We start from the raw sequence: 72,089 nt of genomic DNA on the forward strand, positions 1-72,089 counted from the left end.
GGATCCACTACCTAATCAGAGTTAAGAGCATAATTAAGCATGCATAAAATAAATCGCTGCGGAAGACTTAAATACAAGTAACCCGACGGAATACAACCGGCTAAACAAACTCGATACTTAACCCAATCGAATTAATAAAAACCTACAGCTAAATTCTGCTGTCTTCAAGGTCGCTGGATCTTCCAGGTTCCTGATGCTCAATCCTGCACCTATACCTGACCCGTTGAATAGGGTGACCAGATACACAGAAAATACTAGACGTGAGCTCTAAGCTCAATACGAAAGCACGGGTAAACATACAAATATGATGCATGCAAATAGACCTGGCCACGGGCCGGTTTCGGTCCGGTTCCGGGTCAGAACCGCCGGGTCCGGGTTGGTATTTTAGCAACCCTTAACAGGCCCGCCCTTGGCCGGTTCCGGCCCGGGTTGGTGAACCGGCGGTTCCGGTCCGGGTCAACCCTTGCTTTTTTTAAAAAAAAAAAAATTTTAAAAAAATTTTACAGTTAAACTTTTAAAAACTCTATCAAATATTTCATTATCTCAATAAAAAATATATAAATTATTAAATAAAAATATATACATTTAAACTTTTAACATCTTCTAATATTATATTTATTCAATAAAAAATATATGACATTTCAACTTTCAACATTTTATATTAAAAATTATGTCTATCTCAATAAAAAAAATATATTATATTTATTAAATAAAAAATATATTACATTTCTTATATTAAAAATTATATATATTTCAATAAAAAATTTATTACATTTATTCAATAAAAAATATATTATATTTCAACTTTCAACATCTTATATTAAAAACGAGTAAAATTCATTTTTAGACACGAACTATTGATGAAATGTCAAATTGGTAAATAAACTATTGAAAATGATTTAATTAGTACATAATCAACTTATAAAGTCAATTTTACCCTTCACCAACATTATTTTAAAGTCTAATATTTTTGTTAAAATAAAATAAATACACAAATTATTTTTAAAAATTATTTTATTCATACAATTATAAATATAAATTTATATTTATTTAAATTTTATATATAGAAAAGAGATCGTACTCATTGTACGAAATATTATAAATATTAATTAATACGAACATGTACATACACACATATATATAACAATTGATAAATTATATATTCAAAAATAATATATATTAAAAATATATAATAAAATATATTTTTTTCTGTTTATATATGTTATAATTTTATTATTTATATTAATCAAATTAAAAATTATATATGTATGTGTCTTTCATTTATAATTTATAAATTTACGTTGAATGTTTTTTCGTATAATGATATATAATATTCTTTTTATTGTATAGTAATTAGTAAATATGAATTTATATTTATACTTGTGATTAATATAATAATTTAAAAGACAAAATATGTATATAGTTCAATTAATCAATTTAATAAAAATATTCAATTTTAAAAAAATTTAAGTAAAAGAAAAAATTGACTTTTGAGTTTGATTATATACTAATTAAACCATTTTCAATAGTTCATGTACCAATTTGACATTTTATCAATAGTTCATGTACCAAAATAATTTTTACTCTATTAAAAACTATACCTATCTCAATAAAAAAATCTATTACATTTCAATTTAAACATCTTGTATATAAATTTATTACATTTAATTATTTTCAATCACAATCTAATATCAAATGAACTAATGGCCTAGTGGCAAGAGTGAAACCTCAATACCAATTGGTCTTGGGTTCAAATCCAACATGTGTAGGTTTTAAATATATTATTTAAAATTTTAACAAAATAATAAATATATTATTTAAAAATAGGCCGACTCGCCGGGTTGACCCGGGTCAACCTGCCGGCTCAAACCCGATTCAGAACCTCCAGGTCGGCGGGTTTCAAAAGGAAAAACCGTGACCAGACCGGCCAGGTCACGGTTCCGGGTCAAACCCGTTGACCCGGTTAACCGGCCCGTGGTCTCCGGGTTTGACCCGGCCCTTGGCCAGGTCTACATGCAAATGACAGGATATCCATATCTAGGATAACCATATACAAACTGCTCAAACTAGCGCCTGAGATATAAGCTCATCACATCGGGGTAGCTAACCACTGTGTGCGACCACTCACTCCCGAATCACGGACGCGAACCACAAAGTCCTCGAGATATCAGTACCTAAGGGTACTCGATATCGAACGTCCCAACAGGGCTGAGCAACCCTAACTGGCTCATCTCAAAATATATACAGATGTACAATTGAGAGGTTTTGTCAAAATTTGTACAATCTAAACGCAAATTTTTAACTTTTTTTGTTAATTAATAAATTATTTTTAATCTTGGTTTCGACTTTTGATAACTAGCATCAATTATGATTATCACATGTTTATGCATTTTAATGTCTAATTTGATAGCATATATAATGATTAACAAATACATGTATATGTATCCATTTTATATGTTTGTAACATATATGGTTAAAACAACATTATGTATGCATATAATGTCCTAATTTTGTAACATTAATGGTGATGTTGGTGCGTGGTCAGATGCAGTACCAGTTATATTGACCAGTAGCACAATATATGAAAAATAAAATATAATAGAGACTAATTGCGGTATGGTGTTATGTTAAATTTGGTACAGCTTCCATACATAATATTGACCAGTAGTACAACAATTTTTTTTTCCGATTGAATGATTAGATGCAGGAAACAGACATATAATCTTCGGATAACGTGTTCTTATTTTGAACTTTTTTTTATCTAATTAATGCACAATATTTGGAAAAAAACAACATTTTACCATCATTTGTATTTTTCAAGAGCAAAAAAACACTATCGACTTAATTATTGGCGCAAAATAGTTTATTTGAAATAAAAAATAGTCTGAATTTGTTACAAAATATGTATGGAAGATGTACCAAATTTAACAAATTCGCATACCACAATTAGAGATTAGTATACTTTATTTTCAAGCAAAAGTACTACGTATCGTTACAAATGGTACTGTGTACCAACACCACAATGTAAAACATGTATGAAAGATGTACCAAATTTAACAAATTCTCATACCACAATTAGACGTTATTATACTTCATTTTTAAGCAAAAGTACTACGCACCATTACAAATAGCACTGCATTTCTGATCACGCACCAACACCACAATGTAAAACATGTATGGAAGATGTACCAAATTTAACAAATTCTCATACCACAATTAGAGTTTCTTATATTTTATTTTCAAGCAAAGATACTATGTATCAATACAAATGGTACTGCTTTTCTGACCACACAACAACAACAAATGTAAAACATGTATGGAAGATGTACCAAATATAACAAAATCTCATACCACAATTTGAAGTTATTATAATTTATTTGCTAGCTAAAGTACTATGTATAGATATAAATGGTACTTCATTTATGACCTCGCACCAACATCACAATGTAAAACATGTATCAAAGATGTACCAAATATAACAAATTCTTATACCACAATTAGACGTTATTATACTTCATTTTTAAGAAAAATTACTACGCACTGTTACAAATGGTACTGCGTTTCTGATCACGCACCAACACCACAATGTAAAACATGTATGGAAGATGTACCAAATTTAACAAATTCTCATACCACAATTAGACGTTATTATACTTTATTTGCTAGCTAAAGTACTACGTATTGATATAAATGGTACTGCGTTGCTGACCACTTCATTTTCAAGCTAAAGTATTTTTATTTATACTACAAAATTAGACATTTGATATGTAAACATGTATTAATCACCATTGATGATACAAAATTAGGACATATGATTCATAAACATGTGCCAATCATATACATGTTTATGCATCAAGTGCATGATTCAATGATGATTGGCACATGTTTATGAGTCCTAATGTCTAATTTTGGTAGCACATATGGTGATTAACAAAACACATGTTATGTATCCATTGTTTATGTTTGTAACATATATGGTTAAAACAATTTTATCTATGCATCCAATGTCCTAATTCTGTAACATCAATGGTGATTAAAATATTTTCACTCATAAAATGTCTAAATTTTTAGTATCAATCATGATTATAACATGTTTATGCATTCTAATGTCAAATTTAGTAGAATATATGGTGATTAACAAACACAGTATATGTATCTATTGTATATGTTTGTAACATATATGGTTAAAACAACTCTATCTATGCATCCAATGTCCTAATTTTATATCATCAATTCTGATTAACACGTGTTTACATATCAAATGTCTAATTTTGTAGTATAAATAAAAATACTTTAGCTTGAAATGAAGTAGTCAATAACGCAGTACCATTTATATCAATACATAGTACTTTAGCTAGCAAATAAAGTATAATAACATCTAATTGTGGTATGAGAATGTGTTAAATTTGGTACATCTTCCATACATGTGTTTACATTGTGGTGTTGGTGCGTGGTAAAAAACACAGCACTATTTGTATTGATACATAGTACCTTTGCTTTAAAATAAAGTATAATAACGTCTAATTGTGGTATGAGAATTTGTTATATTTGGTACATCTTCCATACATGTTTTACATTGTGATGTTGGTGCGTGGTCAGAAACGCAGTGCCATTTATATCTATACATAATACTTTAGCTAGCAAATAAAGTATAATAACGTCAAATTGTGGTATGAGATTTTGTTATATTTGGTACATCTTCCATACATGTTTTACATTTGGTGTTGTTTCGTGGTTAGAAAAGCAGTACCATTTGTATTGATACGTAGTATCTTTGCTTGAAAATAAAATATAACAAACTCTAATTGTGGTTTGAGAATTTGTTAAATTTGGTACATCTTCCATACATGTTTTACATTGTGATGTTGGTGTGTGATCAGAAACGCAGTGCCATTTGTAACGGTGCGTAGTACTTTTGCTTAAAAATGAAGTATAATAACGTCTAATTGTGGTATGAGAATTTGTTAAATTTTGGTACATCTTTCATATATGTTTTACATTATGGTGTTGGTAAACAGTACCATTTGTAATGATACGTAGTACTTTTGCTTGAAAATAAAGTATAATAACGTCTAATTGTGGTATGAGAATTTGTTAAATTTGGTACATCTTCCATACATATTTTGTAACGAATTCAGACTATTTTTTTATTTAAATAAGCTATTTTGCGCCAATAATTAAGTCGATAGTGTTTTTTTGCTCTTGAAAAATACAAATGATGGTAAAAAGTTGTTTTTTTCCAAATATTATGCATTAATTAGATAAAAAAAGTTCAAAGTAAGAACACGTTATCCGAAGATTATATGCATGTTTCCTGCATCTAATCATTCAATCGAAAAAAAAATTGATTAAACCTAAAAATGGTTTGCTCTCCAACGACAACATAAAATATAATGAAATCTTCATGACGTTTTTCTGAACATCCAATTATTGTCGCATGAAATGGTTGTGGTGATATATACTTTAAATACTATTCATTGTGCAATATTTTTTCGTACGTCCATGCTTCATCGTCATCACGAGCACCGCCCACAAATGCGTGTAAATACCACAATCAAAATCTGCATCTTATTGTCAACACAAAACCCGGTTCACATTTTTCTATATTTTGTATACAAGTAATAACAAGTGCCATTTTTTGTGAATTAAAAAAAACACAAAAATCTACACTTCTTTATCAAATTTTTTATTTAGTGCTTCTAATTTCTCCCACGAATTATTTGCATCTTTTCTTCTCTGCATATGTGCCTCATTTTCATCAAATATTTTTAACCATTTCTGCATAAAAGAAAAAACATCAATATCATCATTACTAATTCTAATATATCATATGCTTTCTAAATTTCGTCCAAACAACACATACCATCAAACTTAGTAACTTAAAAAAAAACGACAAAGAAACACAATGCAAAACACACCAAAAAATCAAACAAACCAAAAATTATCCATCAAAACAAACTAAACAAGACAGATAAATTAAACAAACTAACACAAATTGAAAGAAACATAATGCAAAATACACCATTGTAATTCATACTCTTCATTTGACATATTAAAGATCTATGATAGCTTGATATAAAAAAATATTAAACTTCAAGGGAGGTTCCATTGTTTGAAATATAATATGTAGCAAACTGAAAAGTGCGGCAACAACACGCCCTTAAAAAATTCACACTTCAAAAATCGAACAAATAATAATCTAATTAGAATTGTTGGTAAAAAAAGTTAATTTAGGAACTTCACATAATCAAAAAGCTAATTTAACAAATTCATTTAAATAAAGGTAAAAAATCACTATACTACTTTCCTATATGCTTTTTAAGAAAATCTCTCTAAATTAAACAAACTAGTACACATCGAATGCATAAGCTACAACAAAAACAAAATAAAAATAAGACTAAAATTACAACAACAATAAGAAATAGTGCAGAAATTGATTGCGGTGATTATATGTAGATGTGAGTAATAAAATTGACGCAATAGTGGTTGATCACTAAATTAGTGATCATTTTTTAAAGGGAAAAATCATTAGTGATCATTTCATATGAAAATAAATTGTTTATTCTACGGTTTAAATTAATATTTCATTCTCAATTCCAAAAAATCGTGCCAATTAATTGCACAAGAATTTAAAAAAAAAGTGTGACAAAGAGATATACAACAAAAAAAACAGCTGTAAATGGACATACAAATCCAAAAAAATCGACAAAAAGACACAAAATAAATTACCATAAAAACAACAACAAAAAGACACAAAATAAAACTATCTAATAAACTACCATAAATCAATAATAAAAAGACACAAAATAAAACAATATATTAAAGTGTGTGAAGAACAGAGAGCAAAGAACAAAGAGAACGAAATAGAAATACTACCAAAATTCAATATACTACCTTGCTATAGACCTTTTAAGAAAATGCCTCTAAATTCAAAAAAACAGCAGAAAGGTGACGAACAGAGACAAAAACTTATGTTTTATTGATTCGAAAAAATGAATCAGAATATAAATGGAGAAGAATTACACGGCCTTATATATTTTGGTATCCTGATCATCTATATGTTTAATCTTAAAAATAACAAAATTATATAATGCAAAATAAATCGACTTTTCGCTTCAAAAAATAAATAAATCGACTTCTATAAAATATATCCCGCACAATCAAGCACAAAATCGCAGAAACAATTGGAAAAATCGACCAAAATATCAAACTTGGAAAAAGAAACTCACTGCCTTCGTCTCCTGTGTTGCTTTGACTTGTCCCTTGTCATCGCCTCTTCGAAACCTTCGCGGGTCGTGTTGTAGGTGAGTGGGTTTCTTAGGCCGTGGTTTTTCTCCCGTGAGTTCTCAAGTTGAGAGAAGAAGGAAGCATGGGTTGGAGAAGAAAGAGGCGAGAGTGGGTTGGAGAACAAAGGGAAGGAAATTAGGGCTAATAATTAGGGAAAATAAGAATTAAGGGTTAAAAAGATTAAATATGTGAAACATGGAGTTGAAAATAAGTTTCTGGTGCATCAGGGAGTGCAGAAAAAGAATGTATAACATGGGGACTGAACTTAAAGTGAAGTTTTTGATTAGGGATTTATGTCCAATTTCCCGATTATATAATCATGGTATATAAATTTTATAGGATCCGTTTAGAAAAATATTTATAAAAAGATTTAATGTTTTTTAAGTAAAAAAAACTTATAATATATGTTTCGATAATATTTTTTTAAAATTTTTTTATAAAAGTTTTATCAAATTATAGTTTTTAAAAAATAATTGAGACGTATTCTTTGATATTTAAGCATAAAAATCGGCTTAAACAAAAATTAAAAATTGTATAGAATATTTGTCTAAACAAAATTTAGTTTTTGGAAAAATAAGTTTTTTGATCCATTAACTTGTTCATGTTTTGGTTTTTGTCCATTAACTTTTCCGATGTGAGTTTTGGTACACTAACTTTGCATTTTCAATGTTTTTTGATCCAACTGCATACGTGTCAATTTTTTATCGGTCCAAAATGATGACGTGAACCAATCAAAAGCTGACACATATGCAGTTGGACCAAAAAACATTGAAATGCAAAGTTTATGTACCAAAACCCACATAAAAAATGTTAATGGACCAAAACTCAAAGGAGGTAAAGTTATTGGACCAAAAAACTTATTTTCTCTTAATTTTTTTTAACTACCATACCATTTTTTAAATAGTTGTCCAAACACCTTTTCAACTTTAAATTTTTTTATACTATTTTTCAAGTACATATATATTCTTTAAAAAACTTTAAAAATTTCGTGGAAAAACTTTTATAAAAATATTTAATAAGTAATTGTCCAAAAAAAACCATATATTTCTCATCAGGTATTCTCATAACATTTTATTTTCGGTTATGAAGATATTGTTATTTATATATATATATATATATATATATATATATTATATACATTATCAAAGCTTTGAAAATTATGCTTAATATATTATATAATACATTATGTCATGTAATTGCGTTTATTTTTTATATAGAAATTAAAGGTCAACCAATTGACTTTAACAATGAACAAACAATGTCGTGCATGCAGCATACACCTGTATACATAAAGATGATGACGAGTGTACGCAGGGGCGGATCCAGGATGCTGTATTAGGAGGGGCCGTGTCAGTATACACAATAATAAAAATAACTATTATATGTTTATAAATAACTTTCAATAATAAATACAATAAATAAAAAAAATAATATCGTGATATCTCGTATATTTGATTGATACATAAGAAAATATGAAATGCGTAATAATTTTTTGATTTTTTAAATGGTGTATTGTGATCGTAGCTATAAAATATCACACATAAAATTAAGCTCAATCGATGAGTCAAAAATCACGTTACTCAAAACTTGTTTAAAATCTCGTTGAACAAAATGATACTAATGTATACAGAAAAGTCTGAACTTTTTCTTACATGCAACTTGAAATTATAAAATATACAATCTCAAAATAATAACGCATTTAAAACACAATTCGATCCTAAAAATAACATGCTAAAACATTAATTCAAATAAGTATGCATAAAGTATTACAATGCATAAATTTTATAATATATATATATATATATATATATATATATATATGATTTTGGAGACATAAGTGGATATGAGTTTTTTTTTTTGTAAGTCAATGATTACATTTTCATTCAGAAAAAATATTGCAACTTGCAAGCAAAATAAGATCATCAATCAAGAAGTCAATAAAAAATAAAAATAATTATAATACAAAACAAAAAAGAACGAAAGATTAATATATAAAAGTCACGTGATTAAATGAAAAATTATCAATCACATACTGAGCCAATTTTGATGTTAAGAAAAGTCGAAAATTTATTATTCTTGATTTTAAAAAATAATAAAATTATTGACTACCAAAAACTCCAAAATCTCAAATTTTAAAATCAATTTAAACGTATTAAAAATAGAGCAAAGTAATTTACATTGAAGATAAGTAAAACAAGAACTATAAAAAAATTTTAAAAAAAAATCACGAGATTTTTACAATAACAATATTTTAATTTTTCAAAAAACCAAAAAAAATTATAATAGGGTTTTAAATAAAATATTAATTTTACAAATAAAAATGATAAAATAATTTTAAATAAAATGAGTAAAAATAGTAATAAAAGAATAATAATAAAAAAAGGTTAAATTCAAGGGGGTCACGAAGAATCAAAATATGCTCTTTTCTATAGACTTGGGAGGCGGAACCAATAGACCAAATGCATTAATGTTGACTTATGGGGGCCAAAAATATTTATATCTAAAACAGAAAAATTATACTATATATATACTACAAAAATTTTCAAAAATTTTCGGGTGGGGCTGTGGCCCTCCTTCGCCCTACAGTAAATCCGCCCCTGAGTGTACGTACATATACAAAGTTTATAAGAATGTGAATGCAAACGAAAATATGCTTGCATGCAATATCAGAAAGAAAATAATATGGTGAACAAGTTTTTTTTTTTTTTTTTTTTGGGAAAAACACCGCCGGAAGCGGGGGGTTAGGCAGACCCCTACATGTATATAAATATAAATAAAAGATACAAATAAAACCTAAAGGGAGGGGAACTAGACCAAAACCTTTCCAAAAGGCTATACAATAAAAAAAAGTCACATCAGATCATCTAGGGTAACGGATAAAATACAACCAAAACAATCCTAGGAAATACATGAAAACAGACAAAAAAATCATAGGCACTGAGACGCGAGAAAAAAGCCAGCAGTCATCCTGAGCAACAAAAAGCCAGAAGAAATCCACCACTCGAGCTCAGCAAAAGCAAAGACAGACACTGAGACGCGAGAAGAGAACTAAAACCATCCTGAGCTGGACTAGAGAGCAGAGCTGAGCTATAAAAAGTCCAGAGAATCACTATCCACTGAAGAGTCACTGTACAACAGAATTCGCCTGGAAAAAGGAGGAGCAAACGCAAGCCAGCATACCCGAAGCAAAAAAATATCTTGAAAATGGTGAAGGGAACTCGAAGCATCTCCAGAAACCAAAATAGACTAGAATAGCCAAAATCAAGGGGAGTGTAAGGCCGCCCACAACAACCACCATCCAAAGACAAGAACCAGGCAAAAGGAAACCACAGTGAGCGTCTGGCAAAACCATCACCCTGAAGTAGTAGAACAAACAAGCAGGGAGACAAACTAACTCCAAAACTCCGAAAAGAGGCCAGAGAGCTGCACCTGCAAAGAAAAATAGAAAGCTACATATATAAATAAGATTTAGGCGAACCTAGAGCAAAAGATGAATAAAAAGAAGCCCAAAAGAAACGACCAAACGCGAGCAGAAGGCTCTAACTGAACCTAGATCTAAGATAGGGGAGGCCGGATAAATCAGAATGAGCCAAAGCAGCAATGAGAGTGGTTAAAGGAACACCAATCTCCAACAAATACTGCCTATGATTATGAGCCTGCCGCGCCAACGCATCCGCCACCAAATTCCCTTCCCGATAGATATGAGAGAAATGAACCGGCCTATTCCGCACCAAAAGACACGTCCTCGAGACAATATGGTCCAAATCCCAATGGCACCACCGAGATCTAAGAATCTGAATGGCTATCTGTGAGTCAGTCTCAATCCAAAGGGGAAAAAGGCTAAGGTCAGAACAGAGAAGAATACCCTTCCAAACCGCCCAAAGTTCTACACGGACATTGGACCCCAAACCAATGAACTCACTAAAAAATGCCAAGACCCTACCAGAACAATCCCGGACAACCCCTCCCATAGAAGAATCACCCGGGTTACCTCTCGAGCTCCAATCGACATTGAGCTTGAAGATCCTAGGCGGAGGCCTCAACCAACGAACAATGGCAGTCTTATGAATCCGTTGGATGCCGATCGAAATGCCCATTTTCCCCGCAACCTGCAAAGCCCCCAGCCAGAGACGGGGCTTGATAATAGCTGCAGAATGAGCAAGTCAATAAGACAAAATCTAAAACTTAACGTTCTCCGCAGAGGAGGGTAAGATATAGTGCTTTGCATCATTTCGTGCAGTTCAAAGGAACCAAAGCACGACAAAAGGAATGAATTCCCTCACATTACCCCAGGCGACCACTCGCGACCCCTTTTCCAAGCACTGAAAAATAAACTGAAATTCTCAGTGATAGGGATGCGAACTCTAAAGATGGCCCCAAAGAAATGCCACACAGAGCGGGCAATGGGACCGTCAATGAAAATATGCGTGAATGTCTCCGACATCTCACAGCACTGACACTTGGACACAAGGGAGAAGCCACGCTGCTGTAGCATCTCATCCACAGGCAACCACCGATGCCAAAACCTCCAAAGGAAGAAGGACATGGTGGGCCTCATCCAGCGACCCCAACAAGGAGTAAAAATATCGAGACCGAACCTCTCGGTCTGACCTGCTCCCACGTAGATCTCACAGAAAAAGCACCATCGGTGCTATGAATCCAGATGGCTTTATCTGGCTCATCCACCAGAACAGGAATTTGAACGATCTCCTTCGCCACAGAGGGAGCAACGACAGCGCAAAGGAGATTAAAATACCAGGCTTCCTCAGACAGAAAGCTAGAAACTCTCGCACACCGGTCCCCTCTGACATCACACCTGCTCGATAGAGGAGCGTCACCCAACCAAGTATCATCCCAAAAAGATACATCCCCAAGACCAATCCTCCACTGGATACCAGGCTCCGCACGAGGTCTAACCTGGAGCAAGCGCCGCCAAGTGGGGGAGATGGCTCCATGAGAAGGAGCACAAATAGGGCTCATATTTCGGCAATTCTTCCTCGAAAGGAATCTCACCCAGAGAGAAGAACCCTGCTTGAATCTGAACCACAACTTCATGAAAAATCTGTCAACAATGTCTTTTAGCCTGCGAAAACGCAGGCCTCCTTCTTTCACAAGGAGACAGGCGCGAGACCAGTGGGCCTAGTGCCACTTCTTCTCTAAGGGTCTGGAGCCCCAAAGAAAAGCTTTAAAAGTAAGCTCCAATTTCTCCAAGACAGCCAAAGGAGGCTGGATCACCTGGCAGAGATAAAGCAGGATCTAAAGGAGCACACTGCTGATCAAAGTCATCCTACTCCCAGGAGCAAGGGAAACTGCCCCTCCGCGAACCCAGTAATGCACAATAAACGGGAGTGGCGACCGGCGGTCCAACTCGGAGAAAAGATCATGGAACTCTTGATATGAGCAGCTACTGAAACAGAAAGTAAAAATAAAAGAGATTAATTCATGTATGGGGAAGTATCATTCCGTTGTTGCTGGTAAGTGTTTGGATTTCAACTTTTCTTGATATTGTTTTGTAAAAATTTTCCAAGATTAACTGTTATTAGTAGATATGAACATCAAAAGTTGATTGGGTAAATTGCATAGAGCCCCCTTTGAAATTTCAAAATAGCAAATAAATCCTTCCGAGATATAAGTAGGATTTTAACCTCCTATCATATATATATATATACATATATATATATATATTTAAAAAAAAAGATGCTCATGGGCCCCTTACAAAAATATTAATGCAATATTCTAACCCCTTTCTTGTAAACAAAATAATTTTTCTATCATATTTCCTGCGTACAAATCATAATATAATAATGATCACTAAAAATGAATATAAATCATATTATTTTTTTTCCTGTTATATTTTTATATATATTCAATTTGTGGACATGTGGTGTGTTAATCTTATTTCTTTGATCATTTTATAACGTCGATATTGCAATATTTTAAGTGTAAAAACTTTTTTTTTGTATGAATCTAATTAATGACAATTTTTATGTATTCATACACATAAAATGTAAATTATACATTGTCGAAAACATTAAAAGTGTGTGCATCGATCTAAAATTTGAGATTTGTACGCAATTTCATCAAGTTGATTACTTTGATATAATCTGTACCTAGCTACTTACCTCAGAGGCTTGGGTAAATAATCAACATCTATATACATTTATATTTGTTTTATATCAACCTTAAAATATGAATAATAAAAGAGGTAAAGATTGCAATTAATAAATTTGCCATTTTATCCAATAAAATTATTTACAAATGTATCTAGAAATATTACAAGAGGCATAAAGGTAAAAACTATTAGTGGAATAAGAGGAAATAAATAATTTATTTTCCAACATCAAATGCAATCCACTCGGAGAAAAGTACGAAATCAAGATAACATCAACATATTTAGATTCCAAAACAAATTAAACCAACAAAAAATATTCAAAAATAGCCACCTCAACATGTTATAATATATACTTTTCAATAATGTATATATACTTGGTTAATCAACTTCATCCAACTTAGTAGCATTGCCATAGCTGCTGGAGTACATCTTTGCAATGACGGTCTCTAGTTCTTCCAGTTTACCTTTTAACTCATCTTCTCCGGCGAGTTCATTGCTTTCCAACCACTCGCTAGTTTGCGCGACGGTGAGTTCAATCTTCCTCAGCTCGGAATGTTCCAATTTCGAAGCTAAGCTCCTGTTCCTTCTAATTTTACTTCTCATACTATACACACGGTTTTCCAGAGCATTCTTGGCCTTAGCTCTCCTTCTATGTTGCTCGTCTTCCGCCTTGAAACGCTCCACTTCTCGCACTGTAAAGAAATAGGGGTTGCACATAAATAGTTTGAGGTGTTGTTACAAGGTGTTGACAACACCTTCAATAGCACCTAGAGTAATTTTACAGCGGAATATAATTAAAACGTGAAATAAAATAAAAAAGCAACCAATAAATAGACTCAGATTAAATAAGCAAGAGTATAAAATACTCTTGCAGCGCCTCAGGGCAAAACTTTCACTAAAAAATAATTCAAAGAGTTTTACAAACCTTAAAACTAGTGATCATTATAAAATTCAATTTCTCAAAACAAGTGAGAAAATAAAGAGTAAAAGTTCTCCTAAAAATTCTATGCAAAATAGAATAAATAAAGCGAGATAAGGAGAAAAATCTTGAAGCCAAAATACGTGAGCAGCACACTTCTCCGATCAATGATCTTCAAATGTTCTTCACGGCTTCAAGCAATCACGACTGATACGAGCTTCAGAAAATCTTCAATTCTATCTCAATGTACGTAAGTGAAGCTATTAAATAAATCTCGATGGTCTTGGTATCAATCTCTTTGTCTCTCTCTTGTAGCACGCCTATATAGACAAGACTCCTTCTTGTCTTAGTTTTCTTGTAGACGTAGGATTCCTCAAGATTTGATCATATCAAATCTACAAATATAAGAAAGACGATACACATTAGATATGATATAATAAGCTTAATAATATCTCAAATCAAGTTACTTACAGAAATAAATAACTTATATAAAAGTTACTTCATGTCCAAGAAAGACAAAAGATATTAAATAAAATCTTTTTTAAAAACTTGAGAATTTTAAGGAATAAAATATTCCTTTCAATCTCCCCCTTTTTGCCTTTCTGGACAAAACACATTTTTAAAAAATAATCAGTTCAACTCAACTCCCCCTTAATCAAAACCTGAATAGATTCTCCCCTAAGTATAAGCAGAGGTGTTGTCAAGAGATGTTGGCAACATCTAGGTACAACATTCCAGACCAATAAACATAAACAGAAAAAGCAGTTTTGATTAGGAGAAGAGCAAAAAAAACTTATCAGTAACAATTAAAACAAAAACAAGAAAACTAAACCAACTAAACCAATCTAGAATTGATTGCTCTCAGATGAGCCATTACTTTCAGCTTCTTTTTCACCACTTTCTTCTCCCCCTTTTTTGTTCAAAAGAGCCAGCTCCACTGAGTAATGACTCGTAATGATCCTTCAACCCTTCATAATAGGCAAGATCAGCCTTAGCCTGTGCAATCTTCTGCTCAGCATGCAAAAATTAAGCTTGAATAAAAGCAGTATCCTCGGTCTAAGCAGCAGAGGTAGGTACAAAAATTGCAGTGGCAGAGGAGGTGTTTGCAACACCTGCCACAATACCTGCAGCAACATCTGATTTAGACCAAGGTAGGTCTTGAAAGAGTGGGTGCCCGGTTAGCCAACTTGTGGCTAAGGGCTTTTATGACTCTATGTAAAACAATCTTTTGTTTAATATAATTTACACTTTTATAATGACATTGACTTTATCTTTATTCATATTGTTATATTATGATATACTATTGTTGTTTTGATAAAGACCTTGAATATACTATAGTGTATGTAAGATGTGGTAGCACATGGGGATGGCTATCATGAAACACATCTTATAGTCACTGTATATTCTAAACAGTTCCTAGTCAATTGAGCCGTCTGCAAATAAGGATAAGGATCGCTCGAGATTGAGACTAGCATTTGCGATGCCGAGTACCATGTTTCATTGGTATGGAACATAGAGATGTTCAAAGCATGCAAATGGATATTCATATGATGAATGATCGAACTACCCTATTCGAACTTTCCAAGTGGTTATCACTTATCGAGTGGATAAAGTTCGCGGTTTTGGTTGTACACTATTAGTCCTTATTACTTGAAACATCATTGAGACTCTATATGCTAGTACTGTACTTTGACTCGTTTACCGACTCTATTGGGGTCATCAGGTGTCGGGATTGGGTACAGTTACGATACATATAGGAGTCGATGCTTTGTTGTCAAGGATTCACCACATACTTGCGAGTGTGGATATCCTATGCGATCTGAGGAGATATTAGTGTGACGAATCTCTGGCCAGAGTACATGATGTGTTTTAGGTTACTTGGTGTTCCTAGTAACACATGCGATGTCACTAATAGATCTCCAAGATGTTATGCATAGTTATCGAATCTCGAACGACTTTCGATGCACCAATGGTTGTTGATTCGATCGGGATATTTGGTTGAAGGGACCGTACTGTACGCTAACCAAAATCTACTGGTTCTTGCAGGAACTATCAGTAATACCTAGGGAATCATGGGGCGATGTTGCTAGGCGCTCTTACCATGATTCGATGGGTAAGTCGGAAATTGTTGTTCCGAGTCACAAGAAGTTGTGAGCCCACGGCTAGCTGTATTCCTGAACCATTGAGGGTAACACAAGTAATGGATTACTAAAACCCCGTAGAGATAGTTAAATTTAAAGAGTTAAATTTAATGAAAGAAAAGTTGGACTTCTTAATTAAAAGGGAGTGGGATTTCCTAAAATGACATAGGGATGGAAATTTTTGGAAATCACTGAATTCGGATTCAGAAAAATTATCTTGACTTTAAAAGATGCAGAAATGGTTTCTGTGCACATTGGTAAAATCAGTTTATCAATCGGAGTCACGATGAATTTTATATTAATTTCTAGAACAACGGGCTTGGCTTGTTGGGCTTAAGTTATGGATTGTGGGCCCTAAGTAGTTAGAGTCCTAATGCAATTATAAACTTAATCTAGTTTAGAAATTATCTATAAATATATGTACTGTGTTCGAAAATTACACAAGCTTTCAGTCTAGCAATTTTTGAAAATCAGTCTATATTATTCAAGAGGTTTTTCGAAAATTCCTCTGTCCCTTTTGGAGAAAATTCGATTTGTGATTTTTGTGAAAAATTACAAATCGAATTAACAGATCATATCTGTTTATTCTCTACGTAAAACTTCTGATTGATTTCTAGTGCAGTCAATCAGAGGGTTTCTCTATTACCTCACTGTCCTCATTAATATTCTCATCAGTAGGCTTTTTGACTTTTGATTCTGGATTTTCTGCAGAAGGTGTTGTCGGAGGTGTTGACAACACTCCTTGGACTACATCTGAATTTCCAGAATTATCTAGCAGATCATCAACTTCATCCCAAGCTGTTTTCTTCTTTAGATCTGCAAAGTCATCAAAAACAACATTAATTGATTCAAGAATAGTCCTAGTTCTCAAGTTAAACATCCTATAGGCTCGGCTATTTGATGAATATCCTAAGAACATGCCCTTGTCAATCTTTGCATCAAACATAGCAAGATGATCTCTATCATTTAAAATGTGACATACACATCCAAAAATATGAAAATATTTAAGGTTTGGCCTCTTTTCCATGAGAATTTCATAGGATGTCATAGTAGTATCATTCCTCAAATAAACTCTATTTGAAATATCACATGCAATATTCAAGGCTTCTGCCCAAAAACGTTTTGAAATATTTTTTGAACTTAACATCACTCTTTCCATCTCTTGCAAAGTTCTATTTTTTCTTTCAGCAATTCCATTCTGTTCTGGGGTTTTAGGAGAAGAAAATTCATGAGAAATACTTTTCTTATCACACAAACTAGCAAAAGAAGAGTTTTCAAACTCTTTACCATGATCAGTGCGAATTCTGATTACCTTCAGATTGTGTAGATTCGAAATCTTAGTGAGCAGTTTCATGAAGGCATCAAAGGTGTCTGATTTTTCTCTCAAAATATTTACCCAAGTATATCGTGAAAAATCATCCACACAAACAAAAGAATATTTCTTACCACCAAAGCTTTCAACATCCATTGGACCCATTAAGTCCATATGTATAAGCTCAAGACAGCGTGTTGTCACAAATGATGGCAACACCTCGTGTGATACATTAGTCTGCTTCCCTTTTTGACATGCTTCACACAAAAATGGAATACCATATTTCAGATTAGGCATACCTCCAACAGCATCTAACTTACTCAAGTTCTTTAGAGTCTTGAAATTTGCATGACCCAATTTTTGATGTCATAGATCAAACTCATTCACTTTTGTGTGTCTACAATCCATCTCTTCTCCAAGTTGATAGCAGTTGTTGGATGACCTTGTACCCGTCATGACACACAAATTTGAATCATCAAAAACTTTGCATAGTTCTCTATCAAATTGCACATGCAAATTATCATCACAAAGTTGGCTTATGCTTATTAGATTGACAGTTAGTCCTTCAACATGAAGCATGTTGCGAAGCTTATGCAAACCAGCAATATTCAGAATTCCCTTTCCAACAATGTTTCCCTTTGAACCTCCTCCATAGGTTACTTTTCCACTTTTATGTTCAACATAATGTGGGGACCCGAGTGCTAATCTCTTATTCAAATAATTAATTCATGAATAATAAATGATAGTCAATTAGCAAAGACTAAATTTTTTTTTTTAAAGTTCACACCTCGCTCGATCGGGTGAATTCACCCGATCGAGCGAGCCCTCAAGCCCTACTTCTCGGGTTGGAAAATATTTTGGCCTCGCTCGATCGGTGAAGTTCACCCGATCGAGCGGGCTCATAATCCAGAAAGCCAGCAGAAGCTTTTGCTGTCAAAGCCTTGCAAATCGTTCTAACATGCTCTAGTAATCTCATGGTATAATGGTGCAACAACACTTCAATCTTGTAACCAAAACTAACATACATATATAGTTGGAGAAGAACAAGATCATACCATATACTTGAATCTAATCTCAAGCTATCTCAATATCATACAAAAAGGATCATTGCACAGAACACCATGTTACATTAAAGGAATGCAGTTATGTTCAACAAGTCTTGGCAAGGATAATTACAACATGATCATTTTATTCTACACATTCAAGTAGTAAGATTCCTAAACATCATATCAAGTTTAGCTAACACAAGATCATGCTATGGAACTAACACAAGACTTTACATCTAACTCGGATCTCCACTCTATCTCTCAATCTCTGTTCTTCACGCTCGCTTCTGCCCTGTTCCAGTCCTGCCTATTCCCATGACACATACAACACAACAATAGCCGGATAACACCGGTGAGAAACATATTTCTTAGTAAAAGCAACATATAAACAAGACAACATCTATATCACATTCATGATATATAAATATTGAAATGCATGCTTAAAAACGGGTTGAGCAAACTATTAATCTATCAATCTCTCGGTTCTTTGGTTTGGGATCCCGAGGATAAGATAACATAGTAATTCTACCGATATTCTCGATCAAGGTAGACTACATACATCTTTCCTCTAGACGTGGAAGTAACTACACGGAGTATTCGGGCACTAAGCTAAATCAACCACTTAGGCCACTCGAGGATAGACTTTTCAACATGCCTATATCAAACGTTTCAGTTTATTTCAAATTCAAGGAATAGGTTCAAGATGAATGTCAAGTTATATCAAATACATTCACCATATTCAAACCAACTAATCACATTGACAAGCAATTCATAAGCCATGTAAACAAATCATAAAACATAGCAAGTATGTGGTTTGGTTTTGGGAACTCATGTTATAACCATGTCTTGAGTATTCATCCCGTCAAAGTAGTGTCGACTTTTACCTTTTGATTGTGAGGTTTCAAGGTGATTCCAAGCTATCCCAAATCTGGACAAGGAACAACCATAAGACTTGAATCAAAGTCTACCTTCAAGTTATATCAAGCTCTATTGGAAAAATGACTCCAAACCTTGCTTCAACTCGTTTCCGATTCGACTTCTGAATTCCCAAGCTCAAAACACTTTCACCACAATCTGAAATGAAGTATATAACATCCAACAAAATTAGTATAAGTCAATCATATCCAAGCTCAATCGAAGAAGATAGCAAAACAGTTCACAATCACAAGTTCGGCGGCGTAACGGCGTCTATTCGGAAACCGTAACTCAAAGCTATCTAAACTCACAATCATATACAATCTAAATCACTTCCTAATATCCATAAATCAGCTAAAACCCAGCCACATCAGCATGTAAGAATTCTAACCAAAGCTGAAAATCATAACAATTCAACACGATAGCCGTTCGTCGGTTCGACGTCGAATATACAATCCATAGTAGTTCAAGAACATATATCTAACATCAAACTCTGATTTCCTCAACTCTCAAATTTCGAAACATGCTGATCATGATAAAACATAATAATTCTTACATCACTTTGAAGCTCTTATTCTGAGGATTCCAAAACTGTGCCCGGAACTGAAATCGGATTAACGGATATTGAGTTATGAAACTTTGAATATAAAATTGTGCTTGAGCCCTTTCTTCCTTCCTTCTCTGCTCTCAGTTTTGCTCTCACTTTTCTGATGAAAAGGCATGTATACACGTGAATATGTTATTGAGAAACAAGTGTCCCACTCAAATTCAAAAATTGCACTTAGACCTTTCTATTTCTTCACCAGTTGCATAATAGCCCTGAAACTTCCTTGTATTTAAATTTCAATCCTCACTAATTTAAGAATATTAGAATTTAAATCAAAACTCTAATTATTCCTAAATTAAATATTCTCGGATCAAAATTAAATAATCTCGGGCCTTAGACATATTCAGTAAGGAACTTTTTGGAACCTGTCATATGACGTGAGCTACTGCTATCAAAGTACCAAGCAACTGAAACATTAGTTCTCAAAGCAGTATAAATCATATAAAATTGAATATCAGCTTTTGGTACCCAAACCTTTCTTACAGTAGATCTGTCTTTGTAGATGTTGTGAGGAGGTGTTGGCAACACCTTCGATGCAGATCTATGTCTGTAGTCTTTCTGCAGCTTAAAACAGTATGGTTTAATATGACCAGGTCTATGACAGTAGTGACAAATATACTTACGCTTTCTTCTAGTCATTGAAGGAGCAGTAGACTATGGCTTTGGTTTTGTAGGATAAATTGGTGAGGCCTTTTTGGTTGAGCTTTCTGTACAGCTGCTTTCCTTGACAAACACAGGGCCTTTTGAACTTTCACCAACCTCGAATTTGTTGTTTTCAAAACCTAAAACAGTCGTACCATCTCTTCCCATCATGAGTAGAGATTCAAGCTTGGAAGTGCTTGAATTAAACTTGGCCAATGTAGCTTTTTCTTTTCCGAGTTCTTTCTTCACCAGACTTAATTCCATGTCTTTCTTACTCAGCATGACTTCGAGTCTTGACACATCAATCTTTAAATCAGAATTTTCTTTTGAAAGAAGTGTATTCATCTTATTTCTTTCAATCCAATCAGCATGTGTAGTTCTTCAAACATTATCCGAGCTTCTTCCATGGATATTGTTTCATCACCTGCATCATTATTACACACATTATCAGTAACGGAAGAATTTAAACAGACCGACCTTTGGGAGATGTTGCGGCCAGGTGTGGCAACACCTGCGGCAACACCTAAAGGATTGACTTGAAACATATTTTTGCTTTTCAGTAGGGCAGATAGGGTAGTGTGGCTTTCTTCATCTTCCTGCTCTTCTTCATCAGACTCTCTATCACTTAAAGACGTATTAATCCCTTTCCTAAGCATGTTAGCACACTCATTTGCAAAATGTCCAAAGCCTTGACAAGCATGACATTGAACCGTGTCTAAATTCTTTGAAACTGGCTTCTTCTTCCCTTCCAACATCAGTCGAGGCTTAGGAGTATCAGTAAGCTTCCTTGGAGACTGTTCTGGTCCAGTAATTCTCAATGGCTTGTTACAGAACATTGGAGCCTTGAGTTTTTTATCTGTCTTCCTTGACTCTTTCATCTTCTTCAGATAATCATTGAATTTCTTATTCATGAGTGAGATCGAATCATCCTCTAGATCAGACTGATGAAATTCTTTGTGGAATTGAACATACTCCTCGTATGAAGGTTTTGAAGCTTGAAGTGCTATAGATTTCCCTTTATCCTTCTCTTGTGCTGAAGAGTTCATCTCGAATACTTGAAGGATACTAATCAATTCTGTCATCTTTATCTTTGAAGTGTCCTTTACCTCTTCAAGCACCCAAATCTTCTCATTAAATCTCTTTGGCAAGGATCGAAGGACTTTGTTCACCATATTCTCACTAGCAATAGGTCCTCCAAGAGCATGCGCCTCTGTAGCTATCTCTCTAAGTTTCTTATCATAATCAGCAATTGTCTCGTTCTCATCCATCCGAATATTCTAGAATTTTGCGTTTAGCAATCTCATTCTTGTTCTTCTCACACTATCAGTTCCTTCATAGTGTTATTGAAGAGCGTCCCACGCATCCTTTGCAACTATGCAGTCATCTATGATTCCAAACATTCTCATATCCACATATGAAAAGATTGCATTGATTGTTGTAGCATTGTAGCTTAAACTTTGTGCTTCCTCAACGGTCCAAGTTTCTTCTGGATTGAGAATGTATTCTCCATCTTGATCTAGCGTCTTTGAAGGATTCCAACCAGTAAAAATACTTTGCCGTGCATGAACATCCATCGCTTTGATAGTGTATCGCATCCTTGTCTTCCACAATGCATAATTCGTGCCATCAAGAACCGGAGGTTTCAAAAATGAGTTCGCAACAGACGATGAGTCCATCTTATTTCTTGTAATAAAATAAACAAACCAGGATCAGTTCTTAGTGTATCAAGAAGATGGCTCTGATGCCACTTGTAAGGAAATAGGGGTTGCACATAAACAGTTTGAGGTGTTGTTACAAGGTGTTGACAACACTTTCAATAACACCAAGAGTAATTTTGTAGTGGAATATAATTAAAACATGAAATAAAATAAACAAGCAACCAATAAATAGGATCAGATTAAATAAGCAAGAGTATAAAATACTCTTGCAGCGCCTCAGGGCAAAACTTTCACTAGAAAATAATTCAAAGAGTTTTACAAACCCTAAAACTAGTGATCATTATAAAATTCAATTTCTCAAAACAAGTGAGAAAATAAAGAGTAAAAGTTCTCCTAAAAATTCTATGCAAGATAGAATAAATAAAGCGAGATAAGAAGAAAAATCTTGAAGCCAAAACACGTGAGCAGCACACTTCTCCGATCAATGATCTTCAAGTGTTCTTCACGGCTTCAAGAAATCACGACTGATACGAGCTTCAGAAAATCTTCAATTCTATCTCAATGTACGTACGTGAAGGTATTAAATAAATCTAGATGGTCTTGGTATCAATCTCTCTGTCTCTCTCTTGTAGCACGCCTATATAGACAAGAATCCTTCTTGTCTTAGTTTTCTTGTAGACGTAGGATTCCTCAAGATTTGATCATATCAAATCTACAAATATAAGAAAGGCGATACACATTAGATATGAAATGATAAGCTTAATAATATCTCAAATCAAGTTATTTAAGGAAATAAATAACTAATATAAAAGTTACTTCATGTCCAAGAAAGGTAAAAGATATTAAATAAAATCTTTTTTAAAAACTTGAGAATTTTAAGGAATAAAATATTCTTTTCACGCACCATTCGCTTGATCTCTTCCGCAGACAACCTTCCTTTGTCATTGATGATTGTCATGTATCCCATCAGAGTCGATATCGAAGCAGATGGTTATTTTAGGTTCCCCCCTCGGAGCAGGTGGGATTTCAGTGAGCTCGATCGAATTTACCCTACAAGTTGTTAGCTATCGTCCTCGCCCTTTCGCCCTCAAAAACTTGGATGAGTGTCATGGTTTGGTTGTCGGAACTTGTCATGAATTGTTCCTTTTTCTTGGTCAGAACAGCGGTGTCTCTTGGTATTATCACTTTCATTTCGCCTCCTTGTTCACATAACAATATATCTTGAACTTGTTCACTAGCATGGCCAGTTAATATAGCTGCTTGGATTGCTGCAGCAGAAGCAACGGCCTCATCGGGATGAATGCTCTTGCACAACTCCTTACCATTGAAGAAATCTTGTAGCATTTGTTGCACCTTGGGAATTCTAGTCGATCTGCCAACAAGCACCACGTCGTGGATACTTTTCTTGTCCATCTTGGCCTCATTCAGACATTCCTCCACTGCTTTAATGCACTTCCTAAACAAATCCATGTTGAGTTCTTCGAATTTCCCACGAGTCATTTTATGGTGAAGATCGATCTCATCGTACAAGCAATCGATTTGAATAGATTTATCTTTTCCCTCTCACAAGACTCCCTCAACCTTGACATTGCTCGAGTGTCCACACTCATATCCCTTTTGTGCTTTCTATTGAACTCTTGAACACAGTGGTTAACCATCATGTTGTCGAAATCGCGTCCTCCGAGGTGCACGTCACCGGCGACGGCCTTAACCTGGAACACACTATTCCGCATAGTGAGAAGAGACACATCAAAGGTTCCACCCCCGAGGTTGAAAATTGTTGGGTACCAGTATATATATTGATATGCAAGGATTTTATGATATGTTGGCGGAATCTTTTTAATGAATAAGAATATATATTAAGCAAGAGAACAACGGAGCATGTAAGAGAAAATAAGAAGAATCAGAGGAACAATAAGAGGAATTGGATTGTTTCTTTCATTCAACCGACTAGCCTATATATAGGAAATAATACAACAATACAAGACAAATAATCATGAATCACACTTTTAATATAATAAACAAAACATGTTTCATGAATTGTACCATGCATCTATATTAAATATTTTGTTCTTTGCTATGCTCCAATTTCTTCCGGCTATTTTGTAGCATTCAATTATTTGTAGGCTTTATTCAATGATCCATAGACCCACATCATAATAATGCACCTACATGAAAATAATGCATCCAAATTATTAATGTATATTATTTTACACTCCTCCTTAATTTGTAATGCATATACGTTTCTTGAAGTGCTCCAATTTTTCTGATGATATTGGCTTTGTGAATGGATATGCAATTTGCTCTCCGGTACTAACAAATGTTAGTTGTATTTCTCCGTCATTGACGAGATTTTTGATAAAATGATGACGAAGTTCTATATGCTTTGACCTGACATGAAAAACTGGATTTTTTGTCATAGCAATAGCAGACATGTTGTCACAGAATATTTTTGTAGGACTTTTTGGATCTTGTTGTAAATTTTTCAAAATTCTTCGTAGCCAATCTTCACAGGCAGAATCAGTAGCAGCAATATATTCAGCTTCAGCTGATGAAAGTGCAACAGTCTTCTATTTTTTAGAAGACCAAGAAATTGGTTTTGTACCAATAGAGAATACATACCCAGATGTGCTTTTTCTGTCATCAATTGATCCAGCTCAGTCGCTATCAGTGTAGCCAATTAGTCTATTGTCATCTTCACTAGTATATTTTATACCATGATTTTTTGTTCCTTGATATATCGCAGTATTCTTTTTCCAGCGAAAAATTGAATTTGACTTGGATCACTCATGAATCTGGATATCATGTTCACAAAATGAACAATATCTGGTCTGGTGTTAGTGAGGTACATTAAATGAACCCACTAAACTTTGATAAATTGTTGCTTTGGCCTTTTTTTCTCCATCATTTTGCTGCAATTTTTCATTCAAGGTCATTGGAGTTTGTGACAGGATTACACATAGACATATTGAATTTTTTCAGCAAATCTTCTGTGTATTTTTCTTGAGAAATAAATATTTCTCCTTTATTTTGTTGCACTTGGATGCCAATAAAATATTTCATAAGGCCCAGATCTGTTATCTCGTATTCTTTCATCATGGCCTTTTTGAATTCCTCTAGCATCACATGGTTAGTTCCAGTATATATCAAATCATCAACATAAAGGCACACGATCAAAAATTCATTTAATTTGTACCTCCTTTTTTGACATAAAGATATGGCTCACTTGGGCTTTGATGGAATCCATTGTTGATGAAATAACTGTCGATTTACTATTCCATGCCCGAGGTGCTTTTTTCAAGCCATAAAGTGCTTTGTGGAGGCGATAAACCGTGTTTTCTTTTTCTTTCACTACGTAGCTATCTGGTTGTTCTACGTAGACTTCTTCTTGCAATTCTCCATTTAGAAAAGCTGATTTTACATCAAGTTGATAGACTGGTAGCTCCTTCTGTGCAGCAATAACAAGTACAATGCGAATTGTTTCCATTCTTGCAACAGGTGCAAATGCTTCATTATAGTCAATCCCAAGTTGTTGTGAGTAGCCTTTTGCAACAAGGCGAGCTTTATGTTTTTAGATTGATCCATCTTCATTGAATTTGTTTTTGTAGATCCACTTTAATCCTACCACATCTTTATTTTTTGGGATATCAACCAAGCTCCAAGTTTTGTTTTTCAAAATAGTGGTCATTTCATCATTCAAGGCTTTTTGCCAAACTTTTTTTTTCACAGCCTCTTCAAAATTCTGTGGTTCACAAGGGAAAAATTCAACATTTGATAAAAACATAAATTTCTCTTAGTGAACGTACCTTTCTCACAGGGAAGTCTGAATCAGAATCTGAGTCAAATATATTTTGGTCGTGTACTGGATCCACTGAAGAACTTGCACCAGAATATTCTGTTTGTTTTGATTCAATGGTATTTTTATTTTTCCAGTCCCATTCTTTCATTTCACCAAAGTGTACATCTTTTGAAATTGTCAACTCGTTTGTTTTTGGATTAAACAAACGATATGCTTTTGATTCATCACTGTAGCCAATAAAAATATATTTTTCACCTTTTTCGTCGAATTTCTCTCGTCGTTGTGAAATAATGAGAGAATAAGCCAGACATCCAAAGACTCGAAGATGTTTGATTTTTGGTTTGAGTTTGTGCCAAGTTTCGTAAGGAGTTTTATTTGGATTGGCCTTGGTAGGTGATTTGTTGAGGATGTACAAAACAGTATTGACAGCTTCAGCCCAAAAAGTGTTGGGAAGATCTTTTGCTTTCAACATAATTCTAGCCATTTTGACAATGATTCGATTTTTTCTTTCAGCTACACCATTTTGTTGAGGTGTGTAGCGAGCTGTCAACTGCCTCCGGATTCCTTCTTGACTGCAATAATTTGAAAACTCTTTAGACAAGAATTCCCCACCACGATCAGTTCTGAGTGTCTTGAGCTGGAGATTGCTCTGTCTTTCCACCATCTTCTTGAACCGGACAAATACTGCAAAGGCTTCTAATTTTTTCTCCAAGAAGTACACCCACATCATCCTGCTAAAATCATCAACAAAAAGAAAAAAATATTTTTTGTTTTGAAATGATGATGTCCTTGTTGGTCCACAAATGTCCGCATGTATCAGTTCAAGAGGTTGTCTTGATCTCCAAGCAGTCTTGGGAAAAGGTAATCGGTGCATTTTACAATATATATATCCTTCACATGTTTGGTCCAAAAGTTCAATATCAGGGAGTCCAATCACCATGTTTTTCTGTTTCAACAATCTCAGTCCATGATAGTTCAAATGTCCATATCTTAAATTCCCCAAAAGAGATTCTTCAGATTTTTCAACATTCAATGAGATATTATTATCCAATGGCATTGTCAACGAAAATACTTTGTTCGGAGACATTTTAATTTTCGCAATCAGTTTCTTATCTATGTCCCTTATTTTGCATTCAATTTTTTTCAAAATTAACTGAGTAACCATTTTGAATTAATTGTCCAACACCCAGTAAATTTGAAGTAAGATCAGGGACATATAGGACATTTTCAATAAATTTGGTGTTACATCCCTTTGTGCGCACAGCTATAGTTCTTTTGCCTTGAACATGTTGTAATTTTCCATCTCCTACCTTGACTCTGATGAGAAATTTTCATCAAATTTGATGAAATAATCCTTGTGTCCTATCATGTGATTACTGCAACCACTATCCAAGTACCACATATTCAAGAAATTATTGGTCATGTTCATACATGAATAAAACATGATTTTTTGATCATTCTCCTCTGTGAAATTGGCTTCGTTTCCTTCATTTTTTTGTCTGTGCCAATAGTCCTTATAAGAGTGGTTTGGAATTTTACAAGTTTTGCATCTATCTCAACAATTTTTTGATTCATGACCCGATTTCTTGCAAACAAAACAAGAAGAGTTAGAATTGATATTACCTCTGCCTATTTGATTGTTGTTGAAGCGTGGTTTTCCTCTTCCTCATCCATGGTATCGATAATTTTTGAATCTTCCACTTTGTTGAAATTGTTGGGATGTGCTTGATTCTCCACCTTCAAATTTTTTCTTCTCCGCAATTTTGAGTTTGGACTCAAAGGCTTGCTCAATGGAAGGTCCAACAAATTTACTCATCCTTTTTTCATGGGCTTCTAAATAACCCATCAACTCCACCATCGTGAATTTTGATAAATCTTTTGATTCTTCAATTGCAGCCACAACATGTTCAAATTTTTGTGGCAAGCTCCGTAGGACTTTTTCAACAATTTTCTTGTCTTCGATGGTATCTCTGTAACTTTTTATTTGATTGATTATTTCAACCACACGTGAAATAAATGTGCGGATATCTTCATTATCTTTCATGGCTAAATTATCAAAATCTCGCCATAAAGATTGAAGCTTGATGGAGATAACTTTCTTGGACCCTTGAAACTCCATTTTTAGAATATGCCAGGCTTTTTTGCCATTTTCGGCACCCATGATTCTGGGAAAAATGGATCGATTTACACCTTGTTGGATGAACAATAAGGCTTTGGCATCTTTCCTGATATTTTCCCGACACTCCTTTTGCTTTGCTTGAGTCCACGTGGCCAAGTTTTCGGCATCTGCTGGTTCTGGTATACCATTCTCTACTATATCCAATAGATCTGGAGAGATAAATAGAATCTTCATCTGGACTCTCCAAAATTCATAACTTTCTCCATCAAATACTGGAATGGGAGTAGTTAATGAATCTTTAGACATTTTTTGTAATAGAATATTTTTGCAAAGGAGAAAATGAACGTGGCTCTGATACCACAATTTTGTTGGATACCAGTATATATATTGATATGCAAGGATTTTATGATATGTTGGCGGAAGCTTTTAAATGAATAAGAATATATATTAAGCAAGAGAACAACAGAGCATGTAAGAGAAAATAGAAAGAATCGGAGGAACAATAAGAGGAATTGGATTGTTTCTTTCATTCAACCGACTAGCCTATATATAGGCAATAATATAACAATACAAGACAAATAATCATGAATCACACTTTTAATATAACTAGTAAAAATGCACGTGCTCCGCACGTAAAATAACTTATTTTATAATCCAGTAATTATATAATTGGATTAATAAGATAATACTAATAATAAAATATATTGTATATATGTTATATATATATAAACCAATATCTATCTACTCACTATCTAATTCAATTAAAAAAATATTGATTCAGAAGTCTATGTATATAACTTAGAAACTTGAATATATCACAAGTGAAAAATAAGACAATATACAAAAATATTTAGCACATTAGATACAAATGATATATAGATGAAAGTATAAAGTGGTGAAAAAATATACTCTAAAACATTAACTCAAAATATTAAATGACCAAAAAAAAGAGAAACTAAAACATATTACATAATTGTAATATCTAGTATTTACATAAAATAATATACGAAATTAGTGTTTATAATTAACAAATAACATAATAACTAAAATTATTACTTGGTAAGTTATATGTCATGATAATTTATTACTTTATCTTTTATTTAATTTTTTCAAACTGTTATTTAATATACGTAATATTTTTGTAATTATTTATTAAATTATAATAGTATTTATTTAACAAAAAATTATAATAATTAAAATAAAATTTAATTAAAAAAATTTAAACTAATATGATTTTTTTTAACTTAAAGTACCGTGATTATCACTTCATCGTTTTCTATAAGAATTAGTTTACGTTTTAAGCACTTAAATAACATTTAGTATGTTGATTATTAATTTTTCACTCCATTTATGTGCACTAAAAACCTTCAAAACTATATCAAATTAAAATTTCATAAATGTTACATTTTTCAAATAATAAAGGTTATTTTTGTTATATTTAAATTTTTTTAAAAAATGAATATCAAATAATCCACTATATTAAGAATATGATACCTTTAATAATAAAAAAATCTTCTTTTTCATAAAATTTTCATGACAAAATAATTAAATATTAACAAATATAATTAACTCACTATTATTATTATTATTATATTTTTAAAACAAATAAATAATTTTCATGATAAAATAATGCATTAATTACAAAATTACTAAATCCACTAACTTGTATTTTGATTATTATTATTTATGATTGTGATTAATTTAAATTAATCTTTATTATTTAATTTAATTAATATGTATATTAATTAATAGTTTATATCATCAGCTAATCATTTAAACAAAATTTTTGTCATCATTATTATATATAAATAGATACTTTTACTAATTATTATTTTATATCAATTAACAATTTTAATTATCATCTTAAATTAATTATATTTAATTAAATTTTTGTTTCTATTTCCCACCAACTGAAGTATAGTAAGATAATTTATAACACTTTTTAATTATAAAATTTTCATTAATTATTAACAAAAATTAATTTAAATATTTTTTGAGAAGTTTTCAAAATGAATATAAATTTAGTGTTTGCATTTTTTTGCAAGGTAACAATATTCTATTATATATTTACCCCTACATTCATAATTTTATAGTAGAAATAGAAACAAAATAACATATAAGATTAATGTATAAAAATTTAACACAATTAATAGTAGAAATGAAGTAAAGTGGACAAAATATATATAAATTTAGTGTATGCATTTGTTTTCAAGGTAATAATACACTATTATTTGATTTAATAATATTAATATATTATTAAAAAATTTATATTGCAATATTACAAATAATGAACGAAATGAAAAAAAAATATAATAATAACATATAAAATGTATGTATGAAAATTTGTTCCAATTAATAATTGGAAGAAATTTTAAATGAAAGACATAGAATTAAATAGATTTCATTAAAATGGAAGTTATATGTGAAATTATTACAATAATTGTCTTGTGCATTCTCCAACTTTGTTCCTTTATTTTTTGTAATTTTACTTATATAACCCTCATTATTATCTTATGTACATAGAATGAAAGGATAAAGATGTATATACATAATGAAAAACTTTAATCCTACATTCATACTTTTATAATAGTAATAGATTTTTCATTAATTATTAACCAAAATTACTTTAAATATTTTTTGAGAATTTGTCAAAATGTATATAAATTTAGTGTATGCATTTGTTTGCAAGGTCACAATATTCTATTATTTACCCCTACATTCATAATTTTATAGTATAAATAGAAATAAAATAACATATAAGATTAATGTATGAAAATTCAACACAATTAATAGTAGAAAGGAAGTAAAGTGGACAAAATATATATAAATTTAGTGTATGCATTTGTTTGCAAGGTGATAATACTCTATTATTTGATTGAATAATATTAATATATTATTAAAAAATTTATATTGCAATATTACAAATAATGAACGAAATGAAAAAATATAATAATAACATATAAAATGTATGTATGAAAATTTGTTCCAATTAATAATAGGAAGAAATTTGAAATGAAAGACATAGAATTAAATAAATTTCATTAAAATGGATGTTATATGTGAAATTATTACAATAATTGTCTTATGCATTTTTCAAATTTGTCCCTTTATTTTTTATAATTTTACTTATATAGCCCTCATTATTATCTTATGTATATAGAATGAAAGGGTAAAGATGTATGTATATACATAATGAAAAAAACTTTACTCCTACATTCATACTTTTATAGTAGTAGTAATAGATAATAGATAATAGATAATATGTAATAGATAATAGATAATAAATAATAGATAGATTTAAAACAAATAAATTATTTTCATGATAAAATAATGAATTAATAACAAAAATACTAAATCCACTAACTTGTACTTTGATTATTATTATTTATGATTATGATTAATTTAAATTAGTCTTTATTATGTAATTTAATTAATATTTATATTACTTAATAGTTTATATCATCAGCTAATCATTTAAACAAAATTTTTTGTCATCATTATTATATATAAAAGGATACTTTCAATAATAATTATTTTATATTAATTAACAATTTTAATTATCATCTTAAATTTATTATATTTAATTAAATTTTTGTTTTTATTTCCCACCAGCTGATGTATAGTGAAAGATAGTTTATAACACTTTTTAATTATATTTTTTTCAGTGATTATTAACAAAAATTACATATTTTTTGAGAATTTTTCAAAATGTATATAAATTTAGTGTATGCATTTGTTTGCAAGGTCAAAATATTCTATTATTTACCCCTACATTCATAATTTAATACTAGAAATAGAAATAAAATAACATATAAGATTAATATTGTATGAAAATTCAACACAATTAATAGTAGAAAGGAAGTAAAGTGGACAAAATATATATAAATTTAGTGTACGTATGCATTTGTTTGCAAGGTGATAATACTCTATTATTTGATTGAATAATATTAATATATTATTAAAAAATTTATATTGAAATATTACAAATAATGAACGAAATGAAAACATATAATAATAACATATAAAATGTATGTATTAAAATTTTTTTCAATTAATAATAGGAAGAAATTTGAAATGAAAGACATAGAATTAAATAGATTACATTAAAATGGAAGTTATATGTGAAATTATTACATTAATTGTCTTATACATTTTTCAAATTTGTCCCTTTATTTTTTGTAATTTTACTTATATAGCCCTCATTATTATGTTATGTATATAGAAAAAGGATACTTTCACCAATTATTATTTTATATTAATTAACAATTTTAATTATCATTTTAAATTTATTATATTTAATTAAAATTTTGTTTTTATTTTCCACCACTTGAAGTATAGTGAAAGATAATTTATAACACTTTTTAATTATAAATTTTTCATTAATTGTTAACAAAAATTACTTTAAATATTTTTTTGAGAATTTGTCAAAATATATATAAATTTAGTGTATGCATTTGTTTGCAATATTCTACTATTTACCCCTACATTCATAATTTTATAGTAGAAATAGAAATAAAATAACATATAAGATTAATGTATGAAAATTCAACACAATTAATAGTAGAAAGAAAGTAAAGTAAACAATATATATATATAAATTTAGTGTATGCATTTGTTTGTAAGGTGATAATATTCTATTTATTTGATTGAATAATATTAATATATTATTAAAAAAATTTATATTGCAATATTATAAATAATGAACGAAATGAAAAAATATAATAATAACAAATAAAATGTATGTATGAAAATTTGTTCCAATTAATAATAGGAAGAAATTTTAAATGAAAGACATATAATTAAATAGATTTCATTAAAATGGAAGTTATATGTGAAATTATTACATTAATTGTCTGGTGCATTTTCCAACTTTGCCCTTTATTCAATGATCCGTAGACCCACATGATAATAATGCACCTACATGACAATAATGCATACAAATTATTAATGTATATTATTTTACAAAAATAAGCACGTTAATCTTTTCGCCATAGCTGGTGAACTTTCTGTCAAGACCATATGCAATGGCTGCAGCAGTCGGCTCGACGATGATACGCAAGACGTTGAGGCCGGCAATGGTTCCAGCATCCTTGGTGGGAATCATTGAAGTAGGCAGGCACCGTAATAATGGCGTTTGTTATCGTCATCCCGATATAAGCTTCCGCAATATATCGATCTTTCATCTTGGTGAGGATCATCCCAGAAATTTCTTCAGCTACATATTTTTTCTCCTCACCTTTATCATCGAGGCCAGAACTGATTTTGATGGGTCACTGAACCTCCGCCCAATCAACCTTTAGCGTCTACAAATTAAATTTTTTATGGAATAAAAAAGAAAATTGTTCAACCCAAACCTAAAAATAATGCATTAAAACATTTAATCTTGATGAACAAAAGGGGAATATGGTGTGCAATATTATGAATTTTACGCATTATTAGTTACGAGTACATTCAACTTTGTAATATTATGTTAATTGAACTGACAAGTTAACCATGCATTTGTTTATATATTATCATGAAATCAAAAAGGAAAAATAACATATATAACTTATTTGAAATCTCAAGTCTATTGAAAACACCTTACGAAAGTTTGTTGAGCTAGTAGTACTCTTTTATTATTCTAGACTAGATATGTAGCTAGCATACACCCCTTTTCGACCAAAAAATTACTAAACTGTTCTTAAATAACTTTTATGAACTCTTTTATCAGTATCTTTTATCGAAAATTTAAATTAAAACAACAATACATTTAATTATGTTATTTCAGTTAAAATTATTTATAAAATCAAATTAATTAATTTAAATATTAAATTATATTTTAAAAATAATTAAACTTAATATGTAATTTAATGTAATAATATAATTTACCATTAAAAAATATTTCGCGTATAACAAATATTAAAATAAAATAATTATATATAATTTTCACAGTTATTTAACTAAAATTTGATTATTTTATTCAATTAAATATATAATTTAATTAATTAATTATTTAAGTAGGGGTATTTTTGTCATTTTTTAGCTGAAAGAGGTGTGTATGTTACCGAACTACAATCACAGGGGGTTATTAGCTCAAAAAACTTTCATAGAGAGTTCTCAGCAAACCCGAGAATTTTTCCAATAAAAAATTATAGGGTCTACTCCAACTCTTCTAAATTTTTTGTTTCAAAGTGAGTTGGCTAATCATTTCGTACAAATACACCGAGAGTGTTTTAACATAGAATCTTCAATTTATGTAGTTAGGACGCAGGACAACTTCAAGGCTACATATCAACGGCCAAGGAAGACATGATTATTAAGCATCGCCTCCACAAATTAAGTGTATATGTACTCTGTGGCTTGGCAAGCACTTCGTGTGTGGAATTGTAAAATTGGCAATTAATTAACCAACTTCCATGGAACAGAATCTGAAAATAACTTTACCATAACCATATATAATATTCAATGGAAACGTGCAGGGACGGATCTAGGATATATGTCGGTTTTGGAGGGACCGCTCACAGAGTATAGATAAAAGATAAAAATTATATTGCTTTTAACAAATATATTTTTAAGAAAAAAAAAGGGTTGATCTCGAAAGGCACTCCATTCACATGAGTCAGAGGCCCATTGGCTCATATGGAGATTAATTCGAGGGATGGGGACGAGCTGCAGGGACCTGAAGGAGGGAGCACATGTCTCTTTTAATAAATATTATCAATGCATTCGAAAAAAAAATCATCATTCATTTTGCTCCAAAGCCTAATTTTGACGATATTCACAGCTGAGAATTACAGTTTTATAATAGTTGTAAAAACTGAAAGAATAAGTATATGCATTATCACCCTAAAAACAAGGTTGATTAATTAAAATTTTGAAGATTGGTTAATATTTAATATATATATATAATATAAAAAAATAATTCAATTGAGATGATAAAAAAAATTGAATTCAATCCAAAATATTAACTGAACAAAATCTAAACAAATTTGATCAAACAAAATCAACAGAAAACAGATATATATTGGCATATCGCAAAATTGAAAATACCCACAATTAGCAAAAAAAAAAAAGAAATATTGTGGAGAGTGAGAAATTTGGTGTAGCTGATGGTGCAGGGTGAAACTTTTCTAAATATCTTGTTTTAGAAGAATATGAGTTTTTATTTTTAATGATGAATAGTCATTTTCTTTTTATTAGTTTGAATTTTTTATGTTGTATAATTTTAGAGGAAAGTATGAGGGTTTTTACTTTTCATGATGAATATTTGTTTTATTATTAGTTTGAAATATCTAATTTTACATAATTTTAGAGAAAATTTAGAAAAAAAATAGAAGAATAGGGGTTTCATTTTTCACGATGATTAGCCCCTTTCTTTTTATTTTTATCAGCTTCTAATTTTTTATTTTATATAATTTTAGAGGAAAAATTTTAATGATTTAAATAAATAAATTATTAAAAGAATATATATTTTCACTTTTCATGATGAATAAATTTTTTTATATTAGTTTTGCAATTTTTTATTATATATATATATATATATATATATATATATATATATTAAAACAATAATTTACATATTTTAATAAAATAGATAAACTTAAAAGAGAAATAAAGGTTGGCATTGAGAATAATTTTTTTTATTAGTTTTGAAATTTTTTATTATATACTAGCAACAGAAGCACACACAATTACGTGAGTGATATAATATATGATATTTTATGATTATTTTATGTATGAAATAATATATTATTTAGTAGTTAAAAATTATTTATTGGAAAGATAATATAAATTTAATATCCTATTATATTCAAAAAGGTAGATGAGAAAAATTGGAGAAAATTGTGGATAAAAGAATAAAATTAAAATATGTTTTTGGTGATAGGAGTAAAATGGAGAAAAAAATTGGTTTAATTTGAACACACTAAAAGTAGTTATTAAAGGGTGCTCAATATATATTAAAACAATAATTTACATATTTTAATAAAATAGATAAACTTAAAAGAGAATTTAAGGTTGGCAACTTGGCATTGAATATACATTTACAGATAAACTCAAAACAAGATCTGCCCAATAAGCCACACGGAAATTTAGTTTCTTATACAGGACATATTTTTATATAATATATTTTCACAAATGAATATACATTTACAGATATGCTGAAAAAAATTTCAACAGTTTTGGGGAGCCGTGGCTCACTTTTGCCCTATGGTGGGTCCGCTCCTGCTTAAGTGAGCCATTACTACAAATGCATATGTAATTGTTTATCTTTACATAGATGACATGTTAATCATGGGAAGCAACCATGAATTGATTGTGAAAACAAAGAAAATGTTGAGACAACATTTTGACATGAAGGATTTGGGATTGTGTGATATTATTCTAGGGATTAAAGTTTTTAGAACTCCTGCTGGATTTATTTTATCCCAAACTCATTATGTAGAAAAGGTTCTTGAACGATTTAATGCCACAAATCGTTCTCCGGCTAGAAGACCTATGGATTTGGGTACACATTTAGCCAAACATAGAGGAAAAGCTGTTTCACAATTGGAATATGCAAGGGTGATAGGAAGTTTGATGTACTTAACTAACTGTACACGTCCTAATCTTGCATATACAGTAAACAAACTTAGTCGGTTCACAAGTAATCCAAGTGAGGATCATTGGAAAACATTAATGAGAGTGCTTGGATATTTGAAATACACTTCAAGTTATGGAATAGTGTATAAAAAATATCCTGCGGTCCTAGAAGGATTTTATGATGCAAATTGGATTTCTGACACGAAAGACTCCAAGTCTACTAGTGGATATGTGTTTACAATTGGTGGAGGAGCGGTGTCATGGAGATCCTCTAAACAAACTTGTATAGCTCGGTCAACTGTGGAGTCCGAGTTCATTGCTTTAGATAAAGCTGGTGAAGAAGCCGAGTGGCTTCGAAACTTTTTAGAAGATATTCCATATTGGAATAAACCGGTGTCTTCCATTACTATTTATTGTGACAATCAGTCAGCAATAGGAAGAGCACAAAGTAGTATGTTGTGAGAGCTCGTGCTCCTGATTAATGTTTAATGACCAAACAATCAGGATTAATTAGTGTAAACAGCAAAAACGAGTAAAAATTTTCTTTTTTGGGCCTGCAAAAATTTTGGCATGACCTCCCCGTTAATAGGACATCCCGAAAAATCCAAACAACACAACACAACATTATATACTCGAAAATAGAGTCATATTCCACAAACACAATTCCTACAGCCGCACTGGCCAGGACTAAACACAAGCATAGCCGACAAGACTCGATCACTCCACAATCAAATCAAACCAACAATAGAGTATATAATACAACTACTCGGGGCATCTCCCCGGCAGAATACCAAACCACACACAATACATATAAGTATATCTGGGAAAACAATAACTACTAGCCGTCACTGAGCATCGATACCTGACGCTCCAACAGACGCGTCAGAAGTCCCTGGAAATCCTGTCATGGCATCAAAAACAACCACGACATAAAAGAAAAATAGGGGTCGGACCCCAGTATGACAAACCAGTAAATTGCGATGTAAATAAATGACATGTAATAATACCAAGTAAATTCAATGCAATGCTATGCAATGCGTGAACGGTAACAATGGAATAACGGATACCAAGTGGAGTACCAATAACAACGTCAACAACAGTGGCCACCCGTGCCAGGAATGCAGCATCAAATCGCAGCTCGTCCATGCACGTAGCTCTAGGAATGCGGTTTGCAAGGCCGCTCGTCCTGAGCTGTCATCTGGGAATGTGGCTAATCCTATCCCACTCTCCCCTCTCATGACTCAACATACATCTCAAGAGTCCAACAAAATAGCTGTCAAAGGAGTCAAGGCTCAACATGCTATGCCATTGGATTAATGTGACTAGTTGACAAATATCCCTTTTTAATATATTTAAAAAGAAAATATATTATTTATTTAAAAATAACAACTAGGGATAATTACTCAACTCAGCACAAAAATATCAAATTATGCATGAATGCACATACAAGTCATCCAAGGCATATAATAGCAATTAACAAGCCACTTAATAAAATTAAATGACTTCATAAACATCGTAAGATACCGTTTTGAGCGTAGCTCACTGAACACTTAAATTTACCACAATTCTTAAGGACTTTCTGATGACTCTGAACTTGTGGAAAATATTTATTTCCAAAATCAACTCATATAAAATTTCAACAATTCGACGGTTTAGCCTAAAATTACAAAATAATTTCCGAGGCTAACATACAACAATCCTAAGGCATAATACTATCGAATATACGATATTCTATAGCCTTAGAAGTTCAAAAACTCAATTAACGCTATTTTTAATTTTTCAGAAATTCCACAAAATTCCTAAAATTAAAATTTACACTTTCTAACACATCTAAACATCCAAACATAATTTATCAAGAACTAAAACTCGAAAATTCCCAATTAATAAATCTGAAATTTTGAAATAATGCTTAAATAAATTCCAAAAAATAACCAATACCTCAATTCGGCTCAAATATAACACCTACAACCAACAATTAAATATATATCAATTATAGGAACTCAATTGAACCAAAATACCCAAATTTTCGAAACCCTAGCCATGAAATTACCTCAAAGTTTTGAAATTGAACTCCATCAAACCTAAATAATCTTCCTCCTAGCCTAAGCAACGATAGGCAGCGGCAACATGGCGGAAAAACGGTGTCTGGGAAAAAGGGGTTCAAAGAAACGAGCTCAAAGCTTAGGAAAATCGGTACCAAAAGAAAGATCTCGCCGCGAGGATTCCGGAACTACTTCCGGATTTGAAATCGGGCAAACAACGGAGAAATTACGGCCAAAAGAGGAAACGAAAATTGAAAAGGAATAATTTATTATCTTGTATGCATATGTGTGTGTCTATTTATTTAATTGAGTTCAAACTTGACCCGGTCAATTTTATTCCAACTCCTGTGTGCTATAAAAATTAAATATGTACTTTTATGTCGTTTATATTCCGATATTTACTAATACATATTTTTAACACACAATTATTTTATCTGGCTTAATTATTATAATTTATCACTTTTAAATAATCAACAATAAATTTTACCAAATAACTGGTTAATTAACATCGGGTCCTTACAATTCTCCCCCGCTAAAAAGAAGATTTCGTCCTCAAAATCAAACACACACAAGGCAACATACAAAATAGTTTAATCATCTACCACTGATAATACACAGGAAATTCTGAGTACAAGGAGTAATTCATCACACTTTCAAATAAATGAGGTCATTCCTGACGCATTCTTGCCTCTTAACTTCCCAGTAGCCTCTTCTTTCTCATGTCTACTCCACTGAACCAAAACTAAAGGAATCGTCTTGTTCCTCAGTTGTTTATCCTTGCGATCTAAAATCTGCATTGGCTGCTCAACATAGCTAAGAGAACTGTCCAACTCCATATCTTCGGTCCTCAAAACATGAGATGGATCTGTCTCATACTTCCGCAACATAGACATGTGAAATACATCATGTATCAAGGACAAACTATGCGGCAAGTCCAAACGATAAGCCAAAATACCAATCTTCTCAACAATCGCATAAGGGCCGATATAACGAGGAGCGAACTTACCTTTACGCCCAAGTCTCATAGTACCACGAAACGTTGATACTTTCAAGAAAACAAAATCTCCAACTTGGAATTCTAAAGGTCTACGCTTTTTATTAGCATAGCTGGCTTAACGATCTTGAGCTGCTTTCATCCTTTTTCTGATTAATTCAACTTTGTCTTTCATCTCTTGAATAAACTCTGGTCCCGACATCTGTCGTTCTCCTATCTCTTCCCAACATATCGGAGACCTACACTTTCTGCCATACAAAGCTTCAAATGGTGTCATTCCAATTGACACTTGGTAGCTATTATTATAAGAGAATTCTACCTGAGATAAAGATTCTTGCCAATCACCACTTAAATCCATTACAACAGCTCGCAACAAATATTCGAGTGTCTGAATGGTTCTCTCAGACTGACCATCTGTCTGTGATAAGCAGTACTCATTGCCAACCTTGAACCCAAAGCTGATTGCAAACTACCCCAAAACTTTGAAGTAAACCGAGGATCACGATCTGATACTATAGTCACTGGCACACCATACAATCTAACTATATGATCAATGTAAAACCTTGCCATTTTATTATAGGTACTAGTACGATCATAAGGAATGAAATGGGCTAATTTCGACAATCTATCAACAATCACCCAAATTGCATCACAACCACGAGTAGAACTGGGCAGGTGTGTCACAAAATCTATAGCAATGTGTTCCCAATTTCATTGTGGAAGTGGAACTTCCAAACTATGTAACATACCACCAGGTCTCATTCATTCAGCCTTAACTTGTTGGCACGTCAAACACTTAGCCACAAAATCGGATATCTCTTTCTTCATACCTTCCCACCAATAGTGAGATCTCAAGATATGATACATTTTTCTGATTCCTGGGTGAATGCTATGACGACTACAATGTGCTTCACGCAGCAAAGCTTCTTTCAAACCTATCAAATTTGGAACCACAAGTCTTCCATTATAACGCAAACATCCATCTGAAGAAACATTGAAATTGTCTGACTGTCCTGTTTGAGCTAATTCTTTCAATCTGTGGATGTGAGGATATGTCCTCTGAGCTTCCTTGATGTTAGAAATTAACGGTGGTTCGATTTGGATAGATGAAACTATAAAGTAGTCACCACTTGGTTGATACGTCCATCCCGAAGTACCCAAATGTTCGTGAACCTTGTAGATGGTAAGAGATGTCAGCATAGCATTCTAAACTTTTCTGCTGAGGGCATCTGCAACTTGATTCATTCGCCCTGGCCGATATTGGATTTCACAATCAAAATCCTTAAGTAATTCCATCCATCTATGCTGTCTCATATTCAAATCGGACTGTGTGAAAAGATATTTCAGACTTTTGTGATCAGAATAAATCACAAACTGTTCACCGTACAGATAATGACGCCATATTTTCAGTTCAAACACAATAGCTGCCAAATCTAAATCATGAATTGGATATCTGGTCTCATGTGGATTTAACTGACGGGATGCATATGCAATCACTCATCCGTTTTGCATCAATACACAACCCAGTCCATTAAGAGAAGCATCTGTACACACAAAAAATCCACCTGAGTCTGAAGGTAAAGCTAACACTGGAGTTGTGGTCAATTTTTCTTTCAAAGTGTGGAAACAAGAATCACACTCCTTAGTCCACACAAAACGACGATCTTTTTGTGTCAGTTGGGTCATAGGCTTGGCTATACTAGATAATCCTTCAATAAAACGTTTATAATAACCAGCCAAACCCAAGAAACTGCGAATTTCAGAAACATTTCTTGGTCTTGGCCAACTGATAACAGCCTCAACTTTACTAGGATCAACGAAGACTCCCGGAGCTGATATAACACAACCTAAGAACACCACTCTTTCCAACCATAATTCACACTTCGAAAACTTTGCATACAACTGAGCTGCTTTAAGCGTCTGTAGGACAAGTTTCAAGTGTTCTTTGTGTTCCTTTTTTGACTTTGAATAAATCAGAATGTCATCAATAAAAACGATAACAAATTTGTCGATGAATTCTCAGAACACACGGTTCATTAAGTCCATAAAAACAGCGGGCGCATTAGTCAATCCAAAAGGCATGACTAAAAACTCAAAATGTTCATAACGGGTCCTAAAAGATGTCTTAAGAACATCTTCTTCTCTAACTCTGAGCTGATGATAACCGAAACGAAGATCAATTTTGGAATACACAGATGTACCCTGCAACTGATCGAACAAATCATCGATACGTGGCAGAGGATATTTAGTTTTCACCGTAGCACGGTTGAACTGCATGTAATCGATACACATTCGCATTGTTCCATATTTCTTCTTTACAAATAGGATTGGAGCTCCCCACGGCGAAATACTTGGTCTGATATAGCCATTTTCCGTAAGATCCTTCAATTTTTCCTTAAGTTCTTTCAACTCAGCAGGGGCCAAACGGTACGGTGCTATAGAGATTGGATTCGTTCCTGGCATTAAATCAATGCTGAAATCTATTTCTCTTTGAGGCGGAAAGCCTGGAATATCATCTAGAAACACATCGGGAAAATCTCTAACAACAGGAATGTCTGACACTGACAATCCAATTTCCTAGGTTGCGTCAGGAGCATAAATCATGAACCCTTCATTCTCATCTGATAACAATCGGAACATTTCCATCGCTGACACCAATGGTATACGAGACTGCGAATCACTACCATAAAAATTCTATTTACTACCATATAAAGGTCTGAATCTCACAACTCCGTGAAAACAATCAATGGTAGCTCGATAATTAGTCAATGTATCCATACCCAGAATACAATCAAAATCGGATACAGATAATTTGATTAGATTAGTTATCATAATATTTTCATCGAATCTAATCACACAATTCAAGACTATCTCATGAGACCTCGGATAGACGCCAGCAGAAGTAGAAACAGACAATGTATCCATCAAAGAAGTGGTAGCAATCTCAAAATCATCAATGAACTTATCAGATAAAAATGAATGAGATGCCCCAGTGTCTACTAAAATACGTGCAGGGTGATCAAAGATGTAACAAATATCTGCAATAACACCTCCTGCTGCATCTCTAGCTTGGTCTTGAGTCAATGCATGCATCTGAGCCTGCTGTGGCCCTGGGAATTGCTGCTGATAGGGACCCCTAGGTGGTGGATGGCTGGACTGATGTGATGACTGGGCAGGAGCATATGGTCTGATTGCTGGTACTCTAGGACCCTGACTATACTGTGGAGGCCGGAATTTTTGTTTTCCACCATTAGGGCAACCTCTAGCATAGTGTCCTGTTTGACCACAAACATGACAAGTCCCCTGGACTCCAACACGCTGAGCAGTGAAGTGCTTACCACCAAAACGATCACAAAACACATCATTAGTCCAACCAGCTAATCCTCCAAATGAACCTCCTCCATGACCACTAGAGCTTGAGGAACTGCTTTGAGATTTCTTCTTAAACTCTTCCCCCTTGGCTTTGAATTTCTGCTGCCTTGGCTACTGAGATGGTTGTGAAGGTGAATATGTCAATAAAGGTCGGTATTGAGATGCACTTGACGACATTGGAGCATTACTCCCAAAGTTCTGAGGATACATAGGATTATGCTGGGGTTCTTCCAATAGTAAACCTTCCCCTATTTCCTTTGCAATCTCAACAGCAGCAGCATAATTAGTAGGCTTACTAGTCTTCACCAAGGTGTAAATGGTTCGGTTCAGCCCTTGCAGAAATCGTGATAACTTGTTCTTGTCATTTGATGCAACATGTGGTACATAAGCAAAAAGAGATGAGAACTTCGAGTGATACTCTACCACTGTGGAGTTCCCCTGAACTAGCCGGTTGAACACAGCTTCTTTGGAAGAGAAGTAAGACGGTGGTGCAAATTCTTGAAAGAACTGAGCACAAAATGATTCCCAATTTATTTCTTGACCTGCACCAATCAAGGAAGCTTCTGTAGCTTCCCACCATAGCTGGGCTCTGTCCTTGAGCTGACAAATAGCCAAATTCAGCTTCTCCTCAGAGGTATATCCCATCACTTTGAACAGATTTTTCATGCCTTTTAGACAACCAGTAGCTCTCTCACCATCTTCAGTACCTAAGAATCGGGCAGGACGCATACTCTGAAATCTTGCCATCATAAATTCCATTCCCACAATTTTTCTAGTCAAAAGCTCCACATTCTGAACAAGTTCAGCATTTCTGTCTTCTGGTCTTTCTCTAGGGATCTATGGCACTTGCTCAACTTCAGCCTCTTCAATCACAATATGAGCTGCCCTACCAGCTGGGCGACCACGCTTTCCCTTGACGATATCATCAAGTGCCCTGAAGTTATGAGCTTCAGATTATTGCATCACTTTCTTGCCTTTACCACCTTTCATTCTAATAACTATCTAAAAATATACAATGGTTAATCCTAAAACAGAAATGACTAAAAGCAGATCTTAGTCTAATAAGGCAAAATGCTAAACTAAGAATTTAAAACTTAAGTCAAATACTAGCTCTGACTATGCTAAGTCAAATAATACATAGCAAACAAACGGTCAAGAGCAAGTAATCAATCACATGCGCAATCATTTATACGTGTCTAGACTCGAGTGTCTTAGACTCCAATTCGAGCATATCCCAGTTACGCTTTAATACCAAATGTGAGGGCCCGTGCTCCTGATTAATGTTTAATGACCAAACAACCAGGATTAATTAGTGTAAACAGCGAAAACGAGTAAAAATTTTCCTTTTTGGGGCATGACCTCCCCGTAAATAGGAATCCCGAAAAATCCAAACAACACAACACAACAGTATATACTCGAAAATAGAGTCATATTCCACAAACACAATTCCTACAGCCGCACTATCTAGGACTAAACACAAGCAGAGCCGACAAGGCTCGATCACTCCACAATCAAATCAAACTAACAATAGAGTATATAATACAACTACTCGGGGCATCTCCTCGGTAGAATACCAAACCACACACAATACATATAAGTATATTTGGGAACACAGTAACTACTAGCCGTCACTGGGCACCGCTACCTGATGCTTCAACACACGCATCAGAAGTCCCTGGAAATCCTGTCATGGCATAAAAAACAATCACGACATAAAAGAAAAACAGGGGTCGGACCCCAGTACGACAAACCAATAAATTGCGATGTAAATAAATGACATGTAATAATACCAAGTAAATGCAATTCTATGCAATGCATGAACGGTAACAATGGAATAATGGATACCAAGTGGAGTACCAATAACAACGTCAACAACAGTGGCCACCCGTGCCAGGAATGAAAATATGCCACTGATATTGAGGAGACCTTTCTTGGCCACTGCCGATTCCAAGATAGAGGTGAAGAAGGGTGCGTTGTCGATGGGTGTGGAAGGTGAAAGAGTAATTTTTAATATATTCATGAAGGCATCTAACACCCTTATTGAAGAATTGTGCTTGATTGAGCCCGTTGAGAGGTTGGAAGCGCTGAATTTAGCAACGAAGAAGGCCACGAAAAAGAGAGCAAAATTTAAAATGTGGTTCGTGGAATTTATTTGGCGAGTGAAAGAGAAAGGGAAGACTTAATACCGGTGAAAGTCGGGCTGACGACTCTAAACCAAGCGCTTTTTGGGAGGCAACCCAAAATTTTTGTTTTGTTTTATTTTATTTTTATTTTTGAATTTTTGCTTTAATTTTTATTTTTGTTCATTAGTTAATTTATGATTTTTGAATTATTATTGGTAATTTTGGAGGCTTGATATTATAAAATTTTAATTTTTTCAGGATTTTTGATCTTCTGGCAACAGTTTATACGCGCTCGCTCAATATTGGTTCCGCGCCCGCGTAGCCTCTTCGGGTCCTTCAAACACGAACTGCACCTCATCTCGCGCAAACGCGCATCTCGTTAGTGCAAGAACTAAGCGCAATTGCGCTGCTCACCTGCGCAACAACAAGCGCCAACCATTCCCCATCTGCGCTTAACCTTGCGCAATCGCACTCAATTCAGCCCTTCACTTCTAGCGCTAAAGAAATCTCATCTGCGCACAACTTAGAGCAAATGCGCATCCCACCCTCTTCATCTTGCGCCAACAGCTCATCAACCGTGAGCTATCGTGTTCTTGAAGTGAACACCGAACCGAGCACCATACAACACACATTTAATGATAGCACCCCTAGCTTCAAATAGCCATGCGAGATCGAATATCAACTATGCGCATTTAAGCGATATCTATTGTCTTGTTTGCTTTGAGCTTCGCCTTTGTGCTATTATCTAACTGGGTATTGTTTTCTTATAGGATTAAAATGGTTGTCGTTGTGCTTTCTCACCTCCTCCCATGGTAGGTTTCTGATGGAGCTATAGATGTTGAAAATGTTGTCTTACCATCGTGATGAAGATTATAACATCAAGTACTGATGCTCGGTGTCGGAAGGTATGAGTTCCTTGTTCTTTTTCTTATTTTTTAATCATTAGAGACAATGATTACATTAAGTTTGGGGGGTGAATCAGTGTTTGATTTAGTTGGTTGGTTGATAGTTGTTTCGTTGAGTTCTATTGTGCTTCATAGATAAAATTTTTGTTTAAGTTTAGTAGTGTTAGTTGAGTTGAGTTGAATTGAATTGAGTCGAGAAAGAATTGGATGCATGGCTGATGAAAAAAAAAATTTGTGCTATAACTGAAATTTATGATTGTCTACCTATCTAACGAATATTTTTGAAAAATAATGGAACCAATTGGATGAACAATTTCTTATATACTCTTTGATTAATACTTGATTCTGATTTTTGAGACATACAGACATAAATATGATTGAGGAATTGTTTGGATTTTTTGGGCCTAATTTTCATTAAAAAAATTTATCCTTAGTTGCCTATTTGAGCCTACACTTATATTAGTACTTTGAGGTATAGAAAAATCTGAATTTGTTGTGAAAATCATCGTTTACTGATGATGATTAAGTTTTTTTGCACTGATTGAAATTTTTATGATTTAATTGTGGATTCAGACTTGTCTAGAACTAATTCGGACACTCTTCAAGGCGCAATACGGGCAAAACTGTGATTAGGAATGATTTAGGTAATTTTTCTGAAATCGTTTGAGCCTTTCAAGCTACCCATTAAATTATGTTATCTCTAGTACCTATTTGAGCTTTATTGAAAATAGAATGGCATGCGTGTAAACGTGTGATAAAACCCCCATTTGTCATTGTTCAAGGTCCTACACTGACTACCTGAAAGCCTAAACACTATTTCCTACCTTTAAGGGAGTAATTTGAATGCTAAAATGTTATATGCTCCTAGTTTTATTTGTAAAAATGTAATGGTGTGGTGGATGAATTGAAATGAAGAAGATAGTTGTGAAAAGAAAGAGGTAGTTGAAAAAAAAAAAAGAGTTGAAAAGAGGTTTGAAAAGTTATGAAAAAAAATTGTGGTTGAAAAAGTTGTGAAAGATAAGAAGTGAAAAGTTGAAAAATTAATGAAGTAAAAAAAATAAGTGTGAAATTTTGAATGAAAAAGAGTTGAAGTTAGATTGAGCATAAATATAAATTACTCCTTATTTTGAATTCTTAATCCTTCATTTGTAGCCATGAGCCAGGCCTTACATTATAAGCCGATTAAGTCCTATTGAACGAGTCACAGTTGCCCAATATACTAGTGGAGAAGAGTTGCGAGAATTTAGCCTATGGACTGTTTATTGATGCTTTTAATGATTATGAATTTTGATCAAAACACGCACATACTATTATTCTTTGCATTTAACTGATTGTGAATGTTTTTGATTTCATATCCTTTATTTGATCCTATTCTACCTTGAAAAGTTCTCATGATCTATGAATGTGTGAATTGAACTTGGATAAGGGTGTTTTGAACGTGAGTTGCGGAGATTGTGAGTTTATGCAGTTATTTTGTTATGTCTAAAACTTTCGAGTGTTAGTAAGTTGGATGTGATTGGATTTGAATTTTTAAAAATTATTTTTGAGGTCATTGCTCCATAATATTTCTTGGCTATTCTTGTTGGTTTTTGATGATTTGAGTTTTTAAAATTTATTTGTTTTGATAGTTTTGCTCTGGACTAGCAAAAGTTTAAGTTTGGGGGTATTTGATAAGTGTATTTTATACACTTAATTTATGTATGATTTTAATTGTTAATTGTTTGTTTCGAGTAGATTTATGTCTGAGTTTTGTTGTTTTTGTGGTTGTAGGAAATTAGTGAAGTATTTGGAAATGAGAAGAAAAAATGAGATTTAAGAGAAAATGGAGAAAGGAATTAAAAGAAAAAAAAATAAAATTGAAAGAAGGAAAAGAAAGAAGAGAAGTCGGGAGAAATAATCGAGAGAAGATAGTGGGCTTTTCTTATTGGGCCTCTTTAATTGTTAGCGCTAGTTTTTAACGCTAAGTGAAGTGCAATCGCGCTTCTGCTGTGGAGATTGGAGATTGAAACTAGAGGCTCATGCGCGCCCGCGCGTGATGGATGAGCGCCCGCCCGTCGCTGTTTAGTGTTTTAATCGGAAGGAAAGTTTTAATTTTAGTGGGCTTTTGAGTGGGCTTTTGTGGGATGCTATAAAAAGGAATTTTCTTTTCAGACAATAGAGAGGGGCTGCCACAATAATCACACGCACATATCAGAGAACAGAGTTTGATCGTGGGATTTCTTGAAGGATTTCTGAGCTTTTAATTGAAGAACGAAGAAGGAGATCAATCGACCGGACACGACATCGACGACGGATTTGTTTTCTACTTTTTATTTAATTCTGAATTTATGTCTGGATTTTTGAATATGAATTGTTTTATTCAGAATTTTATTATGAACTAATTTTTATAGTCTAGAGGTCGGATGGAACCTGGTGTAGACTCTTTCATGAATTTTTGATTTTATTGAATTAAGTTTCTTCTAGATTAATTGTTTTTTTCTAGAATTGATTGTCTTTTCAATTACTTGATCAATAATTGATTTGTAATATTTATTTGAAATCTGGCACTCAGGAGAGGAGATTTTGAATAGGACCAATAGAAAATACACTGTTAGTTATTTATATTGCTCGGGAGAGTGTATAATTTTAACAGAACTTTTAAAAAGAACATGGCTTTGTGATAGGTCACTGCAAGTAGATTCTTAATAGGGATATTGGAATTGAATTGTAGTTGATAAAAATTATTTGTTGCTCGGGAGAGGGAAATAATAAACTTAAGTGTTCTTGGCTATTAATTGACTGGAATTCATGAAAATTAATTAATTAGGATTGATTGTTTAAACCAGGTGAAATCTAAACCTCTAGACCATTTTTTTCTGATTGATATTTATCTGAAATTTGTGTGTGCGCTATTAAAACTCATTGATTATTTTTATTTTTATGCAAAACTCTCAAATATTAATTTTCTAGATAAAGTTTGGAATATTTTAATTACAAGTACTGAATATTTTCAGTTTACTCTCTGTGGGAACGCTACTTGATTTTATCACTATATTAAAACTTGACACTCGTACGCTTGCGAGTATTTTTCACAACAAGTTTTTGGCGCCGTTGACGGGAGTAAATTTTGATTATTTTTTAGTTTTGTTACCAATTTAGAGTTTTATTTATTTTATTTTATATTCCTAATTAATTTCTTCATATTTTTAATTGTAGTTTATGCGATGATCTCAAAGTGCGAATTCTCTACTTTTTGATCCGGAGATTGAGCGAACTGCACGTGCTTTGAGAAGAGCGAGAAGAGAAGAATTAAGGAACATGGCTGAAGAAGAAGCACAACAAGCTCCTCTGGTGCCAATTAGAGACCACTTCAGACCGACGATCCAGGCTCACTATTCTGGAATCGCTCGAGGGACCATTAACGCCAACAATTTTGAACTGAAGCTGGCGTTAATCAACATGGTGCAATCAAACCAATTTAATGGGAGCGCCACTACTGATCCCCACCTACACCTATGCACTTTCTTGGAGATAACCGATACGGTAAAAATTAATGGTGTATCTGAGGATATTATACGCTTACGCTTGTTTCCGTTTTCTCTCAGGGATCAAGCAAGGAGTTGGTTGCAATCACTGCCGCTAGGAAGAAATCAGTACTTGGGAGGGGATGATAGAAAAATTTCTTGCAAAATATTTTCACTACAAAAAAAAAGAATTTTTTGGAGCAGTTGTTTAAGAGCGTTTTAAAAATCTCTCTTAAACATCAATAAATAGCATCGGTTTGGACTAAATCGTTTCTATTGTCTTACCTTATAAGAGCAATTTTTTAATCGCTCCTACTATAAGATTTTAGAAACGGTTTGTAAAAATCGGTGCTATCAACCGCTCCAACTAATATATTTTTAAGAGCCATCTTGCTAATGCTTTTATTGAATAATATTAGCAGCGTTTTTCTATTGTACAACCGCTTATATTTCTTTAACTTCTCGGAACAAATTTAGACCGCTCTTATTGATTATATTTAGCAGCAGTTTGTGTGAAGTGCTGCTGTAAACCGCTTCTATTGCTCAATCATTTTAGGATTGTTTTTAAACTGCTCTTATTGAATATTTTTATCAACGATTTACGTAAAAAACTGCTATAAAACATTTTTTCTCCTTTATTTTCTAGGTTCGATTTTAAAAATGCTTTGATAAAAAATTTACCAGTGAATTATGTAAATTACTGATATAAACCAATCTTAAAAGTTAAACAAATAGAGTCGATTACTACTAAAAGAAGGTGCATCTTCTTTTCGAGAGCTCATCGCATAATAACTCCAAAGTTGAGCATGCTTGACTTGAGACACTTATAAGATGGGTGACCCCTAAAAATTTTTCTCAGTGTACTTGTGAATGATGAATTAAGCACGTTGAAAAATACTCGCCTTGATACAGTGAGGATAGTCGTCAAATGACATAAGCACACTGAAAAGATCCGTCTTGATACAGCAAGAAGGACAGTTGTCAAATTTGAGGCGTTACATATTTTGTCTCTCTCTTTCTAACTAATTGATAAGATAATTAGTCTAAAATTGCTTGATCATGTCACTTGGTCATATGATTATGACCTTACATATTATATATGATTTTCTATTTAATCTTATCAATCAAATAAAAAAACTAATCAATTTCTACATTTTAAAGTTCACACTCCGCTAAATACATGAATCCAAAATAACCTATAATTTTATTAGATCACTTTCAATGAATTTTATCTTATTTGACAATATGTAATACATAATTATATATATATAAGCTTAACCTTACTTCTGACAATATGAGTTTATACACAAATACTACATAAATGACTTTTCATAATAGTAGAAACAATGATAATATGTAAATTAAACTTTTATAATAAAAATCATGATAGGAGCAAAAATTTTTTAAAAAATTTAAAATAAGTTACGTACAAATTTTAAATGGCAAATCTATTATAATTATTAATATAAATTAATTTAAACTACTATAGTGGTGTAATTTATATAATTTATATTTTATAATGAAAATTAATGTTGAATAAATAATAAATAATTTAATAAATACCACCAGTAATTCTTTTATATGATTTTTTAAATTTTATTTAAACTTATTGTATTAAAAATGAGAAAAAGCAAAAGCCGATGCTTCACTAAAATTGAACACCTAGGAAAAAAAAACAAAAATAAATCATATATTAATCCAATTAATAAACTGGAAAAATTTCAAATACTTACGTTATAATTTAATTAAAACTTTTTCCTAATTAATTTATATTATATAAATTAAATCCTTTAACATACAGATTTTTACTATAATTGATTGATAGGATCATAAATAATAAGTTCATAGTAAATTACTTAAATATATTTCTCTAACTTTGGTAAATCTATGCATGTCGACAAAATTACAAGATCTTTCCATTTAAATTTTTTGGCCAATTTTAAATTTCATAAATTTAGCGGTGAATGGATTGATATGAACCGCCAAAAAATTATTTAATTTTTCCAAATCATTTCAAATGCAATCCTGCAATCGCCGAATTTGCGAAAATCAAGAAAAATTTAAGAGATAACCCTCTTTTTTAAGTTCAATTTTGTAGATCATATCATTTAATTGAAAATTTCTACATTCCTTACTCGTCTTCTAATTCCTCTACCCGTCGCCCCTAACTCTGTCATTTCTTATTTTCGTGTTTATATTTCCCGATCTTTCTCTCTTTCGTGTTGTGAAGCCCCTTATCTATGCCGTATTTGCTTTTGTTTCCCAGAGGTATTTTGTTCAATTTAATTTTTATTTCGAGTTAATCTAATTTTTACATATGAATCTTGCATAAAATGATTACACAACTATTATGGTTTAATCATTTCTACTATTTGAATATATCAGCAATTACAAAACTTGTGTTATAAGACTGCTCAAAGCAAGACGTCTATAATCACGAGTCAGGTAAAAATATTTTTGATATCAATATTTGGTTAGTTTTATTATTCCACATAAAAAAAATTATTTGTTTTTTTTCTCAGGTAAAAGGTCATCAATTCATCTCAAATATAGCAAAAAAAACAGGAAATGATGTTAAATTATATCTCGTGGATGATGGCTATCAAGATAGACATCATACAATGTACATATATGCTCCACTAAGTGTACATGTAAGTCATCGTTGTTTTCTTCAAATATGAGAATGAGATGAAACAAGAAAGATTTTGATGGAAGACAAATTGATTTATTTTATATAAGCACTTCGAGTGTTAATTTGTTTTTGTGAAGAAGGTTGTTTGTCAATTCAATGTATATATATTTTGAACAGTTTCATTTAGTTTATGTTGGTTCTTCTAGTATTGCTTTTGTGCAGAATAATTTGTTCATATTATATATTAATTTTGAGTATCGAGATGTTAAACTGAAGGTTTTTCTAATTAATTTATGAGTTTATATATATATGTGTGTGCGTGTGTGTGTTTTTTGGTTATTAATTGATGAATTTTATTTGAAAAAACATATATCAAAGTTGCAAAAATAATAAAAGAAAAACAAAAAGAATTTCTAGATAACCTTTATGAACAATGAAAAAAATGTGATTTTACAATTGGCTCCGTAACAATGGATTTACGAGTGTATTTAAATTGCACTATTTTCAACGCTAAAAAAATGTTTCAATATTTATTGCTCTAGGAGTAATTTAAAACCATTCTTATATTTAACGGCTTTATGAGCGGTTTGGAAGTGTTGAAAAATTCTTAGTTGTAGAAGTTGTATGAAATTGCTCTTATATCCATGACACTTAGGAATGGTCACAAATCCCTGCAATTTCTTGATATATAAGTGCAGTTTGTAGACGTTCTTACAACCGTGGGTTTTATGAGTGTTTTAAAACCATTCTTGTACTCCCAAGAACTTCAAGAGCGGTTTAAACCATACCTGTATTCCTAAAATTAGAAATGGTTAGTAGCCGGTCTTATATCAATGACATGTAAGAGCGAGTTTAAACCGCTCTTATTGAGAACAATAAGAGCGGTTTTTCAAGTTTTACCATCGGGAAATAAAACCGTTCCTATAAGATATAGTGACGCCAATAAGAGGAACGATTTTGAAATCGTTGGTAAAAGTTTAAGAGCGGCTAAAAACCGCTCCTAAAAGTCATAAAAACCGTTTCTATAGGTCATTTTTTTTGTAGTGTTTCCACCTGCCAAATTCACCCAACTAAAGATAGAAATCAGCACATTCAGGCAGATGGACACTGGACAGCTATACGAGGCGTGGGAAAGGTACAAAGAATTACTTAGACGTTGTCCTAACCATAATTTTGCAGATTGAGAACAGATCGAGTGGTTTTACAACGGACAGAATGCGCCTACGAGGATGAATGTGGATTCTGCGGCTGGAGGTACTATTTTTGCAAAGGACCATGTACAGGCCTATGATATGTTGGAGCAAATGACGATCAACAGTTTTCATGGCCATCTGAGCATACGGGAGTCAAGAAGCCAGCTGGAGTGTATGTAGTGGATCCTCTCACATCCATCACTGCTCAATTATCTGCACTGACTACACAGGTAGCTTCTTTGAATAAGATTAATGTTACAGATTCAATTGGAGTTGAAGGATCACATACCCTAGAAGAAGTGAATTATATAAATCCTACGGGCTACCGAGGGTATGAAGGCTGCAAAGGTAACCCTGTCCCTAATACTTATCACCCTAGTATGCGTAATCATGAAAATTTTTCTTATGCTAACAATAATAATGTGTTGAATCCTCCTCCGGGATACAACACAATTAAGGGTGAGGGTAAGCCATCTTTGGAGGATGTTGTTAGTACCTTTGTGCAGGAATCAGGTAAGAGGATGGCGAGAACTGAGTCTCGCCTTGACAGCTTGGAGACACATGTGGTAAATATGGGTGCCATGATGAAGTCTATGGAGACTAGCATAGGGCAGTTGGCGAACGCACTGAAAGTCAACAACCGCGGCCAGTTCCCTAGCAATACTGAGGTGAATCCCAAGGAACAGTGCAATGCTATCATGTTGACGAGTGGGAAGCAAGTAGATAGAGAAGAGTGCCAACCTGATAGCAAGACGCCTGAAAAAGCTGTTGTTGAAGAGAAGAAAGTTGAGGAGAAGGAGATTGAAGTTGACCCTACAAGCCTCCTCTTCCATATCCGCAGAGGTTCAAGAAGAAAGATTTAGATGAGCAGTTCTCCAAATTTTTGGAGATTTTCAAGAAAATTCAAATTAACATCCCCTTTGCTGATGCTTTGGAGCAAATGCCGAACTACGCTAAATTCATCAAAGAGGTAATGTCCAAGAAGAGGAGGCTGCTAGATAATGAAGTGGTAAATCTAACTAAAGAATGCAGTGCGGTGCTTCAAAAGAAAATTCCACAAAAGCTTAAGGATCGAGGGAGTTTTACTATTTCTTGCACGATTGGATCTTCGTATTTTAATAATGCACTGTGCGATCTAGGAGCTAGCATTAATTTGATGTCTTTATCTATTTTCAGGAGCTTAGGACTTGGCGAGGTGAAGCCCACAATGATCGTATTATAGCTAACTGATAGATCTATCACATATCCGCTTGGAATCATTGAAGATGTTCTGGTAAAAGTAGATAAATTTATTTTTCCTGCGGATTTTGTTGTGCTAGATATGGAGGAGGATGCAAATATGCCACTGATATTGGGGAGACCTTTCTTGGCCACTGCCGATGCTAAGATAGAGGTGAAGAAGGGTGCGTTGTCGATGGGTGTGGAAGGTGAAAGAGTAATTTTTAATATATTCATGAAGATATCTAACACCCCTATTGAAGAATTGTGCTTGATTGAGCCGGTTGAGAAGCTGGAAGCGCCGAATATACCAACGAAGAAGGCCTTGAAAAAGAGAGCAAAATTTAAAAGGCGGTTCGTGGAATTTATTTGGCGAGTGAAAGAGAAAGGGAAGACTTAATACCGATGAAAGTCGGGTTGATGACTCTAAAACAAGCACTTTTTGGGAGGCAACCCAAAATTTTTGTTTTATTTTATTTTTATTATTGAATTTTTGCTTTAATTTTTATTTTTTTTCATTAGTTAATTTATGAGTTTTGAATTATTATTAGTAATTTTGGAGGCTTGATATTATAAAATTTTAATTTTTTCAGGATTTTTGATCTTCTGGCAGCAGCTTATATGCGCTCGCTCAAGATTGGTTCCGCTCCCGCGTAGCCTCTTCGGGTCCTTCAAACACGAACTGCGCCTCATCTCGCGCAAACGCGCATCTCGTTAGCGCAAGAACTAAGTGCAATCGCGCTGCTCACCTGCGCAACAACAAGCGCCAACCATTCCCCATTTGCGCTTAACCTTGCGCAATCGCGCTCAATTCAGCCCTTCACTTCTAGCGCTAAAGAAATCTCATCTACGCACAACTTAGAGCAAACGCGCATCCCACCCTCTTCATCTTGCGCCAACAGCTCATCAATCGTGAGCTATCGTGTTCTTTAAGTGAACACCGAACCGAGCACCATACAACACACATTTAATGACAGCACCCCCTAGCTGAAAATCGCCATGCAAGATCGAATATCAACTATGCGCATTCTTTCTTCTGATCCCATACTTTAAGCGATATCTATTGTCTTGTTTGCTTTAAGCTTCGCCTTTGTGCTATTATCTGACTGGGTGATTGTTTTCTTATAGGATTAAAATGGTTGTCGTTGTGCTTTCTCACCTCCTCCCATGGTAGGTTTCTGATGGAGCTATTGATGTTGAAAATGTTGTCTTACCATCGTGATGAAGATTATAAGATTTAGTACTGATGCTCGGTGTCGGAAGGTATGAGTTCCTTGTTCTTTTTCTTATTTTTTAATCATTAGGGGCAATGATTACATTAAGTTTAGGGGGAAATCAGTGTTTGATTTAGTTGGTTGGTTGATAGTTGTTTCGTTGAGTTTTATTGTGCTTCATAGATAAAATTTTTGTTTAAGTTTAGTAGTGTTAGTTGAGTTGAATTGAATTGAATTGAGTAAAGAATTGAATTGAGTCGAGAAAGAATTGGATGCATGGCTGATGAATTTTTTTTTTTTTGTGCTATAACTAAAATCCATGTTTGTCTACCTATCTGACGAATATTTTTGAGAAAAAATGGAACCAATTGGATGAACAATTTCTTATATACTCTTTGATTAATACTTGATTCTGATTTTTGAAACATACAAACATAGATATGATTGAGGCATTGTTTGGATTTTTGGGCCTAATTTTCATTGAAAAAATTTATACTTAGTTGCCCATTTGAGCCTACACTTATATTAGTACTTTAAGGTATAGAAAAATATGAATTTGTTGTGAAAATCATTGTTTACTGCTGATGATTAAGTTTTTTTTGCACTGATTAAAATTTGTATGATTTAATTGTGGATTCAAACTTGTCTAGAACTAATTCGGACACTCTTCAAGGCGCAATACGGGCAAAACTGTGATTAGGAATGATTTAGAAAATTTGTTTGAAATCATTTGAGCCTTTCAAGCTACCCATTATATTATGTTATTTCTAGTACCTTGTTTGAGCTTTATTAAAAATCTAATGGCATGCGTGTAAACGTGTGATAAAACCCCCATTCGTCATTATTCAAGGTCCTACATTGACTACCTGAATAGCCTAAACACTATTTTCTACCTTTAAGGGAGTAATTTGAATGCTAAAATGTTATATTCTCCTAATTTTATTTGTGAAAATGAAATGGTGTGGTTGATGAATTGAAATGAAGAAGATAGTTGTGAAAAGAAAGAGGTAGTAGAAAAAAAAAGAGTTGAAAAGAGGTTTGAAAAGTTATGAAAAAAATTTGTGGTTGAAAAAATTATGAAAAAGAAGAAGTGAAAAGTTGAAAAATTAATGAAGTAAAAAAAAAAATTAGTGTGAAATTATGAATGAAAAGGAGTTGAAGTTAGATTGAGTATAAATATAAATTACTCTTTATTTTGAATTCTTAATCCTTCATTTGTAATCATGAGCCAGACCTTATATTATAAGCCGATTAAGTCCTATTGACCAAGACACAGTTGCCCAATATACTAGTGGAGAAGAGTTGCGAGAATTTAGCCTATGGACTGTGGATTGATGCTTTTAATGATTATGAATTTTGATCGAAACAGGCACACACTATTATTCTTTGCATTTAACTGATTGTGAGTGTTTTTGATTTCATATCCTTTATTTGATCTTATTCTACCTTGAAAAGTCCTCATGATCTTTGAATGTGTGAATTGAACTTGGATAAGAGTGTTTTGAACGTGAGTTGCGGAGATTGTGAGTTTATGCGGTTATTTTGTTTTGGCTGAAACTTTCGAGTGTTAGTAAGTTGGATGTGATTGGATTTGAATTTTTAAAAATTATTTTTCAGGTCATTGCTCCATAATATTTCTTGGCTATTCTTGTTGGTTTTTGATGATTTGAGTTTTTAAAATTTATTTGTTTTGATAGTTTTGCTCGGGACTAACAAAAGTCTAAGTTTGAGGGTATTTTATAAGTGTATTTTATACACTTAATTTATGTATAATTTTAATTGTTAATTGTTTGTTTCGAGCAGATTTATGCCTGAGTTTTGTTGTTTTTGTGGTTGTAGGAAATTAGTGAAGTATTTGGAAAAGAGAAGAAAAATTGAGATTTAATAGAAAATGGAGAAAGGAATTAAAAGAATAAAAAAAATAAAAATGAAAGAAGGAAAAGAAAGAAGAGAAGTCTGGAGAAAGAATAGAGAGAAGATAGTGGGCTTTTCTTATTGGGCCTCTTTAATTGTTAGCGCTAGTTTTTAGCGCTAAGTGAAGTGCAATCGCGCTTCTGCTGTGGAGATTGGAGATTGAAACCAGAGCCTCATGCGCGCCCGCGCGTGATGGATGAGCGTCCGCCCGTCGCTGTTTAGTGTTTTAATCGGAAGGAAAGTTTTAATTTTAGTGGGCTTTTGTGGGATGCTATAAAAAGGAATTTTCTTATCAGACAATGGAGAGGGGCCGCCACAATAATCACACGCACATATAAGAGAACAGAGTTTGATCGTGGGATTTTTTGAAGGATTTCTGAGCTTTTAATTGAAGAACGAAGACGGAGATCGATCGACCGGGCACGGCATCGACGACGGATTTGTTTTCTAATTTTTATTTAATTCTGAATTTATTTCTGGATTTTTGAATATGAATTGTTTTATTCAAAATTTTATTATGAACTAATTTTTATAGTCTAGAGGTCGGATGGAACCTGGTGTAGACGCTTTCATCAATTTTTTATTTTATTGAATTGAGTTTCTTCTAGATTAATTGTTTTTTCTAGAATTGATTGTTTTTTCAATTACTTGATCAATAATTGATTTGTAATATTTATTTGAAATCTGGCACTCGGGAGAGGAAATTTTGAATAGGACCAATAGAAAATACACTGTTAGTTATTTATATTGCTCGGGAGAGTGTATAATTTTTAACAGAGCTTTTAAAAAGAACATGGCTTTGTGATAGATCACTGCAAGTAGATTCTTAATAGGGATATTTGAATTCAATTGTTGTTGATAAAAATTATTTGTTGCTCGGGAGAGGGAAATAATAAATTTAAGTGTTCTTGGCTATTAATTGACTGGAATTAATGAAGATTAATTAATTAGGATTGATTGTTGTTGAAACCAGGTGAAATCTAAACCTCTAGACCATTTTTCTTTGATTGATATTTATCTGAAATTTGTGTGCGTGCTATTAAAACTCATTGATTATTTTTATTTTTATGCAAATCTCTCAAATATTGATTTTTTAGATAAAGTTTGGACTATTTTAATTACAAGTACTGAATATTTTCAGTTTACTCTCCGTGGAACGATACTTGATTTTATCACTATATTAAAACTTGACACTCGTACGCTTGCGAGTATTTTTCACAAAAAATTCTATTAGATTCCAATCGATTGTATTGAGTACTTATTGATTTATCCGATATTGTCCATTGTGAATGATGATTTGACTTGGGGCTTAAGAAAACATGTATGAATTATATACATTGAATTGATTCGATGAGTTATTGTGATTGAAATGATGAAAAAGTTGTGATTTGAGAATTATTGGGGAAAAACTCTTTTCCTTTAGAATAAGAGGTTGAATTAGTGCTTTTGGGATAATACCGAATTCAGTTAAAGTTGAGCCTTCTCTTCGATTAATCTGAAAATACTTGAATCCTATTATAGTTATGCATCCTTGATTCGTATAACATTGAATTCGATGAACATTACCTTTTGGTATCGATTGATATTCGAGTATGAACTTGGAAATTGAAAATTCTTGATATTTCAAATTTAATTCTGGACATTGATATTGATTCGGGTGAATTTCGATTATCTGATTTTTGGTGATCTAGAGTTATTTGTTGCGACATTCGAATATGCCTTAGGACTGAGTCCTAATCGATGGGTGTGTGCGGATTCCTCGTGAGTGAGGCCACGTTGACAACCATGATTTTGGTTTGTATCGATGATGGGCATTATGTCGTACCTGCTGATGAGTGATCACTTGATTAGATATTGATTGATTGGCTCGCTTTCCTTATCCTTCGAGCCTGATTTGAAGTATTCTCCCTCGATTTCGAAATGCAAGTGAGTTTTTTTCATTTAGCAGAGTTTGTTGTCCAGAATTCCTTCTATTTGATAATCATGACTTGAGCGATTTTCTTGGATATTAATTTGATTTTGACTCTGAGAGTCATCGATTATTCGATGTATACTTCAGTATATACGATTTGGTTGGCTCGTAACTGATAGAGATTGAAAACACTATTAGAATTTATTGTTTGAATGAAACAAATAAAGTTTTGGTTTGATGATAGTACAGATTTTGGTATTTTGGGTGAAATTTTGAATCAGAATTGTCGTGGATTCGAATAGATGATTTGGGATGGTATTGAATTGGTTTAGCGAACCCTTCGGATTCGAATTTGGGTTTTTAAGAACATTTCAAATGTTTTAGAATCAATTGATATGATTAACTCGATGAATCAGTGATAACAGATTTATCTTTTGATCTTTGGATTTTGTGATGATTGTTTCGAGAATTTATGGAATTTGTGGTAGAATTCCAACGATGGACTAAGAGCAGAATTTTGAATTCAGAAATAAGATTGAATTTCAGTGTTAGTAGATATTTTTGAATCTCGTTAGTAGCATGCGAATTTGTTTTCGTGAATTGCTAAGACGTGAGATCAAAAAGAGTGAATAAGAAGAAGATGAGTGAATTAGTGGAACTGGTATCAGATAAGTTCCAATGCAGACAGACGAGTACATTGAGTATTGTTTACACTTGATGAGATTAATTAGATTTTGATTTCGATTTTTATCGGACGAGAGATCTTGGAATTTGGATTTTGCCTGTATGATTGATTATATCTGAATTGATATTGGAAGAATTGATAAGAATTTCTGAATTATAATGGATTGTGACTTTTCCGTGATTGCGAGAACAGATTGTGACTCGCAGATGATTGTATGTTTATAGGAATTGACAGCGAAGGCAGAACATAATGATATTGAATTTTGATATGTTTCAAAAAATTGATTGCTCGAATTAGACAAAGAGGATAGTAGATGAATGTCGATCTGTTTGAGATTGACTCAGGACATGAGTTTGCATCTCTTTGGCAGACATATTTGGCAAATTTAAAAAGCAAAATTGAGGTTGAGATGTTAGGAACTGTCTGATTGACGTAAGTTTTCTCTGAATTCTAAACTGTGTATTGGGTTTAGATTAAGATTGATCGATTGAAGATTGAATTTCTGACTTGTTAGAGGATTTCGAAGAATTTTTGGTTGATTCTTTATCAGCTGACACACAGATATGATCCGATGATTGAAATTGGGTCAGAATTGAATGTTATAGAGCTCTTGTTACTCGCCTCATCAGAGTACAATATACTAATTTCAGATTGACCGATAGTCAGAACAGACTGTTCATACATTTTGAGATGATATTCTACGATCCGTAGTGCTATATTTTGGCACTAGTTGGCCAGATTCATGACTTTGATTGAATTTTTCGATTTGAACTATTATCAAAAGAGTTTAGAGATGACTCTTTTCGAAGCGATATACGATGAGTACTACGAATTTTCCTCAATTTGAGAATGATGTTTCTGAAATACATCAATTGTACAGTCAAATTTGACCTGATATTGTCATAGATGTCAGAGAAAGTGATTATGTTTCCGAATAGAATCAGAGCAGTGCAAGACCGATGTATCAGATTTGTAAGTCTTGATTCAGACTTTAATAATGGAACAAGATTCGTCCCTTTTTACTTTGGCGAGATGAGACCGAATTGAATGAGACTTTGAACTACTTTGATTGATCGATAATCAATAACAGATACAGATTACGAACCGAAAAGAGAAGTAGTTCTAGAAAAAGTCATTTATAGTTGTTTCAGTATGGTGACTTAAATAAGAATCGAAGAAGTCAATTGGAAGCTAGAACAAAAATTGGGATAGATAATCCGAATCTCTTTATTGCAATGAGATTGAGTACAGATTTTTTCAGATCTTTATCTGATGTACTCATATTGCATGCGATTTCGAGGACAAAATCAATTCTTAGATGGGGAGAATTTTAAGGCCCCGACGAAATTTACGAAATTTAGAATCCGATTTTAAAATACATATGTGATTTTAAAGCACACAGGAGTTGAAATAATTTAAATCGAGTCAAGTTTGAAGATCGAATTATTAAAAGAGGACACAAGATTAAACAGGTGTATACATATTATATTATGATATGATATATACAAATATATATATATATATAGGCGTGTCTCTCTTCTCTCTCCAAGTCTCTCACGCACCATCATCATTTTCTCCTTCCTCTCCCCGTAACTTTTCTCTCTCCTCCACCGACAACTTCAAATCGTCGTAACTCCGCCACCGATTGTCAAAACGTGAAAGTAAATATACCGTTGGACTCTTCGCGACAAGGGCTATCCACGGACACCCAATTTTCCCATTTTCAATCACGATTTCGATGAACACGACGCCGGCAGCCTCCACGTTTTTGCCGTCGTTTGGTGGCCTCCGGTCACCGAAACTCAAAACCAAATATACGGGTGGAAAGCTCTTGACGAGAGCTAGCTATTGGTACCAATTTTGTATGCTTTGAGCGCTGCCAAAGAAACCCAATTTTCGCCACCGTCATCTGAAATTCGTCGATTGCTGCCGCACCGGATCTCCGTTCCGACTGATTTTGGTACGGTTGTGTTCGTCTTGAAGAGAGCTACAATCCTGCCAAATTTCATAATTTTTGGACGAAGTTTGGATCGCCGTCGCCGCCTTTCCCGTTTTCCGGCGACCTCCAACGTGTTACCCATTTTTTATCGTTTCGACGTGATAGATCCAAATATCCAAGTTTCGAGTCGAGATTCAAAACAGTGAAGCGTTGAGAATGCGATAAAGTTTGCAAATTGATTGATCAAAGTTTGACCAGAGTTAACCGATGTTTACTTTTGTATATTATGTGATTTTTCACAGATTGAAAGCCAGTTGAGGATATTTAATGGCAGAGATCAGCAGTCTGGGGTTTTGAACTTTTCCAGACTTGGAAAACTGAGGTATGAGCTGATGTTGATTTTTAAGGGAATGAATACTCGAGAGAGTTTGAGATTCTTGAGTTCCCAATTAAAATCACATACTTGCATGTTTATTTTATTATTTTACATTGAATGAAAATTTGAATGATTTAATTGATTTTCGATATTACTTGAAAGACATGAGTTTGTCTATATGAAATTGTTTGAAATAAGTGATGTATATATTCGATTTGAAAAGCATGAGATTGCTTATTTGAATTACTCCAATGATTTTTGATATTATATTCATGAGTTTGAATATACGAGTTGAATGTGTTGACATCTTCGATACATTGATGTCTGAATACACATATTTATTATTTTTATTTGATTAAATTGCATTTGATTCATATGCATTCATCTTGAGCCAAATTCTTTGATTTTTAGAGGGCTGAGTTGCCCAGATTCGAATTAGACGTTTGGGATCTATATCGAGTGGCCTGGGATATTGAGTTCTCCCAGTGTCAGCATACTCCTATAGTTGCGCCAAAGTCTAGAGGTTTGAGACGCGTAGCACCACCCCGAGCGGGAGCGTAGGTGGGTTAGTTGTGTGATCTTGACCTCGAGATCCCAACCTATTGTCCGATATTCCTTTGATTATCTGATTTGATAATCCCGATTTTAAACATATGCATTTCATTTTCATTTGCATTTTCATTGAAGAATATGAATGTATATTATGATTTTAATATACTTACTTGATATTACATGTTTTTACTGGGATTTTATTCTCACCGGAGTTATCCGGCTGTTGTCTTGTTTTGTATGTGTACTTTACAACAAGTGGGGCAGGAGCTAGTCAGAGTCAGCGTGATTAGCTCCGGATCGAATGATAAATGTGAGGCGTCGATTTAGAATTAGAATGACTTTTAGAACTTGGTTAATTTTTGAAGCATGCTTTTATTATCGAATTTATTGTATTGCATGTATTTTTGAACCTCGATTATTTTTAGAATTGATATATGTCTAAGACCGAGTTTTAAATGATATTTTCTTGTTCGAGCGAGACACTGTTTTTGTTTTTTTTATAAAAAATTATTTGTTGATCGTCTTGGCTCATTTATTTATGGATGATTGATTTTTTTTTAAAAAAAAAAATTTTGATCGTCTTGGCTCATTTATTTATGGATGATTGTATTAGACTATTAGAATCGAGGTCCTCACAGAGACACAATACCATAAGACAATTGATCTCAAATGGGGTTATTTCAGTTGACTATGTGATGTCAAAAGAAAACCTTGCGGATCCGCTTACAAAAAGTATAAATAGAGATCAAATGTACAAACTACTAAGAGGAATGGGTTTAAAATCCAGAGAATAAAATATTTATAGCGGTAACCCAACCTTGAGAATTGGAGATCCCAAAACCTTGGTTCAATGGGACAACTAAGTTATAAATATTAGTTTGAGTACTTGGAATCTTTACTCACTCATTCCTAGAACATCCAAGTAGAACGTACCTGCAACATGTGGTGAGGTTAAGTTTTCTTTTAATGATTCCTATACCTATGAGGTAGAGTAACGCAGGATACTCTTGATAGGAGATCACCTATATAAATGCAAAGTATTGGTCACTTTGATTGAAACACTTATGAATCTAAGATATGGTCCAAGGCCAAAATGGACACAACATGAGAACAAAATATGTTAGAGTATTGTTATGTAAATACTATTGACTTGTTTTACATAAACTGTTGACTAGTTCAAGACATCACGTCACTATGCAACTAGTAAATCCGATAGTATTTTACTAAGGTAGGTTCAAAGCCACAAGCTACCTATCCTGATGTAACAATAACTCACAAAGACTTTTTAGAGAAAATACAAACGTACGTGAAATTCATTCATGTGGGGGAATGTTGGAAAAATATTGAATGAATTATAGAAGGAAGAAATGGCTTGAAAGGCTTGTCCAAAGGCTTGAATGTCTTGTCCAAGTGTGTTGGAAAAATTTGAATTTGGTGAAATAAATTGGAGGGAAAGTTGTCCCACATTGGAACAAATCCAATGTATTGTTCACCTGAAGTTTGGATTATGGGATTGGGCCTTTAGGGCACCAGATGTTTTGTTAAGGGGCAAGACGCTAATCGATGCAACAAACGCGCGCGCGCGGCCGGCCGGCGTGGTGAGGCGAGGTTTTAAGATCCGATTATTTTTTTTGGATACAATTTGCATCTCGTCTGCAAAACAGAAGGTTGGCCAAAAGTTGGCCGCCCGAGCTCATTTGATGATGAGCCCGAGCAGGACAGAAAGTTGGGCGCCCGAGCGGTTAAATTTTCTGTCATGGGTTGCATCCTTAGGCCATAAGACGTGCTATTTGGAGTCTTAGGTTATATATATCATTGATATAACACAGAGAAATGGATCGAAAACATCTGATATCATATATACAGCAGATTTAAGTTTTCTTCTATTAATTCTCCCTCACTCTCTCAAAAGAAAGTTCTGCGTATTTTAGTTCGCTGAAGTTCGAGATATTTTCTGTGCTGATATATCTCGTTCGCAAAGTCGTTGTATCTTGGAGACGATTGCCGCTAACGTTAAGCACTATTAAACGAGCAATTTTGTCTTACAGAAATAGAGATTCTCTCGCCTCTTCTTGTTCGTTATTGTTGTTGTTATTGTTGCTGGTTTTATTCAAAATTCGGAATACACCCTAATAACAGAAATAAAACTCAACGTCTAATTGATCTAGGTAAATTAATTAAGAAGAATATCATGGAATAAATGATACAAATGGTTTATAAAATAACAAATTAAGGTTTGATGTAATTTTTAAAGGGTATTGTCTTTTGACTTTGACAATATATTTTATTGGAAGTGTGGTTATGATCGTTCTCTATATGATATTTATTGTCAAAATGCTTCATCAAATCGATTGGGGTTAAGATATACGAAGTTTAAGTCTTGTTTTGATTTTATGCTCTCGTATGTAGAAATTAATGGCTTTCCATGTTGACTTTAAGGGGTGTGTATTCCATCTAGACTTCTAATGATTTTGTAGAGTTTAAAAGTCTAGAGGTGATCAATTTAAACTTTTATAAACTTTACAAAAGTCTAATTGTATTCAACATGGAGTTTCATAGAGTTTTAAAAAGTCATTTGGTATTCAAACTTGACTTTTTAAACCTCTATCAAAGTTTATAGATATCTAAAATGTCAATAAATCTCCATTGACTTCTATTAAATCTTTAAGTACAAAATTTGAAACATTAGGTACAACAATGAAAAGTTAAAAATTCTTCACCACTCATACCAAAGATTTGTAGAGATTTCTAATTATAAAAAACCTATAATATTTCGCCAAACATCACAAGCCTCATCTATATATCATAACTTACGTTTATTTGCTATTATTTTATCTAAACTTACGTTTATATCAAAATTTAAAAATAAAATCATGAAAAAAATAAAATAAACATACGTTTCTAATTTTAAAAAAATTCTCTGTATTATGATTTTTTTATTCTTTTTCTTAATATGTATATTTTTTACACACCATTAAATTATTTTTATTACAATATAGTATTATAACGAGTAAATTAATATTTAATTATTTTATTTTTTAAAAGTTGATTTATGTTAATTACATGGAAAACGGAAAATTTCAGTACTGCATTTATTTTTTATTTTTGATAATTTATTTTAAAATCTATTTTAGTTGGTGAAATGCTAATAATTTGTAATAAACAAAATTTATTACTTCATCAGCGTTTAATTGTGTTGTTACGTTTTAACAATATTAATATATTTGATTTGTTTTTTAAATATTTTTTTTTTGTTTTTAACTAACGAGTCAAGGATTTTCTCGAAGTTTATGATATGTTTGCTTGATGGATTCATACCAAATAATTTTCGTAAACATATCTCAATTATTTTAATTTAAAATAAACATGTTATGATAAGTAGATATATTATTTTCGTTAATACACTATAATTTTAAAATTTTTGTATTTGTTTGCAGATATTTGATTATCGACATTTTCAACATCGTTCAAGTTATAAAATCTATAGAATTCCATTAAAAATGTCTGTAGAAGTCTGCCAAAAAGTCTGCAGAAATCCATAGAATTATTTTTACAATTATGTGACATTCTATAAAAGTCAATAAAAATCTATCAACTCCACAAAAGTCTGTCATTTTAAAAAGTCTCTAAAAGTCATTAAAAGCCTGAATTTAATACACCCCTCTAAATTGAATGATGTACGCACTTATGATTATAAGTAGGTGATACCCTATGAATTTACCCATCACATATTTAGGCCCAATTGGAGTCCATTGCCAAGAAATATGGTTTGGGTACAGGCCTAAGTACGTAAGATTGACCCATGCCGGTAGGTGGTAGAGGCAAGACTTGTTTGAGTTGGAGTGAGAGTTGGAGTTGGGGATGAGCCTAAGAGTTGAGGAGCAGAGGAGATGGGAATGTGATGAGATGCTAAAAGGTGTGGATGAGCTTAAGAGTTGAGGATGACGATGACGATGACGGATGAAAGTAGTTAGAGTATAGCATAACTGAGGTGGGTGAGCCCTTAGCCTAAGATTCGTCTCAAGGGCGAGGTCCCTTAGCTTCGGTCTCACCTCATAAAGGTCAAGGTAACACTTAGAACCGCCCCAGACTAAGGGCGAGTAACGAATAAACAAGCGCGTGACTCTCACTCACGTGGTCCCGACGAAATATTCGTGATCCCTTACCTTCTCCTCTATAAATACTGAGTTTGCTCACTTCTTTTCCAACTTATTCCTTTCATTTTGAGGGGGGCACCCAAGCTTTTCTCTTCACTTATTTATTTTCCGACTTTAACTTGAGCGTCGAAGGAGATACGCCGGGACACCTTCTCTACCTCCTCTAACACTCTTTGTTTGGTTTCACGTTCATTTCGAACTTGATGCTTTGGGCTTAGGTTGGACTCGGACATCGGATTGGACCCTCTAATTTTAGTGAGTACCAGTAGGGAAAATAGTTTTTTGGTTCAATAACATAACTTGTCCAATTTTGAGTTTGATCAATTAAGTTTTCAAAGATTAATTTTAATACATTGAATTTTAATTTTTAACTATTTTGATTTAATTGCTGACTTGACATCAGATAAGTCAACAATATCTTATATCATGTTAGCTTTATTAATTGTCGATTGTCATATCATCACTATGTAGAAATATTACTAAAAGCCAACAAAAATCAAAGCTAGTTAGCCAAAACTAAAATTTGAATACTTGTGTATAAAAACCTAACATTAGAACATTAGTGGACCAAAAAGGTATAATGCTATTGATAAATTAAATAACTTATATTTTGGAGTAACTATCTTGGTCATTTTAATAGATGAACAAAAATATCATTTCTTTCCTTCAATAAAAGTTGTTATAACTTATAAGAATCTATTTTAGTAAATTTTAAAATAACTAAATAATATGTATGTATTTTATGAGATAGTTTGACGGATATTTATATATGACGAACTACTCATATTTACAACAAAATTAGCATAAAAAATAATTATTATTCTTGGTGACTCAAATAGGAGACATAGTTCACAAAATTGATTCGTAGTTCACAAAATTGATTCGTGAGACCGTCTCACATAACTTTTTGTGCTAAATAATTTGTTAATAAAAAAATTATGTTATATCATGATCAAATAATGATATTAGTAGTGCTTCAGCCGGTGGCCATTCACCTTGAATGTTTTGGATGTGTCCAAACTTTGAATTTCGACTGCACCATGAGGAAAGACATTAGTAATAACAAATAGTCCATTCCAACGTGAACGTAACTTACCTGGAAACAACCAAAGCCGTGAATGATAGAGCAGCACTTTCTGACCGACTTCGAAGTTCCTTCTAGAGATCATCTTGTCGTGGAAGACCTTTGTCTTGTCCTTGTAGATCTTAGAGCTGGCATAAGCATCATTGCGGATTTCTTCTAATTCTTGCAACTGTAGCTTCCGGTGCTCGCCGCTCTCATCCATTTGCATGTTGAAGTGTTTGATTGCCCAATAGGCTCTATGCTCCAATTCCACCGGCAAATGACATGGTTTCCCAAAAATCAGTCGATATGGAGACATTCCAATCGGTGTCAAAATTTGGTTGCGCTTAATCGTGTCACTCCCATAAGACATCATCCAAATGCAAGCTCCAATCCTTTCTAGTAGGATTCATGGTCTTTTCCAGGATAGATTTGATCTCTCTGTTCAATACCTCAGCTTGCCCGTTGGATTGTGGATGATATTCAATGGAGATCCTGTGCGTCACATGGTACTTTTTAAGCAAACTCACCAAAGTTCGATTGCAGAAATGTGTACCTCTATCATTGATGAGGGCTCTCGGAATGCCAAACCTAGAGAAAAGGTTATGCTTGATAAACTCTGCAACAACTTTCGAATTGTCAGTCCGGGTGGCCTTTGCTTTCACCCACTTCGAGACATAATCCACAACAAGCAATATATAAATGTATCCATAAAAACTAGGAAAAGGTCCCATGAAGTCGATGCCCCAAACATCAAAGATTTCACAAACTAGAATAGGTTGCTGGGGCATCTCCTTTCGTTGGGAGATATTACCTGTTTTTTGGCATTGAGTACACGACTTACAGAACACGTAAGCGTCTCGAAATAGGGAGGGCCAAAAAATTCGCTTTCCAACACCTTCCTTGCTGTCCTTTTCGCTCCAAAATGGCCACCACATGCATAAGAATGACAAAACGTGAGGATAGGGATTACCTCGCTCGTGGGTACACATCGACGTATCACTTGATCAGCGCAGTGTTTCCAAAAGTATGGATCATCCCACACATAATACTTCGCATCGCTCCTCACCTTGTCCTTTTGCGCCCTTGAAAATTCAGAGGGAAACCCATTAGTAACTAAATAATTCACAATGTTTGCGTACCAGGGTAATTCGGCGCTTGCTGAAAATAATTGCTCATCGGGAAATTCTTCTTGCAAATTCAGCTCCTCATCAACATGAACTAGGCGACTCAAGTGGTCAACGACTTGATTCTCGGTTCCTCTTTTGTCTTTGATTTCTACATCAAATTCGCTCATAAGTAGTATCCATCAGGTCAGCCTTGGCTTTTCCTCCTTCTTCGCCATCAGAAAACGAAGAGCTGCATGATCAGAGTAAACAATAACTTTAGTACCAAGTAAATAAGGGCGAAATTTTTCTAATGCAAATACCACAGCTAAAGCTCCTTTTCAGTGGTGGAGTAGTTTCGTTAGGCATCGTTCAGGATACGCGAAGCGTAGTAGATATCATGCGATGCTTTCCCAACTTTTTGTCCTAAAATAGCGCCAACTGCATAGTCACTGGCATCACACATGATCTCAAATGGCTTGCTCCAATCCGGTGGCTGGATTATTGGTGCAGATGTCAAGGAATCTTTGAGTTGATCAAAAGATGTTTTGCATGGTGCATCAAACTCAAACGGAACGTCTTTTTGCAATAGCTTGCACATGGGGGATGCTATCTTGGCGAAGTCCTGAATGTATCTCCTGTAGAAACCTCCATGGCCAATAAAAGAACGCACTTCCCGCACACATGTGGGATAAGGGAGAGACTGAATGATATCGATTTTAGCCTTATCTACCTCTATTCCTTTAGATGAAATGACATGACCCAATACAACACCTTGCCTAACCATAAAATGACATTTTTCAAAATTTAAAACCAAGTTGGTTTCGACACACCTTTTAAGGACAAGTGCAAGGTTAGACAGATAAGTTTCGAATGAATCACCATAGACAGTAAAATCATCCATGAAAACTTCTAAGATATGCTCGATGAAGTCCGAAAAAATACTAACCATACACCGTTGGAAAGTGGCCGGTGCATTGCAAAGTCCAAAGGGCATCCGTCGATACGCAAGGGTGCCAAACGGGCATGTGAATGTCGTCTTTTCTTGATCCTATAGCGCAAAAACAATCTGAAAATAACCATAATACCCATCAAGAAAACAATAATAAGGATGGCATGCTTATTGTTCAATCATTTGATCAATAAATGGCAAAGGAAAGTGATCCTTTCGGGTTCCCAGTTATCCCGGTTTTCTTGGGAACCAATTCATCATCCTTGTTTTTCACCACAGTTATCCCGATTTTCTTGGGTACCACATCTACTGGGCTGACCCACTGACTGTCAAAAATTGGGTAGATGACTCCAACTTCAAGTAGTTTCAAAATTTCAGCCTTGACCACCTCCATCATCGGTGGATTCAACTTCCTCTGCGGTTGACGTGAGGGGTTTGCTCCATCCTCCATCAAAATTCGATGCATACATGTGGACGGGCTAATTCCCTTGATGTCTGTTATAGTCCACCCAATAGCAATCTTGTGCTCCTGTAGTACCTTGACTAGTTGTTCCTCTTGGTCGGCTTCCAAACTATTGGAGATTATGACTGGTAATGTTTCTCCTTTACCAAGGAAAACATACTTCAGATGGGTTGGAAGTGTCTTTAGTTAGACCACTGGTGCCTGCAAAACAGATGGAAGACGCCTAGTGTTAGAGATTGGTAAAGATATGTAAGAGACATTACCTGACAGAGGTAGCTCAGGCAAACTATTCAGAATTTCCTCAATCTCCTTCACTTCCTCGCTGAATCCAATTCCATCATTCTGCTGAATGGGTGCAATAATAGCTACCTCTAGATCATCTTTTCCTGCATGCTCACAATAATCTTGTGCCAAGTAATCCACAATATCAACAGAAAATACAAAATCATCACTATCAAAAAATTTCATGGCATCATAAATATTAAATTTCACAACTTCTCCATCGAATTTCATAGTGAGTGTGCCACTGTGAACATCAATTTTGGTCATGAAAGTTTTCAAAAATGGTCTGCCTAACAAAATAGGACTATTATGATCTCTGTTTTCCATGTCTAGCACATAAAACTCTGCAGGAAACACCAAGTCATTCACTTGCACT

The 72,089-nt window shown here is 33.3% G+C and overlaps 2 protein-coding genes, 1 long non-coding RNA gene and 1 pseudogene across 3 annotated transcripts; 1 reads left to right on the top strand and 3 right to left on the bottom strand.

Annotated features, from left to right (window-relative positions):
• Positions 1-13,777: 13,777 nt before the first annotated feature.
• On the bottom strand, positions 13,778-38,262 carry LOC140871104 (heat shock cognate 70 kDa protein-like; annotated as a pseudogene).
• A 1,549-nt stretch (positions 38,263-39,811) lies between these two features.
• On the bottom strand, positions 39,812-40,183 carry LOC140871105 (uncharacterized). The gene has a single exon (XM_073273544.1). It carries the CDS (start codon positions 40,181-40,183, stop codon positions 39,812-39,814), a length of 372 nt encoding a protein of 123 aa, XP_073129645.1.
• A 1,466-nt stretch (positions 40,184-41,649) lies between these two features.
• Positions 41,650-44,283, bottom strand: LOC140871106 (uncharacterized). Its single transcript, XM_073273545.1, has 4 exons — positions 43,690-44,283; positions 43,009-43,635; positions 42,205-42,729; positions 41,650-42,114 (listed from the first exon to the last, which is right to left on the bottom strand). Exons 1-4 carry the CDS (start codon positions 44,281-44,283, stop codon positions 41,650-41,652), a joined length of 2,211 nt encoding a protein of 736 aa, XP_073129646.1.
• Positions 44,284-52,185: 7,902 nt separating this feature from the next.
• LOC140871103 (uncharacterized) lies at positions 52,186-52,693 on the top strand. Its single transcript, XR_012147609.1, has 3 exons — positions 52,186-52,323; positions 52,441-52,500; positions 52,578-52,693. It is a non-coding gene; the product is annotated as an uncharacterized lncRNA (long non-coding RNA).
• The last annotated feature ends 19,396 nt before the right edge of the window (positions 52,694-72,089 follow it).

The sequence above is a fragment of the Henckelia pumila genome, unplaced genomic scaffold, assembly GCF_033568475.1.
Source record: "Henckelia pumila isolate YLH828 unplaced genomic scaffold, ASM3356847v2 CTG_389:::fragment_1, whole genome shotgun sequence".
NCBI lineage: Eukaryota > Viridiplantae > Streptophyta > Magnoliopsida > Lamiales > Gesneriaceae > Henckelia > Henckelia pumila.

Excerpts from the sequence above, each read along its gene's own strand:
- LOC140871105 (XM_073273544.1), bottom strand. The coding sequence starts at position 40,183 with ATGAGACTTGGGCGTAAAGGTAAGTTCGCTCCTCGTTATATCGGCCCT.
- LOC140871106 (XM_073273545.1), bottom strand. The coding sequence starts at position 44,283 with ATGGAATTTATGATGGCAAGATTTCAGAGTATGCGTCCTGCCCGATTC. Across the intron at positions 43,636-43,689 it reads ATGCTCCAATGTCGTCAAGT|CCAAGGCAGCAGAAATTCAA; the intron begins GCATCTCAATAC and ends CCATCTCAGTAG. Across the intron at positions 42,115-42,204 it reads GATTGACTAATGCGCCCGCT|TCAAAAAAGGAACACAAAGA; the intron begins GTTTTTATGGAC and ends ATTTATTCAAAG.